The sequence below is a fragment of the Rhinoderma darwinii genome, chromosome 1 (genome assembly GCF_050947455.1).
Source record: "Rhinoderma darwinii isolate aRhiDar2 chromosome 1, aRhiDar2.hap1, whole genome shotgun sequence".
NCBI classification, from domain to species: Eukaryota; Metazoa; Chordata; class Amphibia; order Anura; family Rhinodermatidae; genus Rhinoderma; species Rhinoderma darwinii.
Window position 1 is genome coordinate 414,860,527 of NC_134687.1, and position 60,948 is coordinate 414,921,474.

At 40.3% G+C, this 60,948-nt stretch overlaps 2 protein-coding genes across 3 annotated transcripts; both read left to right on the top strand.

Annotated features, from left to right (window-relative positions):
• Positions 1-3,670: 3,670 nt before the first annotated feature.
• LOC142760208 (olfactory receptor 6C65-like) lies at positions 3,671-5,804 on the top strand. Its single transcript, XM_075863284.1, has 3 exons — positions 3,671-3,749; positions 4,780-4,830; positions 4,924-5,804. The coding sequence occupies exons 1-3, from the start codon at positions 3,671-3,673 to the stop codon at positions 5,802-5,804; spliced, it is 1,011 nt and encodes a 336-aa protein (XP_075719399.1).
• Positions 5,805-43,942: 38,138 nt separating this feature from the next.
• Positions 43,943-53,241, top strand: LOC142742857 (leukotriene B4 receptor 2-like). Of its 2 annotated transcripts, XM_075853030.1 has the most exons (3): positions 43,943-44,203; positions 44,294-44,351; positions 51,180-53,241. In XM_075853030.1, the coding sequence occupies exon 3, from the start codon at positions 51,196-51,198 to the stop codon at positions 52,267-52,269; it is 1,074 nt and encodes a 357-aa protein (XP_075709145.1). In that variant the 5' UTR covers positions 43,943-44,203; positions 44,294-44,351; positions 51,180-51,195; the 3' UTR covers positions 52,270-53,241. The 2 variants fall into 2 exon arrangements, with proteins under 2 accessions (XP_075709145.1, XP_075709154.1); XM_075853039.1 differs by lacking the exon at positions 44,294-44,351.
• The last annotated feature ends 7,707 nt before the right edge of the window (positions 53,242-60,948 follow it).

Here is a 60,948-nt window from a genome sequence, read left to right on the forward strand (position 1 = left end):
TGTGTGTGACGGATTTTAAACAGTTTTATATCCTATGTATATTAGGCCTCTTCTTTGAGAGTACCATACCTCTAAAAGACCACTTTTTTCTTCGATTTTGAGTGGTCACTGTAAATATACTTACCAACAATTCAATTCCCAAAATCAGGATATTTAAGCCCCGCCCAAGTTCTGTCCAAAATTACTGGGAGCGCCCACTACTTGTCCTGCCAAAATCGGGACTGTTGCCAAGTATGCTGTATATCTCTTTTGCTTCGCTCTTTAAGGCTATAGGGATTATTTTGATCATACTTTTAGATTTTTTTGCTTTTAGTTTTAAAGCACGATTGACTAATAGGAACATCTGTCGTAATTGTTCTTAATGAGTTTAATTTATTTGCAACCTCATTTTGAAGTGAACAGATAAACATGTTGCCAACAGGACCACCAAAATGTTCATCGGAAGAGAAAAAAAGGTCAGGATAAGTGAGAAGACCATAGAAAAGTCTCCCTCCAATTCTACATGAATCAAGATGGTGAGAAGATCAAGATGGAAAAGATTGGAAGTCCCGTACTCCTGTTAAAGGGAATGTGTCTCTAGAAATTTTTTTATTTTTTTTTCAGTTAAACAATTATTATTTAAGTGATTACACATTGTTTTATTTTTTTACAATTTTTTCACAAGTCAGGAAATATTATACATTAGATTCTAATTTATAACATTTCCATGTGCTGGGCACTAGAGGGAGCAGTTCCCAAAATTGCAGCATGGTCAATGTGGTAAAGCAACCTCATTGATTTATGCTGCAAATTTGGGGTGGACACACTCTCTCTAGTGTCCTCACACAATTCCCCCTCCCTTCTTCTGGCTAGTGCCAGGAGAAGGAAGGGTTTGAATCTTCAAACCTTCAACACTGTATGCCGCCATTTTCTGAGCGACTGCACAGTGTAGGAAGATTAGATACAGGGCTCAGCAGACAGTATCACACGAACATAATACACACATCACATACACGAACATAAATTATCTGCCGCTGCCGCCTCCGCTGGTCTACGCTCCTATTCCTTGCACCTGAACATATGGCCGGAAGCGGCGGCTGGAAGTCGTCATCTGACTGTCCGGCAGCGGCTTCCAGTCCACATGAAAATGGCGCCGGATTTCGCTCTGCGAACGAGCTTCGTTTTTGTCTGTGTGGGAGAGGCCGTATTCCATCTCTGTATGTGTCGTTAATCGACACAAACAGAGATGAAAAAATAATGGCAGCCCCCATAGAGAAGTAAATATAAGAACAATGTAAAAAGTAGAACATCAGAACACAAATAAATAAAATTTATGTTAATATCATATTAAAAGCAATATGATAAAAAATATTTAAAAAAATGTAATGACAGCGTCCATTTAAGGCTGGAGCATGGCTCTTTTTCCAACATACCTGAGAGGAAGTACCTTATATGAAATAGAGTTCATGATCATCCAAGCAATTGTCTAATATAAGGTTTTAGACTGATAGAACATGGGCCTTATGTATCACAACTGTTTAACATGAAAACTCCCCTTGTTTCCTATAGCAAACAAACAGAGCTCAGCTTTTATTATTCCAGAGCAGTGTAAGACGTTAAAGCTGAGCTCTGATTGGTTGTTATGGGGAGCAAGGGCAGTTTTTTTTCTATTAGATAGTTTTAAATAAAGTTGGCCAAGTTGCATTATGTAAATGTATTATTTTCTTTTCTTTTTTTTGTACAAAATGTTTTTATTTTATTTCATGGTAAATTAAATTTTAATTAAATATATAGAAGCATGTTTAGCCCGGAAAAATTGTGATGAATTAGGGCACTATCGATCCAACCACTATTCAACTCCTTCGATCTCACTTATAACTTCGCCATAAAGAGCAAGTTTCACAACGTGAATCACAATTGCTATGGCTTACAATTATTTGCGGAGAAATAAGATTGGCCATAGTAATTCAACACTGAAGGCCCGTATTTAGCTTTCTCGTTTAGAGTGATCGTGGTACCACAGAGCCATGAAATAGAGCGGTAACACATAGCAACCGAAATTGACATAGTGCAGCTTGAGAACAGAGGAGCTGATATTTCCCTGGTACATCACGAGTATTCTGGGATGCCCAGGTCTTTTTTTTGGATTTATGATATTATTGTAAGAAGCTGGCCTACTTTGGGATCTTTTAGCTGTGCTCAGAACTCCATCAGGTGCAAGACAGTAACTTTTGTATCTGCTTGTGTCTCTGTCTGCTTTGTTATAGCTATTTTCCGATGTCCCATCATTTCTCTGACTCCATGTGCATTTTTCCCTATGCTATCTAATGTTTGCTGCAAGTATCTATCAATAATAGCTTAAAAGCTGTATTTAACGACTAATGCTGGTTTTCACGTCACGCTAAAAATTAGTTTTTGCTGCTAATCACGGCAAAACCGAGCCATTTTGCCGCAATTATTATTTTAGAGAAAATCAGGGACATCGGATAATCATTTTAACAAAGCAGACAGAAAGACACAAGCAGCTTCTGCAACGATTACTTGAGAGAGTAGTACTAAGAAGAAAACTTACAAGTGTCCCGGGAGCGATGAACTGGCTATTTACATGAAGAGAGATTAGTAGCTTGGATGTGTGGGCACATTACTTTATATTGTACTGTACTGGAAGATTTGCATATCTGCAACATGCCCCGAACTATGGAGAGAACAGAAAACAACCGGACAGCTTAAACAGGGGGACTAGGAGGTGAAATAAAATTCCAGAAGCACTAAAATGCGGGTAGGACACCATAACATCATTGGGGACTGAAATGCATGACAATTATGAACTTTTTGATGAAAACTCAGGTACAATTTAAGGTGTCGTGAATCTGCTTCAGTAGCACAAAACGAATACAATTTGGACATATATCCAGGGTCATGACGAGAGAAGGAAAAGTTGCAATGGAATAGCTTCAGATTTGTCTAGAGCTTGTTCATTTTATATTTCCAAACAATAGATATGATTTATCTCGGCAACATATTCTGATACTAAAGGGGTTGTTGTTAGTATCCAATACCTGGGGAAAAGTCGCCTAGCAGCTGCTAAAATTTTTGCAGCAGACCCTTTTTGAAACAAGAAGGTTCCTCACACAGGGAAATCAGAGCAGTTGCCATTAAATGGTTTACCTCAGAATGAGTTACTTTATTGTATAGATCAAATATACTCAACCAAAGGGCTGTATTTTAGGGCAACTCCACCAAATGTGAGTATGAACCGATGGCTCGTGTACAATTTCAACATGTAGGCGGTTACATGTCATGCAGTGTGGTCGCAGACCTATACCACCTATTAAAATTTGTATAGCTCTTCCCCTGGGTGAAACAACAAATAGAGGATTTGTGTATGAGCAACAAGATTTTAAAGTGATCCACCAAGGAAAGAGGCCTTCAAAGATCTTCCTGGATAAGAAGGACAGATTTTGGTATGGTGTACACCCCTGAAACAGACACTGTGCGTGATAGAGGGTCCTTCTGGAGGTACAAGCGCTCAAATTATTTAAGCTGCCTATGGATGTCATTCTGTGTCTGAAGATATCTATAATAACTATCTAACTGGTAATATAGGTACCAAGCACATCCAGGTACCAGTCCATCCGGATTTAGGGTGGACTAAGATTTTAGGCCAGTAGGTTATAGAAAATTACCCAGGATGGGTCAGGATAGAAAACCAAGCCTTCAAAAACAGGATGGAAAGAGAGGGTTGTCATATAATGAAGTGAAAAGGCAAGGTATGGGTTATAATTGTAAGGAGTCCCTATGGCTATCCAAGAAATTAAAGAAATTGCTCGTAAGTAATGGTATGTCCCTAGATGTAGGACGAGAGGCAGAGTGTAAGCACATGGTCGCCAGTGGGTCTTTTACATGTCCAGTTCTAGTTAGACCTACTTTTTGGAAAAGTGGTGATGAAAAAAATCTAGGATGCAGGTTCCAATGGTGGCCCTGTTGTAGAGAGTAAAAACTGGGAATCCCACCTCACACGGAGCTGTAATATGTCCATGTTCTGCCTAGTAGTGTACATGGACATGGGTTGCCGTTGTGAAACAACCTCTTTAATTTGTGAATGTTTATGTTAAAGTACTAAAAGCATAAAATAGTTTGACGACACATATTTGTCCTGACTCGGTTGAGTGTGTATGTTTCTTTCAATGGGGAGTAGTGTTTAATCAGCTTCCAAACCCCTCTCACAGCGGCCTATCTCCCATAGGAACAAAGAAATCCAACATAACCGATCCTTATTACACCCAACATCTTCTCAGGAGGCCCCAATACACATTAGATCACTGGCCTATCCCACCTAAATCGGCAGGTTAGGCAGACTTTCATTTAATAAGTATGGCCAGCTTTATTGATTTATATGTGACAATCTGTGCTTTAATTTGCATCAATCCAAAAACATACTGCACATTTTACTAGTAATATTCTTAAAATTTATGTCTCTCCAACAGTTCACATTCTTACAAAACAAAACAATGTATATGTTAAACTAATAGAACTTGGATAACTGCTTCATGTTAAGAGGTTTCATGGATGTGTGGTAAACCTGAAGCCGTGGTCCATGAGATCAGACCATCTTGACCATATCTAGAGATCTTATAGTTGAACCTGAAAACTTATAAGACCTCTTCAAAGATATCCAAAAACAACTCTTCTCTAAGAGAGACCTAAAGTTAACCCATTGATAGGTCATTGTTTTGAAGAACACTTGATAAGTTGAGTATTCTTTCTTCATAGTTCATTTTTCTTATGTTTACATCTTAGCTAACGATTATACGATGTATTCTGCCTCACATTCCTCACTTCATGTTTCAGGTACTTCAATCTTCTGGAGAATGTAACAACGACCATTGTGACACCAAGTCTTGATAAGAATGTTTAACAACACCAATAGTTTTCTTCTGACAGAATTCAATTACACTAGATCTCTTCAGATCTTTATTTTCTCACTCCTTCTAGTCTCCTACTTGACCACTTTGGCTGGAAATTTTCTTATAATTTCTCTTACCTCGAAACATCAAAGTCTCCACACTCCCATGTACTTTTTTATTTCCAACTTGTCCATAGTAGAAATATGTGTCACCACAACAGTCACACCAAAGCTGATGTCCATAGTTGCATTTAGAAACCGTGCCATTTCCTTTTGGGGTTGCGTTCTACAGTGCTATTTCTATTTCGTCTTAGCTTCCGTTGATTTCTTTCTCTTAGCAATAATGTCATTTGATAGATATGTAGCAATATGTCAACCTTTACATTACGTCACTGTGATGAACCGCAGATTATGCCTGTACCTTGCTGCAGGTTCGTGGTTGTGCGGCTTTGCTGATACTTTGCCAGCAACTATTTTATCTTACAATCTACCATTTTGTGGCTCTAATGTTATTGAACATTTTTTTTGTGACATTGATCCAATTCTTAAACTTGTCTGCCAAGACACGGGACTTATAAATCTTCTAAGTCTAATAGCCTCTTCATTTACTGTTCTTGGGTCACTTGTCTGCATTACGGTGTCATATACACTTATTATCTTAGCTATTTTTCAAATACGGTCTGGTGGGCAGCGATGGAAAACTTTCTCAACCTGTTCTTCCCACCTTATACTTGTTTTGATATTTTATTCAGGCTCTGTCTTCATGTGTTTGCGTTTCATTGACAGACCTACCTTAGACTTCAACAAAATGGCAGTTGTCCTGAACACCATAATAACGCCAATGTTGAACCCATTCATTTATACACTGAGAAATAATCAAGTAAAACATGCCATAAGAGGAGTTTTGGGCTGGAGCTAGAATCACTTTATCTAATGTGTGGAACATGTCTTGTATTTGGACTATTTCACCTTTTCTTACATGCAAAGAAATGTTCTAAAGTGAATGCAAGTTAATATAACTTCCCCGTAATGAGGCATATATAGGAAGTGGCGCTTTTAGGAAAATGGGTTGTCCTAAGTAGGTAATACTTTTAATCTAGAAACTTGTTAATATTTAAAATTCATATAATTAAAAGTATACAGTTTTAAAATATACTTTCTGTATTATTTCCTCACAGTTTTCAAGATCTCTGCTTGTTGTCATTCAGTAGGAACATTCGTTGTTTATTTCCATTGGGTAAAATTTTGTCCATGGTCATGTGATGTACACACAGGTGCTGGGATCGCTAGAAGACACAGCTCTGATACACATGCTGTAACTATCCAACAAAGAATGTGACTGCATCAGATCCAAATTCAGACTTCCAACAAGATGATCTTTTTATTTCATTATAAGAGAATATGCATAAAGTAGGCGACATTTTGGCTATACAATAGCCTATCCCAAGCCCATTGTTACTGTAACGAGACGTGCACCTGTTTTATCATCACATGACCGTGGACAGAATTTTATTCATTGGAAGTAAACAATGAAAGTTCCTACCTGATAACAACAAGCTGAGATCTTGAAAACCTTGAGAAATGAATACAGAAAGTATATTGGAATATTGCATAACTTTTAATATTGCAAAAAAAAAATAACATTAATTTGCTGAAAGTGGACTACCCCATTTAATCTTTCATATAACAGATACAGTGATAAACAGTATTAACCCTTTGCTTGTTGGAAGCCAGTGTTTATGTGTGCAGTGGATTGGTGAATGGGCTTAATGGCCTACAACTCCAGAGCATCAATATGAAAGACTTATACCAAATTATATGAAGTTCTTCTGTTTGGCAATTAAATCTACAGGTAGTATAAAACGTTTTTTTACTACATGTTTTACATGTTTGATAAAGGTATTTGGATACCTTTGTACCTATTTTTTTTATAAAGTTTTTCTTTATTATAATAATATTAGTAAAAATAGAAATCGGTAAGCATACATTGCAAGACAACATATAATATATCCATTTATTTAACCGCTTCCCGACCGCGCACTGTAAATTCACGTCGGCACTTGCTGGGCTCTGTGCAGCGCCGACGTGAATTCACGGTGGGTGTTAAAAGCGCGATCCGGATGTCTCAGAGTAGCGCTGACACCCGGATCGTACTGTTATCCCCTGCCTCTAGTCCCGGAGACATGACCAGGACCTAATTGGTTCAGGTCCCGGTCAAGTGATCGCAGGGAAAGTTTGTTGCAGCAACGTACTGGAAAGTTTGTTACTATAACAAACTGGAAAGTTTGTTGCTACAACAAACTTTCCCGGGGACCGATTGCGGGTGCTGCAGTCGGTTATAAGGCAAAACCGGAGGCCATACAACAGCCCCCGGGTCTGCCATGCACATCAGCCTATGAGAACCAGCCGGAGGCCGGTCCTCATAAGCTTCCTGTCAGTGTGACTCTCAGCGTCACACTGACAGTTTATAATACGATACACTACCTAGGTAGTGTAATGTATTATAGCAGCCATCAGTGCTGCAGGTCTTCAAGTAAAACAAGTAAAAAGTTAAAAAAAAAAGTAATAAAAATGTTTTATAAAAGTGTAAAAACAAGTTATAAGTTACAAAAATAAAAAATTATTTTTTTCCTATAATAAGTCTTTTATTATAGGAAAAAAATGAAAATGTTAAAAGTACACAGCTTTTTTTACTGAAAAATCAAAAAGTTATGGCTCTCAGAATATGGTGACACAAATTTTTTTTTTTTTTATCGAAAAGTGATTTTATTGTGCAAACGACACAAAACATAAAAAAACTATATACATCTGGTATCGCCGTAATCGTATCGACCCGCAGAATAAAGTAAAATGTCATTTATAGCACACGGTGAACACTGTAAAAAAAAAAAGACAAAAAACTGTCAGAATTTACAATTTTGAATTTACAATCTAATAAAAAGTGATAAAAAAATCACATGTACCCTAAAATAGTACCAATGAAAACTACAGATTGTTCCGCAAAAAAATAAGCCCTCAAACAGCTCCGGTGAAGAAAAAATAAAAAAGTTCTGCCTCTCAGAATATAGCGACAGAAATTGTACAGTGTCCAAAAGCGGATAAGATCGGGCGCCATTTATCAGTGCGACATTGGCCACATATCTGCAGATTATTATTTATTTACCAAATTATTATACCCTCTTATTATGTCCTGATGTACTTCGCACAGGTTACATATACCCCCACATCATAAACTGAAATACCAGCAAAACCCCAAACAGAACAGTTACCAAGCAAAATCTGCGCTCCAAAAGCCAAATGGCACTCCCTTCCTTCTGAGCCCCACAGCATGCCAAAACACCAGCTTACGTCCACATATATGATATTTTATATCCGGGAGAACCCGCTCAACATTGTACGAGGTATTTGTCTTCAGTGGCACAAACTGGACACAACATATTGTGCATTAAAATGGCATATCAGTGGAAAATGTGAATTTTCACTTTGCACCATCCGCTGCGCATTATCACCTTCGCGCACCACGACTTAATAGCATGTCGTGGTGCGGGGCGATATATATGGAGCGGGCTCATGCGCTGCGCCCGCTCCATATTCTGCAGGTGTCCGCTGTGTATTACAGCTGACACCCGGGACTAATGGACAGGAACAGCGATCGCGCTGTTACAGGAGTCTGTAAAAATGATATTATACTGCAATACCTAATGATCGCTCGTTCCAGTCCCCTAAAGGGACCTTTGAGAGGTTTCCACTGTTTTGGTACCTCAGGGGCTTTGCAAATGCGACATGACACCCGAAAACCATTCCAGCTAAATTTGAGCTTCAAAAGCCTAATATTGTTCCTTCCCTTCTGAGTCTTGCAGTGGGTCCAAACAGCAGTTTATTACCACATATGGTGTATTGCTGTAATCAGGACAAAATGCTTTACAAATTTTGGGGTGATTTTTCTCCTTTATTCATTGTGAAAATAAAACTTTTCTATGTTTTTTCAGAAAAAAGTAGATTTTCATTTTCACGGCCTAATTCCACAAAATTCAGCAAAAAAACTGTGGGGTCAAAATGCTAACTATACCCCTAGAAAAATTCCATGAGGGGTGTAGTCTTCAAAATGGGGTCACTTTTGGGGGGTTTCCACAGTTTTACTCCCTCCAGTGCGTTGCAAACGCGACATGGCACTGAAAACCAATCCAGCAAAATCTGCACTTCAAAATCCAAATGGTGCTCCTTCCCTTCTGAGCTCTGCTATGGGGTATTGCTGTAATTGGGAGAAGTAGCTTTACAAGTTTTGGGGTGCTTTTTATTCTTTATTCCTTGCAAATATTATTTTTTTTTATATTTTTTCTGAAAAAAAGTAGATTTTCACTTTCACAGGCAAACTCCAATAAATATAGCAAAAGACCTGTGGGGTCAAGATGCTAACTATACCCCTAGAAAAATTCCTTGAGGTGTGCAGTTTCCAAAACCGTGTCACTTTTGGGGGATTTCCACTGTTTTGGCACTACAAGACCTCTTCAAACCTGACATGGTGCCTAAAATATATTCTAAAAAAAGGAGGCCACAAAATCCTCTATGCGCTCCTTTGCATCTGAGGCCGGTATTTCAGTCCATTATCACACTAGGGCCACATGTGGGATATTTCTAAAAACTGCAGAATCTGGGCAATAAATATTGAGTTGCATTTTTCTGGTAAAACCTTCTGTGTTACAGAAAGAAATGTATTACAAATGAATTGCAGCAAAAAACATAACATTTGTCAATTTCCCCTCTACTTTGCTTTAATTCCTGTGAAACGCCTAAAGGGTTAAGAAACTTTCTGAATGCTGTTTTGAATACTTTGAGGGGTGCAGTTTTTAATATGGGGTGATTTATGGGGTCTATCTAGTACATAAGGCCCTCAAAGCCGCTTTAGAACTGAACTGGTCCCTGTAAAAATAGCCTTTTGAAATTTTCTTGAAAATGTGAGAAATTGCTGCTAAAGTACTAAGCCTTGTAACGTCCTAGAAAAATAAAATAATGTTCAAAAAACGATGCAAATATAAAGTAGACATATGGGATATGTGAAACAGTAACTATTTTGTGTGGTATTACTATCTCTTTTACAAGCAGATACATTTAAAATTAGAAAAATCATAATTTTTGCAAATTTTCTCTACATTTTGGTGTTTTTCACAAATAAGCAATGAATTTATTGACCACATTTTTCAACTAACATAAAGTACAATATATCAAGAGAAAACAATCTTAGAATCGCTTGGATAGGCAAAAGCATTCCAGAGTTATTATCACATAAATTGACACATGTCAGATTTGAAAAAATGGTGCTGGTCCTGAAGGCCAAAATGAGCTTGAAAGGGTTAATGAATCTTTAACACCAATTTCCTTCCTATACATTTTCAATCTATAAAGGGGATATGGGAATGGGACTCTTGTCACTGAACCAAACCAATACTTTTTAAACTTTCAAAATACACCCTTCCCCATCATAAGGATCCATTCAGACCTCTAAACCCACCCTTAAAAAATTGTCCACCCGTTTATGTCAACTTTTTTTTTCTCTATATATTATCATCATCCCCTTTATATTTTGATTCTAGTGAGTACCATTTTGATATCCCCCTCACAATAACATACAGCAGGAAACAAACATTAATTATACGTCCCCCTAATTAAGATCCCACTACAGTTACACTCGTATGAAGCCTCCTTGTCTATTTTACCATAATGATACCTTTGTATCTTAAAGTGGTTGTCCAGGAACAGAAAAAAGTATGTGCATTTTTTTCCAAGAAACAGCACCACATTTGGCAGTTGTTTATGTCTAGTATTGCAGTTTAGCCCCATTCACTTGAATACTATTGTCAATACCAGACAAAATCCATGGACAAAGGTGATGCAGTTGCTAGGAAAAAAAGCAGATCCTTTTATCTAATCCTAGACAACCCCTGTTTAAAGATTAGAAAACATTCAGTGTATTAAATATGTAATAATAAAGAATACACTACTGTGGGGCGAGTACACAAAAACATGAAATTCATGAAACTGTAATTTTCAGAAACAGGATGAAGTTTTAGATTTTTACATAACTGTGTGTCTCTCAGACTGGGTGACGTAACAATGTTTGGGAAGTAACAACGAAAAAACTACTGAGGATATAATGTTAAATAAAAGGTTACAAATTAATTCTTCTTAGTGGGGGTAGTTTTCATAGAATTTGACTGGATGCGTAACAGTTTTCACTTTTGCACACTTGTGCTTTTTTTGCCACCTCAATGGTTTTTTGGTATCGAGTTGATAATTGGGTGCCATCCCATTAAATATGAGATGCTCTACCATGTAATATAAATAGTTCATAAAGCACATTCCCTTACGTCCAGCACAATAATGGTGTAACTCTGCCCCTGTGAACTAGTAGGACAGATGGAAATTTTAATTTAATCAAACTAATCAACTAGAGTCTCCTCCCTACACAAGGACATTTAGCCACTCCTACTTTGTGTTTTTTTCTGTCCTTTGGACTTGGACAAGATGGCTTTTCACTGCTTGTTTGTGTTGTGTTAGGCCCCATGCACACGAACGTGCTTTTGCGGCCGCAATTCCCCCCGAAAATCCATGGGAGAATTGCGGCCCCTTTCATTCCTATGGGGCCATGCACACGACCGTGGTTTCCACGGTCCGTGCATGGCCCAGGAGCCCGGACTGCAGAAAGAACGGACAAGTCTTATTACGGCCGTGTTCTGCGGTCCAGGCTCATAGCAAAAAATGGCCGTGGCCATGTGTACGGCCCGCGATTTGCGGGCGGCTTGCGGGTGACACTCTGCCCCCGGCCGACCCGAAAATCACGAGTCATGTGCATGAGGCCTTACTGTTTTCATATTGTTATGCTAAACTTCTGACAGTCCTGGGACATGTACTAAAGGTGTTGTAACCCTATTCAGTCTGAGACTGCTGCTGTAACCTGCTATTAGGGTTTAGCTGTTGTTACAAAAAATGCACCTTAAACTTTTTCTCCCTCTAGGAATCCGAGGGTGGAAATTCCCGGAGTGTTCAGCGTTTCTCAGATAAGAGTCTTTGAGAAAGTTTAGTATGAAGAGCAATCCTCTTCCGTTTGTTCATGTATGCATTTAGTCTGAACATATTACTGCTCTGCCTCATTGAGCGCAGCTATTGCTTGGTATAAAGTGCTAACTAATCTATTTCTTAGATGTATTTGTTGTCGTCTTTCTTAGGTGACAGAGATTGGAGGAAGCTCCTCAGCAGAAACAGTCGTCTGCTAGATAAGGAGCGATATACTCATATACAGACATATTGGAGCATGTCTGCTGTGTAACTAGGGCTTGTGTGCAGCCCCAGCCGCGGGGTTTAAAAGTAAAAACAACCTCCAATTGAGAGCACAGTAGCTGCATTGACTGTGATATTCCCCTGCCTGTAGCTAGGACCATGGCTGTGTTAGACTAATGTGCGTCTCCAACTCTCTTCAGAAGCTGGTAAGGTAAAACCCTTCCTATGGTTGAAGATCAGGCAGCCCGGCTATTCAATACGCTTCCTCTGGAAGAATTTCCAATACTGATCCTTTCCATTTGGTGATCCTGGATGTCTCCTTTCCTAGAAGGAAAGGTATCAACCTCCAATTCTTCAGAAAGAAGAAAAGTCAAATAGGAGACAATTACATCCATGGAAATGAGATGTTATGGCCTCCCTAGTCTTGAAGGATGCATACCTTCATATAAAGATTTTCTGAGAGGCAGAAAAAATGGCAAAGCACAGTTGTGTAGAAATGAGGCAGTGTCAAGCTTCCTGCAATTCACAGCTCTTCTGTTCAGGATCTCTTCAGCTCCTCATAGCTTTTCTAAGGTGGTGAGTGCTATAGCTGCCTGTAGGAACACACTGAATACCTGTGGTTCATTACCTGGATGATTCATATGATGCGCCACCTTCAAACTACTGTCCAGTAATTCCAATGCTGTTGGTTAATAAATTGGGAAAGTCAGACATTGGTCCAGCAAGAACAAGGACGTTCTTAGGCTGTCATAAGTTCCCAGGAGATATTCTCCCTTCCGCCTGTTTGGCAGGAAAGAATATTGGCAGCGGAGGGGCTTAGGTTCATGTCGGCAGCTGCAGAGGCAGTTCTTTGGGTCTTAGGGCACTGGCGACCCCTCCAGAGAGATATCCAGAATCTAAAGGTAATACAACCCGGAGTGGTTGAACAATAGGTGCACGCTGTCATTCCAAATTCATGAATCCATCAGATGTGAAAGCATCTTAGGGACACGAGATGCCTGGTCCAGAGAATTGGATCTTGACGATTACAAATGCATCTCAACTAAGTTGGGAATACTCCTAGAGTGGTAGACAGACCGGGCCTCAAAGAGTCCCCTCTAGAGCTGAATGTCCTTGATTCTAAAGGAACACATAGAGACAGGGCGGTACCGAAACAGAACCCCTTCTCATGAAGGTGGGAAAGATCTTGATATGGACAGAGTTGAATCTATCCATCCTCTGCTGTATATATGCAAGACTCCGAATGAGTCTAAGGCTAACAGTCCAGGAGCAATGTCTCTGAATCTAGAGATCTTCAAGCAGATCACCAGCATATGGGAAGTGCCAGAGATCGATCTCATGGCCAACAGGTTCAGCGCCAAAGTGGAAACATTCTCTCCCTTTGTCAGGGTGACAATCCCTTGGAAGTGGATGCCCTTTCCATCCCTAGGAGGTTCAGGCTGGCCTAAGTTTCCCTCTGGTTTCCTTGATACCCAGGGTATTGATGAAAATCAGGCAAGACCAGGCCACGGTAAAAGCCATCATACCGTTCTGGCCGCAGAGGTCATGGTATTCCCACCTCATTCAGATGAGTCGAGGGTGTTACTGGAGGCTTCCCCCAGTGCAGAACTTGGTGTCATAGAACTCAAACTCTGCCAGGACCCAAAGATTCTCAACCTGACAGCCTGATGGTTGACAGCCCCTTTAGAAGCTAAAGGTCTCTCCAATTAATTCATGAAGACCTGATCACAGTCCAGGTCTGGAACTAGCAAGAAGACTTGAACAAGGGGCGAATTGATTGTTTCAGCTTTATATTCCATTTAAGGAGTGGATAGTTGCAACTCGTGGCTTAACAACATCCTACACTTCCAGCAGGAAGGATTCGGGAAAGGACTGAGTCTATCGACCTGGAAGACCAAGATTTAGTCCAGGCCGCATTTTGGGTAAGATCCTTGTCACAAGAGCCCTTAGTGAAAAGGTTCCTGAAACGGTCTGCTAAATGAGACCTGTTATCCTCAGACCTATTGAAAAAGGAGACTTTGCATTAGTCCTAAGAGGTTTATGATCAACTACCTCTGAACCTCGGGAAGAGGTCCCACATAATTACCTATTTTAAGAGGTTATTTCCTTCTGGGCGGACAAAGGCAGTGGCGAGCCCCGTGTAGGGGGTAAGACCCCATACTAACTAGGTTGTGTCATTCCAAAAGAGCACCAGTAACTGTGAGCACAGTTTCGGTCCCTTAATTATATTATACTGGGCTCCTGTGCATCGGCACGGTTTGCACATGAGGGGTGTCTTCCCCTAACCATAACATCTGTCAGAAGAGGGGAACTTCAAGCCTTGTCATCAGTGGAGCCATGCATCAGATTCCTTCAGGACAGGGTCTTGCTGAAGCTACTACGAGGCTTCACTCCAGGTTCCAAATTTTTAACCTGAAATCAGGTCAACTCCTTTCCAGTGTTCTGGCACTTGTCTTCCTCTCTGGAGGAACATAATGCTTTTTTTGCCATCTTTATCTTGACTTTTAACGCATTAAGTACACAGTGTCAAGAAACATTAACTTGACTTTTTCAATGCATTTTCAATGGCTGTTGTTGTGTGATATCACGCTGCAGCAAGTTATCAGAGTCGAGATAACCTTGGCTACATTTGTATATCTCTTTAAAGCTATTCCTATACTAATTCCATTATCCTTCATATCTATATTACAAACTACTGTATAATCAAAGAAACAGTCTGACCACCAAAATAAACTATGCTCTCAAGTTTAGACAGGAGGTAAGTCTCTCCTGTGTGGCAGACTTCCTGTGAACTACAGGACTACATCATCACCTATCAAATCCCTCTGGGCAGTTCTGAGACAGCTTCCCTCCCCACCCTGCTCTACCCTTCTTGTTTCTCTGTATGTCCCCCCATGCATAGAGTGCGGCTGAAGAGATTATTTCTGCCCTATGGCCGCGGGTGTGCAGTGATATAATAAGTGAGTCCATACAATACTTAGCTGCAGAGCTATAAAACTCCCCTGACACACACTTACTGTCTATACTATCTATGAGTGCTATGTGCAGAATCGAAAGTACACTACTTTCCCCTGCATCCTACTTGTAAGAATTGACAGAGAGAAATCTATCACTAGCAGAAGGCAGGGGAGACAGGCTGAAGCTGCATCACATAGTATACACTGGGTACTTTGCAGTGTTAGGGCCCAGAAGTTCTCTTTCACTGATCTATTATTTGCTGCACTTTGATAGGACTCAAAGCAGAGCAAGTTCAGTGTGATGGGACTCCGCCTCCTCTGCCTCTGCAAAGCCAGAAGCATCATGGGAAATGTAGGATGCATTAAATGAACTATATCAGAGGGGATATAGTTCTGTTTTGGTCTTGCTAAATTAAGTGGCTTGTATATCAAGTGGAGTTACTAAACCAGATTGGTTTGCTGTGTTCTTGTGTGTGAAATTGTGTTTGATATATGAGTTGAGTGCTTGCTAATAGAGGTTAGCAAAACTGACACAGTTAAAAAACCCTTTTTCCTTCTTAGCTTCTGTCCTGCTGTACAGCTGACTAGGGGGAGGGGTTAACTGCTGTTAGGTGGTATAAATTAGCCCTCAGGCCTCTGTTGAGCTTGCTCTGTTTTGGCTTTGCTAAATTAAGTGGCTTGTATATCAAGTGAAGTGACTAAACCAGAGTTAAAAAGAGGAGTTAATGTAAGTACTCTTCTTCTTTTCTTTTACTTTAACAATTGTTCACTGTTTTTTTGTAACTGGGATAATGGACAGCAAGATTGGAGGTTTTCTTCAGTGCACAGTTTGCCATATGTATGCACGACTGGAGACGGAGTTCCAGGGTGAATACCTCTGTAGGAGATGTGAGCATGTTGTTCACCTGGAAGCTCACATTAGAGATCCGGAGGAGCAAAATGCAACACTGAGGGCAATAGACAATCTTGAGCGGAGCATGCTGCTCACTGAGCAAGCAGTTAGTGGGGTAGAACTGGAGGGTGAAGACTTGGGTCAGCAGGATCAAGCACGTAGCTGGGTTAATGTAGTTAGGGGCAGTAGAAAGGGTTCCAAGAAAAGGAAGGTCAGTCCTTTTTCTGATATTCCAAGCAAAATTGCCAAGTTGAGTGATAATGTGAGGGTGTCGGTCTCAGAAAAGTCAGCCCTAGTGGATACTGATCTCCCTAATAGCCGGGAGAACAGCCCAGCTAGTAGTTGGCGGGATGGTAATGCAGGTAAGGCAAGACAATTGGTAGTTGTAGGGGATTCTATAATGAGGAAGACGGATAGAATAATTTGTCTCCAAGACCGCCTCAACCGAATAGTTTGTTGTCTCCCTGGCACAACAACCTGGTTCGGCATGTGGTGGAACGGGTGGATAATTTACTGGGAGGGGCTGGTGATGATCCAGCTGTTTTGGTCCATGTGGTAACCAATGACAGAATACATTGTAGGTGGAGGAGCCTTAAGAATATTTTTAAAGAACTAGGCTACAAGCTGAAGTGAAGGACCTCCAAGGTAGTATTCTCAGGAATACTGCCTGTGCCATGCGCATCACAGGAAAGACAGCGGGAGCTCAGGGAGTTAAATGCATGGCTTAAGTCTTGGTGTAGAGAAGAAGGCTTTAGGTTCCTAGAGCACTGGGCTGACTTTTCATCGGGGTACAAACTGTATTCTAAGATATGCAAAAAAATGGGACATAGAATATAATTAAAACCACAGAAAAAGGCCATACTCACAGATTAGGTGGTGGGTAAAATACCCGTTCCAAACAGGACGCAACCAGGTCAGAGAATGCTGTTGATGGGAAGTGCCCAGGTGTGTTTAAATAATGATAGCCACTCCCACTAACCTTGAGGGGAGTGGTGTGTTGGGCATGGAAGTAAATGTGTAGTAATAATAAATAATAAAGTACTGTGTATAGTGCACATGTGAGGTATAGGGGACATGACTAAGTGTAGTGTGTAGAGATCAGGGCTGTGAGTGAAACAAAAACGTGAGTGTAGTGTGTAAACATGGAGGCATAGTGTTTGGATAGTGAGGCACAGCATATATCGCCGAATAGCAGCCTATTTATAACGCCCATATTGTAAGAGAGCGGGCTGCCCTGCATGCTCACTCACAGCCCTGATCTCTACACACTACACTTAGTCATGTCCCCTATACCTCACATGTGCACTATACACAGTACTTTATTATTTATTATTACTACACATTTACTTCCATGCCCAACACACCACTCCCCTCAAGGTTAGTGGGAGTGGCTATCATTATTTAAACACACCTGGGCACTTCCCATCAACAGCATTCTCTGACCTGGTTGCGTCCTGTTTGGAACGGGTATTTTACCCACCACCTAATCTGTGAGTATGGCCTTTTTCTGTGGTTTTAATTATATTCTATGTCCCATTTTTTTGCATATCTTAGATTTTGGAACGAAAAGTTCCAGGTAGGGACTCGCAAGTGTGGGGATCCGTGACGTGGATTGCGAGCTTGCGTTTTTTTGGCCAAAACAACAACTAATACCCCATGTTTTCTCATGGTTACTTACATTGTATATACTTTTTTTCAGGACGCGCCCAGGTCTTATGATGCTGGGATAGCCTGGTGTGCGGATGTTTGGCACTGCATGCAGGGCAGCCTGCTCTCTTACAATATGGGCGTTATAAATAGGCTGCTATTCGGCGATATATGCTGTGCCTCACTATCCAAACACTATGCCTCCATGTTTACACACTACACTCACGTTTTTGTTTCACTCACAGCCCTGATCTCTACACACTACACTTAGTCATGTCCCCTATACCTCACATGTGCACTATACACAGTACTTTATTATTTATTATTACTACACATTTACTTCCATGCCCAACACACCACTCCCCTCAAGGTTAGTGGGAGTGGCTATCATTATTTAAACACACCTGGGCACTTCCCATCAACAGCATTCTCTGACCTGGTTGCGTCCTGTTTGGAACGGGTATTTTACCCACCACCTAATCTGTGAGTATGGCCTTTTTCTGTGGTTTTAATTATATTCTATGTCCCATTTTTTTGCATATCTTAGATTTTGGAACGAAAAGTTCCAGGTAGGGACTCGCAAGTGTGGGGATCCGTGACGTGGATTGCGAGCTTGCGTTTTTTTGGCCAAAACAACAACTAATACCCCATGTTTTCTCATGGTTACTTACATTGTATATACTTTTTTTCAGGACGCGCCCAGGTCTTATGATGCTGGGATAGCCTGGTGTGCGGATGTTTGGCACTGCATGCAGGGCAGCCCGCTCTCTTACAATATGGGCGTTATAAATAGGCTGCTATTCGGCGATATATGCTGTGCCTCACTATCCAAACACTATGCCTCCATGTTTACACACTACACTCACGTTTTTGTTTCACTCACAGCCCTGATCTCTACACACTACACTTAGTCATGTCCCCTATACCTCACATGTGCACTATACACAGTACTTTATTATTTATTATTACTACACATTTACTTCCATGCCCAACACACCACTCCCCTCAAGGTTAGTGGGAGTGGCTATCATTATTTAAACACACCTGGGCACTTCCCATCAACAGCATTCTCTGACCTGGTTGCGTCCTGTTTGGAACGGGTATTTTACCCACCACCTAATCTGTGAGTATGGCCTTTTTCTGTGGTTTTAACAAACTGTATTCTGCAGATGATTTGCACCTAAATGGAAGGAGATCCGCTGTGCTGGGGGAGAGAATTCTAGCTGGGGTGTCAGAGTATTTAAACTAGGGCTGAGGAGGGAGTTCAATGTAGAAAATAAAGGGGTAGTTAGGTTAGAGAGGGGTCAGACTATATTGGTGGGGGAAGAAATAGACAGTGGGGAGAGGACTAGGCAACAGTATAAGGCCTCATTCACACGGCAGGGTTTCCCGGCCGGGTGCCGGCCGTTCATAAATCGGCCGGCACCCGGCTGCATTAGGAATAATAGACTCCTAATGGGGCTATTCACACGGCCGATTTTTTGACGGCCGGGAAAACCGCCCGTCAAAAAATAGGACATGCTCTATTTTCGCCCGGGTACCCGGCCGCCCGGCTCCCATAGAAGTCTATGGGGCCGGGTAATACCCGGCCATCACCGGGATGTGTCCCGAGTGACGGCCGGGTTTTCCGGCTCTTGCGCTCTATCTCCTCCTCCTCACAGCGCAGAGTGCATGTGAGGAGGAGGAGTTGATGCCATTCTGACGAATGGCATCGCTGTACACGGTGTGGCAGGGCCGGGGTGTACAGCAAGTGGAAGGGAGCGCTGCGCTGGCTCCCTTCTCCTGCTTGTTAAAAGCGCCCTGGCCCGGCGACACCTTTGATGGCGCCGCTAGCAGCTGCAGCAGCTGCTGCGGCTGCTACTACTGTAGCGACGCCACTATAGCAGAGCGGGGAGGTATCTCCCCGCTCTGCTATGTGCTAGCCGCACTTAGCTCCTTGAAGGAGCGGAATCCCCGTGTGTTCGGGGATTCCGCTCCTGGACAGAGCGCTTGATGTCTCTGTCCATATCTGGGCAGTGACATCAGGGGAAACTCCAGAAGCGGAATCCCCGAACACATGGGGATTCCCCTTCAGGAGTTGCCGATGATGTCACTGTCCGGATCTGCCCGGCCCGGCACGGATGCATAACTTTATGCAAACCGGCCGGGCAGAATGGCCGATTTTACCGGCCGGCACTCGGGCTCGGACGCGACCCGGTCGTGTGAATCCCGCCTAAGAAGATCCTTTTGTTACAAAACAGCAATGAAAACAAAAATGCCCAAATAATGTCAAATAATCACATTTCTGAAACTGAAAGTGAAAAATTGAAAGGCAAGTTAAAGTGTATGTTCACAAATTGCAGAAGTTTAGCAAGCAAAATGGGGGAGCTGGAGGCCTTGATACTGGAAGAAAATATAGATATAGTTGGTGTTGCTGAAACATGGCTAGACTCTTCACATAATTGAAATGAAAGAAAAGGTATGGATATACAGGAGAGCGCTACTGGTAAGCAGAACTCATGGAGAGAGCAGCTGTCAGTGACGTCATATAAACAGATGTTAAATGCAGGACTCGTAATTAAGCCAAAAAACAACAAACAACGTAACTGATTGATCATGCAATAACACTGCATCATTCTGTTGATGCATGTAAGATGTGGGAGAAATTGAAAGTCTAATAAACCGGGAAATACAATATTACAATGTACGCTGTAAAGAACAAAAAGCAGAGGAACACACGTAAAAGACAGCAGTAGAAACAATGAACAGTTTAAAAATAATGATGGAATATCTACGTGTATCCTAGATGAGTCCACAAGAAGAGCACAGGCAGTAGAGGAAATGATCAAGCTGTTAGCGAACAGCATGAAAAAGTTTCCTGTAGTTATGGCAACGGAGCAGAGACGGAGGCCAAAAAGAGGAAAAAGGCAAAACGAGGTAAACAGTATAAGATCCCCAGGAGGAAGATCAAGAAGAAGAAAGGAGTTGGAGCGACGGGAAAATGGATAGGTGAGTGAGCACAGGGAAAGACATATAGGGGAGGGGAGAGTGTCAGATTAAATATTAATGGACAACAACGATTATTAGAAAAATAAATAAATAAAACAGTCGCAAGGATATTGTAAACAGGTGATATGTTACAAAGTATGGCTGAATTAATAAAATACAATTTGGGAATGAAATAATGATTAAAACAAAGAATGAACAAAACTGTTCAATTAATAAATGAATAAAAATTAATGATAATAATAATAATAATAATGCATTAATAATACATAGTACATAAATAATACATAAAATACCAAAATGACATTGGGAAAGTAAAATACTTCAACATGTGTAGAAACAATCAAAATGCATAAATAAAAAAGAGCGAAATAATGTGTAGTGGGTTTAATCCAGTGAGGATTCAGATAAATCATTGAGGCCACTGGGTTGTAAACAGGAGAGCTTAAATATCCAGAAATTTTCTCTCTGTTTTAATCTAGTAAATCTATCGCCATATGAAGGGGGGATGTATTCTATTGGGGTGACTAGGATATTACTGAAATCACTATTGTGCACTGTGATGTAATGACGAGACACACTGTTTCATAAATCCAATTTCCACATTAGATCTATGTTTGTTGATCCTACATCTCAGTTGTTGTGTGGTTCTTCCCACATATTGAAGATTGCAAGGACATTTAAGCAAATATATAACAAAATTATTACTACAGTTGATGAGTGGTTTTATTGGGAAGGATTCACTAGTTGTGGAGGACATGAAAGTTTTGCAACATGTGTGATATTGGTGCAACAGATGCACCTCTGATATCCACAACGGAAAGAGCCATTGATAGGAGGAAGTGTATTGTGTGTTTTCATGCCTATATTCCTAAATCTACTGGGTGCTAATAGGTTGCGTAACGTCTGGGACCTTCTGAACGTGATTGAAGGTTTGTCAGGGAGAATACCTTTCAGATATGGGTCACTTTTCAGGATATGCCAATGTTTTTTAATAATGTTCAAACAAGCTCTGCTTCCAGAGTTGTATGTAGTAATAAAATTGTACCCAAAATGGTTGAAATCGTCACTTTTCTTATTTTTTATTATTCTATTAGAGGGTATAATGCATGAATCTTGTGTGAGTTTAGATGCTTTATGGCTCCTGGCACATCGCTACTCTTTACCCCATTGTATATCTGCATGGTCTGTCAACTTCTATTCTATTATTTTTGGGCTACCTTGCCACTTCTGTCTATCGATTCTGAAGGTCTGTTTCACAGTTGTTTATTTTCGTTATGTGACTCACCATGGCTGCTTATTTACAATGTACTTGTGTATGGTATAGATGTTATGGGCAGTATCCCACTCAGTATTTTCTTTACTGTGAGGACTTATATTTTAATCCATTTCTGATGCTATTAACTGTATTTTGTATTTTTATCATGTCTCAATAAAAACTATTTTATTTTGAAAATGTTTGGGTCATTTAACACTGATTTTCTGCATGTGTTTAACCCCTTAATGACCGTGCCATTTTGCACGATAATGACCAAGGATTATTTTTTGCTTTTTCATGGTTGCATTCCAAGAGTCGTAACTTTTTTTTTATTCAGTCGACATAACCATATAAGGGCTTGTTTTTTGCGGGACGAGTTGTATTTTGTGATTGTACCATTTTTAGATGCTTATAATATATAGATTAACTTTTATTAACTTTATTTTAGGAGAGGATTGAAAATAAGCAGCTATTCCAACATTGATTTTCACGTTATAAATTTACGCCGTTTACTATGCAGCGTAAATAACATGTTCACTTTATTCTATGGGTCAGCACGATTACGGGGATACCAAATATGTAAGGGTTTTATATGTTTTCCTACGTTTGCACAATAAAAAGCCTTTTAGAAAAAAATTACTTGTTTTTGCATCGCCGCATTCCAAGAGCCGTAACGTTTTTATTTTTCTGTCAATGTGGCCGCATGGGGGCTTGATTTTTGCGGGCCAATGTTTAGTTTTCATTAGTACTATTTTGGGGTACATAGGACTTATAGATTAATTTTTATTTAATTTTTTATGGGGGGAATGGGAGAAAAGAGCGAATTTTGCCGTGGTTTTTTGCAGTTTTTTTGGACGCCGTTCATCCGGCAGTTTAATTACTGTGTTCATTTTATTGTTCAAGTTGTTACGATCGCGGGGATACCATATATGTGTATGTGTGATTTGTTTTGACACTTTTACTAAATAAAACCACTTTTTGGGCAAAAAAAGTAGTTTTGTTTCACTGGATGAATACCAATGGAAATTTTTTGGTTAGAGCCTAACCTTTAATGTGAGATTTATTTCACTTTTTAGCAATTTAAGATAGTGATACAATTGTATCCATAAAGTTCGTTCACTAGCGCTTGCGCACTTTACATTGACATATGTAATAAGTTCAGATAGGACAAGGATGAGATTTAAATGGTTAATACCATCACACTCTAGTATTTATAATTTATTTTAGAATTTCCCTGGTTTTTATTTATTTTTATATTTTTATATTTTTTATATTTTTTCAAAAAATATTATGTTTAAATATTTTAGTTCCAAGTTGGGACCGGTACCCTCCTTGTCACAAGGTGTGTGCCAGGAACTGATGCAGCATGAGCAGCTGCTCTAGGAGTTCCTCTATATGAATCTCTTGTATTTCAGCTACTGCTGCTATAGAGATCTCTGTGCAGCTCTCTTATTAGCAGATCAGCTGCTTTATCAAGCACAGTGCGTGCCAGGAGCTGATACAGCTTCAGCTGCTGCTGCTGTGGATTCCACTGTGAGGATCTCGTGTTTAGCAACACACTAATCCTGCCTACCTGTAGTTATCTAGCCCTAGATAAATTTTTGGGTGTTATTGTAAGACAGATTTTGTTATACCACACAAAATAGTGACTAGTTAACATTTCCTATATGTCTACTTTATGTTGGCATCATTTTTTGAACATCCTTTTATTTTTCTAGGACGCTACAAGGCTAATAAGTTTAGCAGCAATTTCACACATTTTCAAGAAAATTTCAAAAGCCTATTTTTTTAGGGAACAGTTCAGATCTGAAGTGGCTTTGAGGGCCTTATATATTAGGGACCGCCACAAATCATCCCATTTTAAAAACTGCACCCCTTAAAGTATTCAAAACAGCATTTAGAAAGTTTCTTAACCCTTTATGCGTTTCACAGGAATTAAAGCAATGTGGAAGGGAAATTTGCAAATGTAATTTTTTTTGCAGAAATTCCATTTTAATCAATTTTTCCTGTAATACTGAAGGTTTTTTTTTTACCAGAGAAACAGAACTGAATATTTATTGCCCTGATGCTGCAGTTTTTAGAAATATCCCACATGTGGCGCTAGTGTGCTACGGGCCTGAAACAAAGGCCTCAGTAGCAAAGGAGCACCTAGAGGATTTTTCGGCCTTCCTTTTCTTAAATGATATTTCAGGCACCATGTCAGGTTAGAAGAGGTCTTGTGGTGCAAAAACAAAGGAAACCCCCCAAAAGTGACTCTATTTGGGAAACTACACCCCTAGAGAAATTCATCTAGGGATATAGTGAGCATTTTGACCACACAGGTATTTCATAGATTTTATTAGAATTGAGCAGTGAAAATGAAAAATTACATTATTTTCCAATAAGATGTAGCTTTACCTTAGAATTTTTCATTTTTTTAACAAATAAATGAGGAAAAGCACCCCAACATTTGTAAAGCAACTTCTCCAGAGTACGGAAATACCCAACATGTGCTCAAAAACTACTGTTTGGGCAAGCGGCAGGACTCAGAAGGGAAGGCACGGCATTTAGCTTTTGGAGTGTAATGACGGGGGTGGGGAGACAGACAAGTGAGCCCTAATCTACCCGCCACTCAGTCCCTGCCTACTTGCAACGACCCGCCCTAGGCGACGGGGTACAACTGGGCGACGGTCCCTACGCTCAATAAGTGCACGACAGACAAACAGACAAGGGTACACAGAGCCAGGGGAGAAAGGGGCAAGTTGCCCACAGCAACACCGTGAGCAACAAGAGAAGTGAGCAAGCCGAGTCAAACCAGGAGAGTACGAGGTGCCAAACGCAGAGCAGAAGAGTAGTAAACAAGCCGAGTCAAACCAGGAGTGTACGAGGTACCAAACGCAGAGCAGGAGAGTAGTCAGCATGCCGGGGTCAATATGAAGCAAGGACAATAGTACAAGAAGCTGCAGCAGGGCCAGGAAACCAAACGAGAAGAATCACAAGCAAAGGAGGAACAGGAAAGGCAGGTATAAATAGACAGAGGGCGGGAGCTAGCTCCGTCTGGCCAGGCTGTGATAGCCTGCCACCATTTTGCGTTACTTGCAACTTTTTGATCACTTTTTATTACATTTTCTTTGAGACAAGATGACCAAAAAATAAAATGCTGTCATAGTATTTTATTAAAAATGTTTACGGTGTTCACCGTGCGGTAAAAATAATGTCATATTTTTATAGATCAGGCCGTTCCGAACGCGGCGATACCTATTATGTATAGTTTTTTTCATGTTTTCATTTTTTTTCTAATAATAAAGGAGTTGATCAGGGAAACAGGGCGATTGTTGTTTTTATTAGTTAAAACTTTTATTTATTTATTATTCTTTCACATTTTTTTTTACTTTTTTCCCTTTTTTTATTACACTGACCTGGGGACTTGAAGATCTGGTCTTTTGATCCCCGGTACAATACACTGCACTACTTATGTAGTGCAGTGTATCGTAACTGTCATTCTCCATTTGACAGTTAGCCTATTACGTCATGCCTCGGGCAGGACCTAATAGGCTGTCCTACCTGGGCAACCAGGAAGCCTTTTAATGGCTTCCTGGTTGCCATAGCAACCATCGCCAGCTGCGATCCATCGCGGTGTGGGCCCGGGGGTTACAGAAGGAGCTCCCTCCCTCTGTCAACCACTTCAATGCGGCGGACGCCATTGACAGCCGCATTGAAGGGGTTAAATGGCTGCGATCGGCGGTAACTGCCATCGCAGCCATTGCAGCGGGATGTCAGCTGTGTATGACAGCTGACAGCCGCTGAAGATGAAGCGCGCACAGCTCCTGTGCCGGCTTCATCTACAGGGCGTGACTGTACGCCCGTGTGCGGGAAAGCACTTTGAATTTGGACGTACAGTCACACCCAAAAGCGGGAAGGGGTTAAATGTCCTTGCAATCTTCAATATGTGGGAAGAACCACACAACAACTAAGATGTAGGATCAATAAACATAGATCTAATGTTAAAATTGGATTTATGAAACAGTGTGTCTCGTCATTACATCAGAGTGCACAATAGTGATTTCAGTAATATCCTAGTCACCCCAATAGAATACATCCCCCCTTCATATGTCAATAGATTTACTAGATTAAAATAGAGAGAACATTTCTGGATATTTAAGCTCTCCTGTTTACAACCCAGTGGCCTCAATGATTTATCTGAATCCTCACTGGATTAAACCCACTACACATTATTTCGCTCTTTTTTATTTATGCATTTTGATTGTTTCTACACATGTTGAAGTATTTTACTTTCCCATGTCATTTTGGCATTTTATGTATTATTTATGTACTATGTATTATTAATGCATTATTATTATTATTATTATTATTATTATTATTATTATTATTATCATTAATTTTTATTCATTTATTAATTGAACAGTTTTGTTCATTCTTTGTTTTAATCCTTATTTCATTCCCAAATTGTATTTTATTAATTCAGCCATACTTTGTAACATATCACCTGTTTACAATATCCTTGAGACTGTTTTATTTATTTATTTTTCTAATAATTGTTGTTGTCCATTAATATTTAATCTGACACTCTCCCCTCCCCTATATGTCTTTCCCTGTGCACCTATCCATTTTCCCGTCGCTCCAACTCCTTTCTTCTTCTTGTTCCTCCTCCTGGGGATCTTATACTGTTTACCTCGTTTTGCCTTTTTCCTCTTTTTGGCCCTCTGCGGCCTCCGTCTCTGCTCCGTTGCCATAACTACAGGAAACTTTTTCGTGCCTTTCGCTAACAGCTTGATCATTTCCTCTACTGCCTGTGCTCTTCTTGTGGACTCAACTAGGATACACGTAGATATTACATCATTATTTTTAAACTGTTTATTGTTTCTACTGCTGTCTTTTAAGTGTGTTCCTCTGCTTTTTGTCCTTTACAGCGTACATTGTAATATTGTGTATCCCGGTTTATTTGACTTTCAATTTCTCCCACATCTTACATGCATGAACAGAATGATGCAGTGTTATTGCATGATCAATCAGTTACTTTGTTTTGTTGTTTTTTGGCTTAATTACGAGTCCTGCATTTAACATCTGTTTATATGATGACGTCACTGACAGCTGCTCTCTCCATTAATTCTGTTTTCGCGTTTTTTTGGGCTGTTCAGGATTTTTTTAATCATGTTTGGCTCAGTACTTAAGATGTCTCTTTGTATTGTTTGTTCTTCCTTGGCCTGACGAAGGCACATGTCCTGTGTCGAAACGCGTTGCCTACATTTAATAAATCAAAGAATTTACCATTGTTAACTGTTTACTTACCAGTAGCGCTCTCCTGTATATCCATACCTTTTCTTCCATTTCCATTATCACATTGCTGTACTACGTTTCACGTTACCGGCATCTGGATTGGGGAGCGGCAGCTGTTTGTTATATCTTTACATGATTACATCAGTGTTGTACCTGATTTGTACAATCTGTAAAGGTGAGCGCTATCATCTTTCCTTTACAATTGTTTTACCTTATCCATGAGGTTTATCGTGCACCATGTGGCGCTGTGTATTCTTTTTTTTCCCTTAGACTCTTCTCATGACTGAGCTGTAAATCTACAGGGTTTTACACTGTTTCGGAAAGACAGGACAAATAGGAAAGGTGGTTGTGTATGTCTGTATGTGAGAAGTGATATGAATGTGAGTGTGAAAGAAACATTAGTGGGTGAAGATTGTGAGTAGGTTGAAACCTTGTGGGTGGAATTACTAAGGAAGGTAAACACTGAAAAAAATTAATTTTCTTGTAATCTATAGACCCCCCAATATAATTGAGGAGATGGATGATCAGCTATATAAACAGATGGAGCGGGCTGCACAGGCGGGTACTGTTGTGATAATGGGAGATTTTAATTTCCGGGATATTAATTGGGGTAATGGTTCGGCTTCAACTGCAAAGGGGACAAATTTTCTCAACCTGTTGCAGGAAAATGTTATGGGCCAGTTTGTGGAAAACCCAACTAGAGGTGAAACTCTGTTGGATCTGGTCATTTCTAATAATGCAGAGCTTGTTGGGAATGTCAATGTTCGTGAAAACCTCGGTAACAGTGATCACAATATAGTTATATTTTACCTATACTGTAAAAAACAAACACAGGCTGGGAGGGCAAAAACACTTAATTTTAAGAAGGCCAATTTCCCCAGGATGGGGGCTGCAATTCAGGCTATAGACTGGGAAGAACTAATGTTAAATAATGGGACAAATGATAAATGGGAGATTTTCAAATCTACTTTGGGTAATTATAGTGCAAAATTTATTCCTATAGGTAACAAGTATAAACGACTCAAATTAAACCCCACATGGCTTACACCTTCTGTAAAAAGGGTAATATATGACAAAAAAAAAGGGCATTTGAAAAATACAAATCTGAGGGTACAGCTGTAGCCTTTGGTAATTATAAAGAGCTTACTAAAATCTGTAAAAAAGTAATACAATCAGCAAAAATACAAAATGAAAGGCAGGTGGCCAATGAGAGTAAAACAAGTCCCAAAAAATTCTTCAAGTATGTAAATGCAAAAAAGCCAAGGTCTGAACATGTAGGACCCTTAGATAGTGGTAATGGGGAGTTGGTCACAGGGGATAAAGAGAAGGCTGAGTTACTAAATGGGTTCTTTAGCTCTGTATATACAACAGAAGAAAGAGCAGCTGATGTAGCCGATGCAAGTGCTGTTAATATATCAGTTGATATACTGAATTGGCTGAATGTTGATATGGTCCAAGCTAAGATAAATAAAATAAATGTACACTATTCCCCGGGACCAGATGGGTAACACCCTATAGTTCTTAAAGAGCTTCATTCAGTTATTTCTGTCCCCCTCTTCATAATATTTAGAGATTTTCTAGTAACTGGTATAGTGCCAAGGGACTAGCGCAGGGCAAATGTGGTGCCTATTTTCCAAAACGGCTCTAGCTCTTCCCCGGGTAATTATAGACCAGTAAGCTTAACATCCATCATGGGGAAAATGTTTGAGGGCCTATTGAGGGACTATACACAGGAGTATGTGACAAAAAATATTATTATAAGTGACAGCCAGCATGGTTTTACTAAGGACAGAAACTGTCAAACCAACCTGATTTGTTTTTATGAAGAGGTGAGCAGAAGCCGAGACAGAGGGGCCGCTGTGGATATAGTGTTTTTGGACTTTGCAAAGGCATTTGACACTGTCCCTCATAGACGTCTAATGGGTAAATTAAGGACTATAGGTTTAGAAAATATAGTTTGTAATTGGATTGAGAATTGGCTCAAGGACTGTATCCAGAGAGTTGTGGTCAATGATTCCTACTCTGAATGGTCCCCGGTTATAAGTGATGTACCCCAGGGTTCAGTGCTGGGACCACTATTATTCAACTTATTTATTAATGATATAGAGGATGGGATTAATAGCACTATTTCTATTTTTGCAGATGACACCAAGCTATTTAGTATTGTTCAGTCTATGGAAGATGTTTGTAAATTGCAAGCGGATTTGAACACTCTAAGTGTTTGGACATCCAGTTGGCAAATGAAGTTTAATGTAGATAAATGTAAAGTTATGCATCTGGGTACCAACAACCTGTATGCATTATATGTCCTAGGGGGAGCTACACTGGGGGAGTCACTTGTTGATAAGGATCTGGGTGTACTTGTAAATCATAAACTAAATAACATCATGCAATGTCAATCAGCTGCTTCAAAGGCCAGCAAGATATTGTCGTGTATTAAAAGAGGCATGGAATCGCGGGACAGGGATGTAATATTACCACTTTACAAAGCATTAGTGAGGCCTCATCTAGAATATGCAGTTCAGTTCTGGGCTCCAGTTCATAGAAAGGATGCCCTGGAGTTGGAAAAAATACAAAGAAGAGCAACGAAGCTAATAAGGGGCATGGAGAATCTAAGTTATGAGGAAAGATTAAAAGAATTAAACCTATTTAGCCTTGAAAAAAGACGACTAAGGGGGGACATGATTAACCCCTTAATGACCAGCCTATTTTAAACCTTAATGACCAAGGTATTTTTTACGTTTTTCCATCGTCGAATTCCAAGAGCTATAACTTTTTTTTATGCGTCGATATAGCTGTATAAGGTCTTGTTTTTTGCGGGACAAGTTGTATTTTTTAATAGCACCATTTTGGGGTACATATTATTTATTGATTAACTTTTATTAACTTTTTTTGGGGGAATAGCAAAAACCTTGAAATTTCGCCACTCTTTTTTTGCGTCCTAAATCTACGCCGTTTACAGTGTGGTATAAATAACACAATAACTTTATTCAGCGGGTTGTTATGATTGCAACGATACCAAATTTGTATCGATTTTGTATGTTTTACTACTTTTACATATTAAAAGCACTTTTTTTTCAAAATTATTTGTTTTTGTGTCTTCATATTTGAAGAGCCATAACTTTCTTATTGTTCTGCCGATGCAGTTGTATGAGGGCTTTTTTTTTGTGGGACAACTTCTAGTTTTTATTGGTACCATTTTGGAGTAGATGCGACTTTTTGATCACCTTTTATCAAAAAATTTTGAAATCCGGATTCACAGAAAATAGCAATTTTTCCATTGTTTTTTATTTTATTTTTTATGACGTTCACCGTGCGGGTTAAATCATGTAAAAGCTTTATAGGCGGGGTCGTTATGGACACGGTGATACCAAATATGTGTGACTTTTTTGTTTTATTTAGTTTTTTTTAATAGTAAAGCAGTTTGTAAGGAGAAAAAGTGGGTTTTTCATTTTTTTTCACATTTTTTTTAATTAACTTTATTAAACTTTTTTACTAGTCCCACTAGGGGACTTTAATATGCGATCCTCCGATCGCATTTATAATACACTGCAATAGTTTTGTATTGCAGTGTATTACTGCCTGTCCATTTAAAACGGACAGGCATTTGCTAGGCCATGCCTCTGTCATGACCTAGCAGGCATTCACTACAGGCAGACCTTTATTAGGCCCCCGGCTGCCATCGGAGACACAGACACTCGGCATCTTATCGCGGGGTGTCAGTGGGATGAGAGGGAGCTCCCTCCCTCTCTCCAAAACCACTCAGATGCGGCGCTCGCCATCTGACGTGTTAAATGAGTGAGATCGATACTTATATACTTATCGATACTCGAGCATGACTAACGGGTTAATTTATATAAATATATTAATGGCACATACAAAAAATATGGTGAAATCCTGTTCCATGTAAAACCCCCTCAAAAAACAAGGGGGCGCTCCCTCCGTCTGGAAAAAAAAAGGTTCAAGCTGCAGAGGCGACAAGGCTTCTTTACTGTGAGAACTGTAAATCTATGGAATAGCCTACCGCAGGCGCTGGTCACAGCAGGGACAGTAGATGGCTTTAAAAAAGGGTTAGATAATTTCCTAGAACAAAAAAGTATTAGCTCCTATGTGTAGAAATTTTTCCTTCCCTTTTCCCTTCCCTTGGTTGAACTTGATGGACATGTGTCTTTTTTCAACCGTACTAACTATGTAACTATGTAACCAAGAAATCAGAAAACCCATAAATAGCACATCAACTAAAACAGGTATACACAAGGTATACACAAGAGCCTATACATTATTATTTAACAATAGTCTGGGCTGCACTATATAGACAAGAAAAAAATACTAGGGTGATTCTTTGATAAATAAATTTGGACAGGATCAAAAGTGCTCATTCATTTTCTAACCATGTCATATCTTTCAAAAAAAGGAGGAATGACTGTCCCTGATATTAAACAGTATTATTATGCTACTTTATTGGATCAGGCCAAATTCTGGTGGCAAGAAAAATCCTGCACAAAGGTTGGGTTTTGATAGAACAAACACTTGTGGGTACCCTATTAATCTCTTTACTGAACCATCTCCATATAAAATGTAAGCAATCTCTTCCTAAAGTCAATAGAATTTTAGCTACAGTATCATCATGGTCTAGATGATGGGTAGGCAACATTTTTTGTATCACGTACCAAAAAAAAAACAATAATGAAGTACTCAGTGTGCCATGCAAAAACTCAAGTCATATAAGACAAACTGTTACCGCGTATGTGACATAAACCAACTAATAATTAAACTTACATTTCAGTATGACCCTTGTCTCTTACTTTGCAAATATGATCCCTATGTGGTGCATACGAGGCTACCAAAAACCCACTGGGGTGGGTGTACATAGGAAAGACCGCAGCTATTAAACACCAGATTTGGGGGGTGCACATAGAAGAGACCATGGCTAGATTACACCAGCTTGGGGGAGGGGGTGAATAGGAGAGAACACAGCTACTGAATACCAGCTGGGGGTGGGGGGATGAACACAGCACAGAGAGCTACCAACTTTTGCTAACTTTTTCTTTTACAGAGCTGTTACTGAACTTCGTCCTTGCGGCGCTGATCACTAGGAGAGAGCAGCGCTTCATTATGCGCTTGACGACATTGAACACCAGAAGAGAGCAGTGCTGCATAGTGTGCTTGCTGAGTCTTCCGCAGCGACAAACACAATGAAGCACTGCTCTCTCACCTGGTGATCAGCGCCCCAAATGCACAATGAAGCGCACCTCTCTCTCCCTGTGTTCAGTGCTGCCAAGCACACACCGGCGCTGGACACCGGGAGAGGGAAGTGTGCCAGAAAACCATGCCCCACATGTCGGCTGTGACACCGGTGTCACAGGTGCTGACCCCTGGTCTAGATACTCTAATTTAATTTTACAGATGTCACTTCCTAGAATTCCGATCTCTGTCTAATCTCTCAAATATCTTTCCTCCTCTGTGCTTGAGATTGACCTTTTATCTTGGAAAAATGCTGGCTTTAATCGTATACAGGATTTATTAACAGATAATAACAGTTGAATTTCACTCTTTTGGTCGTCGGTATGGTATTTTCTACAAGGATTTTTACACGTTTTTAAAAAATCTGTAATTTTATACAAAACAGAAATTACCACTCCCATATTTCCCAAATCTGAATTTATCTTCTATTGAATGTCTCAACATCTAACAGGGTATCTCTTATTTCTACAATGACCCTATTCATATATTCTTCAAGAAAAAAACACCTCAAATGTTAAAATATGATCCAGACCTTGATACTCAATTCACACTGAATGATTGGCACAGAGCGCTAGCTTGAGTAAAAAAAAGCATCAAAAGGCCTTTCCCATTGGGAAACAGACCAACTTTTTTGTTGGTATCTTACTCCATCCAGGGTTTCTAAAACCAATGCATCGTTATCTGACTCCTGCTGGATGGAATTTGGGTGGAAAGCCGCCTTTTTTCATATGTGGTGGCCTTGTCCTACTTCACATTCATTTTGGCAAGACATTTTTGTACTTAGAAATTTAACCTGCCACAAAGGAATAAAAGCTTATCCTGCTTTAGCTCTATGATTTCTCAATATTTGGTCTGTCCCTTAACATTACAGAATTGTCATTAGCCGTATCATTTTAGCTGCCAGGATAGCGTCATAGGCAAACACAGGATTATCAAAGGGGGGTTTCCAAACACATACTTTTCAAATCAAGTTATTTTTGCCCCGCTACCCTCTGGTTTTTATCCCATGTGTAGTGGTCTGCACGTATCCACCAGCCAAGCCCTTTATATGATAAGCTCAAATAAAAAAAAGGGCTAGGCTAGTGGATAAATATCCAAAAATGAGCAAAAAAGTAGCAATCAAAAATAAAAGGGAATTTAGTCACCAAACATCCACTGCAGCATTCCACCTCCTCAATAATGGCATTTTCAAGCAAAGGGCGATACATTTCTACACCCTGTTACTCGAAAACACCTTGACCCCTTTAGGACGCAGCCTGTTTTGGCCTTGTGGATACAGATGATTTTTTCAAATCTGACGTGTCACTTTATGTGGTAATAACTCCAGAATGCTTTTACCTATCCAAGCGATTCTGAGACTGTTTTCTCGTGACATATTGTACTTTATGTTAGTGAAAAAATTTGGTCGATAAATGTAATATTTGTTTGTGAAAAACGTAAAATTTTTGTGAAAATTTGAAAAACTTTGCATTTTTATAAATTTAAATGTATTTGCTTGTAAAACAGATAGTAATACCACACAAAATAGTGACTAGTTAACATCCCCCATATGTCTACTTTATGTTTGCATAATTTTTCTAGGACGTTACAAGGCTTAGAACTTTAGCATCAATTTCTCATATTTTCAAGAAAGTTTCAAAAGGCTATTGGAAACCCCCCAAAAGTGACACCATTTTGGAAACTACACCCCTCAAGGAATTTTTCTAGGGGTATAGTAAGCATTTTGACCCCACAGGTTTTTTATAGAATTTAGTGGAATTAGGCCGTGAAAATGAAAATCAACATTTTTGTCCACTAAAATGTTGAATTTCTTAATTTTTACAATGGATAAAAGAGGAAAAGCACCCCAGAATTTGTAAAGCAATTTCTCCCGATTACGCCAATACTCCATATGTGGTCATAAATGTTTTTTATTAGATATTAATTTACCCTTTAAGGACTGATCCTTTTTTGCTTTTTCATTTTCGTTTTTCACTCCCCGCCTTCCAAGAGACATAATTTTTTTTATTTTTCCGTCAATAGAGCGGTGTGAGGGCTTATTATTTGCGGGAGGAGTTTTAGTTTCTATTGACACCATTTAAAGTACCATAAAATGTACTGGGAAACTAAAAAAAAAAATTTGCGGGCTGAAATTGAAAAAAACTGTGATTCCAACATTATTTTTGGGGTTTTGTTTTTGCGTCTTTCATCGTGCGGTAAAAACGAAAACTTTAGTTTTATTCTGCGTCTCAATACGATTACGGTGATACCGGTGATACCAAATTTATATCATTTTTTTTTATAGTTTTTTTTATATTTTACTACTTTTACAAAGAAAAGACTATTTGTTAAAAAAAATGTATGGTTTTGTATCATCACATTCTGACATCCAGAACTTTTTTATTTTTTGGTCGATTGAGCGCTGTGAGGGCTTATTTTTGGTGGGACAAGCTGCAGCTTTTATTGGTACCATTTTATGGACATACATCTTCCTGATCACTTTTTACTACATCTTTTTTAGAGCTAAGGTGACCAAAAAACTGCGATTTTGGCGTTTTAAATTCTTTATTTCTTACAGCTTTCACCGTGCGCAATAAATTAAATTTTACTTTATTCCTCGGGTCGGTACGAATACGGCGATACCATATGTATATCGTTTTTTTTACGTTTTGCAGCATTTGCACAATAAAATTAGGTTTCTATAAAATAATTTATTTTCTGAGTCACCATATTCTGAGAGACGTAACTTTTTTATTTTTTAGTTAAAAAAGCTGTGGGAGGTCTTGTTTTTTGCGGGACGGGTTGTAGTTTTTATTGGTTCTATTTTGTGATAAATGCGTCTTTTTGATCACTTTTTATTCTATATCTTGTGAGGGGTGGTGACCAAAAAATAGCGATGCTGACATAGTTTTCCATTTATTTTGTTTGCGGCATTCACCGTGCGGAAAAAATAACATTATAGTTCCATCGTTTGGGTCATTACGAACACGGTGATGCCAAATATGTGTACTTATTTTAACGTTTACATTTTTTTCCTATAATAAATGACTTATTATAGGAAAACAAAAACTTTTATTTTTACACTTTCTTTTTTTACCTGCAGCTCTGATCGCTAGGTAGTGTAACGTATTCTAACTGTCAGTGTGACGTCACAGTCACTCTAGGAGAGGTCACTCCTTTTGAAGCTTAGCACATGCCGTACTGGTTTATGCTGCCACAGTGCTGCTCCAATTTTTGTTTATTTTTCTTAGGCTAGTGGACCACTACTCACAACATAAAAACCAGCGTAGAAATAACCACTCTGCTGACTGTAGATAGTGCCACAGTGTCTCCTGTAGATATTGCCACAAACTGTCCCTTGTAGATAGTGCCAGTGCCCACTGCAGATAGTGCCACAGTGCCCCCTGTAGATCTTGTCACAGACTGTCCCTTGTAGATAGTGCCAGTGCCCACTGCAGATAGTGTCACAGTGCCCCCTGTAGAAAGTGCCAAAAAGCACCCTGTTGATAGTGCCACACACTGCCCCCTATAAATAGTGCCACACTGCACCCTGTGCCAGTACCCCTTCAGATAGTGCCACAGTGCCTCCTATAGATAGTGCCACACACTGCCCCTATAGATAGTGCCACAGTGCCCCTGTAGATAGTGCCACAGTGCCCATGTAGGCAGTGCCACAGTATTCATGTAGGCAGTGCCACACACAGTGCCCATGTAGGTAGTGCCACTTACAGTGCCCATGTAGGTAGTGCCACAGTGCCCATGTAGATGGTGCCACACACAGTGCCCATGTGGGTAGGGCCACAGTGCCCATATAGGTAATACCACAGTGCCCATGTAGGTAGTGCCACTCACAGTGCCCATATAGATAGTACCATATTGCACAGGTACTAGACAAGAACAAGAGGAAGAGGTAGCACTCCAAGTTGAAAATATCAAATAGATGGATTTATTCTCCCATATGTTCAATAAAGTAGTGCAACATTTCAGCTACTCAATGCAGCCTTTGTCATGCAGTACATTGAGAAGCTGACACATTGCACTAATTTATTGCACATATGGGAGAATAAATCCATCTATTTGATATTTTCAACTTGGAGTGCTGCCTCTTCCTTTTGTTCTTGTCTGCACACTGTGGGATCTTCAAGTCCGATTCCTGGAGGCTGGCACCTGTTTTCCCTGTAGGCTTTTCTGTTCTGTGGTGCTGCCCATACCTCTAACCTTTGGATATATTGCACAGTAGCGCCACACTGCCCCTTGTACATAGGGCCACACTCACCTATTCTCCTTCTTTTTCCATCCTCTCCTTCAGTGGTTCAGGCCTGGACTCTCCCGAACCAACCAGGCGGTGCGATGACGTCATTGCGCGTCCTGCATCACAAGAAAAGTGCTTAACGGTAAGGAAGGGATCCAGCGCTGTCAATTGTATTCACGTCCTAATGACGCAGATGCAATTGAGTACCATGGTATGCAAGGGCCTTCTGATCCTGGTCACAGGGGTGGTTTACGCGCAACTGGAATCCCCCCTGCATGCACCCCTGAGCATTATCAAGAAACTGGAGACTTCCAAACTCTCCTTCAGTTATGGAAATAATTGGATTGGTGTCGCATACTTTCACACTGGAAAAAATGTATGCATCTTGCAATCACAAATTATCTCTTAAATGATTGGCTTCCTGGGAATGTCCTTATTCTAAATCCACTTTCACATGCCAGTATTATGGTCAGTATTTTGGATCAGTATTTGGAAGCCAAAACCAGGAGTGGGTCCAAAACACAGAAGAGGTACAAATCTTTCCATTATACATTTTCTCTGTCTAGGTTCTACTTCTAGTTTTGGCTTCCAAATACTTATGAAAAATACTGACTTAAATACTGCCGTGTAAAAGTGGCCTAAAATAGATATTTTGCAAGAAATGTTATCATTTATTTTTCAAATTAAACTGGTTGCAGATGTAAAACGAGGAGATTCTTTACAATAGTCATAATAAAATATCTCCATATTTGGATCTCTCCTCTTTATAGCATACAGAAGACACATAAATATCTTATATATTCTAATACCCATTATTATAATGCATTGTATTATTTATAACTCATACCCTTGTTCTTTTTCATTTATAAAAGCCAAATCAATGATTATGATAGATGCCCACAGAAATGTCTAAATGTATTTTTATTTTAGTATATTTTCGTTTATTTAATACAATTTATCTCTGTACTGTTCTGTTGGCTTTCTTCTGATTTGTTTTTCTATATTGTAAAATTCGATAAAATTCAATTTAAATAAAAAACTTTTCTAAACATAAGGTTTTAGTAAACATTTCGATCAAACTGAATAAGCCCAACTCCGTTATGTGGGTCCCTACTCTATTAGGTGAAACACTGCATGGCTGTCACAACACAGTGCCTACAGGGGAGCAACCCGCAAGCCCATCCTCACCCTGGCTGCCATTCTAAGCTACCTTGGCTCTGGGCCACACACTCCGATAAGCATAGCACCGCAGCAATAGAGACCCCCACACTGCACCACAACCATGTGAACAGATCAAAAAAGCTCACCTCTCCTTAAGGTGTCAGTGGACAAACAGAGCAAATAGGTGAAAACTTTTTTAAGAATACTATTTGCTGACACAGTTAAGGGTAAATGGGGACCTGAATTCAAAAACAATTTTTTTAAATTACATATACCAAAACTGAATATTATTTCGTTTATCATGTTTGGACTTGACATCATCTTAATAAACATTGAGCTTTTACAACTAAAGCAAAACTCTTTTAGATCAAGAGTTTCTTATTTCAATATTCAATTAAGGCCTTATGCACCCGACCGCAAAACCACGGGTCCGTGGCGGTCCATCAGAACGCAAAAAAACCTTTGTTGGCATCCGTGTGTCGTCCAGACTCATGGCTTCATAACAATTCACCCGTTTTGGTGGATCTGCAAACCCGGACCGTAAAATGACTTGCCCTGAATTTTTGCAGTCCGGATTTGTAGCCCCTGCACCGATCCGTGTAAATCATGGTCATGTGGATTAGCCATAGGAAAGAATGGGTCCGCAATTTATCCACAAAAACTTCATGTGCATAAGGCCTAAGATTACGGGATATTTTATCTACAAAAGACCTTTACTGTTTCAAAGATAAATTCAATATAAGTTTTTTTAGAGATATACAGCAAGCCTACATTTAGCGTTTCACTTTAATATACATACAATACACAATGAGCTACTGTTCCTCAATGATTGGTTGATCGTTTCGCTGGTAGAATGTGTAGGAGGTAAGTACTGGCACAGGAGGAGCATTGTGGCTGACAATGGGAGAATATTCTGACTAGCCACCATTGTGGCTGGCGCTAAAGAGGTATTCTAGTTGACCCTAGAGGAGCACATTTTGGCACTATTATAGGGCATACTATGGTTGGAACTGTATGGAGATGAACTCTGTGAGGTGGCATAATGTGCCTAGCACATGTATCATTAATATAAATACGTATTATGTGAAATATTGTAATCCCTATCGCAGGGGCGTAGCTAGGGGGCAGGTGGGGCATGTGCCCCGGGTGCAATTTAGAGGGGGGCGCCAACGATTGGTGTCGGTGGCCTGCCTTCTAGGTGAGCTTCTGACCTCAGGCGCAGAGCACAGCAGCTAAGAACTGCCGCCCAACTGTAACAGCAGCTGTAGTCTGTGCTGCTAACAAATCTCCCCTCCAGGCCCCCTCCCTACTCTTTACACCTCTCCTCGGGCTGCTGTTATCATTCGGGACTTGAGGGAGGGGGAGGGGAGACTGTCTGTGGCACTGTGCCGGGCCATCAAGCAGCAAAACTCCCTTCACAATTATTATCCTACATAAAAGGTAAGTGCATGTGAGGTTACAATGTGTACTTTATATGTGTATAATGTGTGCATGTAATGTGCATATTTGTGTTGTGTACATGTGTGTGTGTGTGTGTGTGTGTGTGTGTGTGTGTATATATATAGTGTATGTGATGTGTACATGTGTGTGTATAGTGTATGTGATGTGTACATGTGTGTATATATAGTGTATGTGATGTGTACATGTGTGTATATATAGTGTATGTGATGTGTACTTGTGTATATATAGTGTTTGATGTGTTCATGTCTGTATATATAGTGTGTGATGTGTTCATGTGTGTATATATAGTGTATGATGTGTACATGTGTCTGTGTATATATAGTGTGTGATGTGTACATGTGTGTGTGGATATAAAGTGTATGTGATGTGTACATGTGTATATATAGTGTATGTGATGTGTTCATGTGTGTATATATAGTGTATGTGATGTGTACATGTGTGTATATATAGTGTGTGCTGTGTTCATGTGTGTACATATAGTGTGTGATGTGTTCATGTGTGTGTGTATATATAGTGTGTGATGTGTTCATGTGTGTATATATAGTGTATGTGGTGTGCACATGTGTATATAGTGTGTGATGTGTTCATGTGTATATATAGTGTGTGATGTGTTCATGTGTGTATATATAGTGTATGTGGTGTGTACATGAATGTATATATAGTGTGTGATGTGTTCATGTGTGTGTATATATAGTGTGTGATGTGTTCATGTGTGTATATATAGTGTATGTGGTGTGTACATGTGTATAATATAGTGTGTGATGTGTTCATGTGTGTATATATAGTGTGTGATGTGTTCATGTGTGTATATATAGTGTATGTGGTGTGTACACATAGTGCATGTGATGTGTACATGTGTATATATAGTGTGTGATGTGTTCATGTATGTGTATATAGTGTGTGATGTGTACATGTGTATATATAGTGTGTGATGTGTTCATGTGTGTGTATATATAGTGTATGTGATGTGTACATGTGTATATATAGCGTATGCGATGTGTACATGTGTGTATATATAGTGTGTGATGTGTTCATGTGTGCCTATGACTTTCAATGGAATTTCTGTAGAAATTTTCTGCAGCAATTCTGTTGTGTGTGTGGACAAACCCTAAATCCGCACTATAAGGGCTTCTCCACACGTATTGGAATTGCTACAGAAAATTTCTGCAGCAACTTGCAGAAATTCTGCTGTGGAAAAACAGCACCATTTCTTGTGTTTTTTGCTGCATAAAATGGTGCGGATTTTGCTGTGTTTTTCACAATTCTGTGGGATGGTGACATCTCTGAAAAACACAGCAATTCAGTCCACTTTCCGCAGCAGGAATTGACATGCTGCGGTACGAAAAATACTCACCGCATGTCAATTTCTGGTCAGAAATTTTACGCAGCATGTGGATGGGATTTGATAAGTATCACCCACTTTGCTGCTACTGTATTTTGCTGCGTATTTAAATACGCAGCAATTCCATTACGTGTGGACAAGCCCAAATGCAGTAGCAACAGAGTGGGTGAGATTTGAACAAAACATATATACACACGATGAGTGGGAAAAGGGCTCAGTAATTGATCTGCGGTCTGTTTTTTTAATCCGCAGCATGTTAATTGTATTTGCGTAAATGCTGCTTATTTGTTTTGGGTTTTCCCCATTTAATTCAATGGGAAGTAAAACTCGCAACAAATAGCAGATGTTGTGTTTTTTTGGCGGCGGAAATGCGTTTCCGCTGCAAAAAACGCAACTCAGGAAAAATTATAATCTTATACTTACCTAGAATTCTGTTTCTTTTTCCGGGCTGGCCTCCTGGGACAACGTTTTATCCCATGTGACCGCTGCAGTCAATCGCAGGCTGCAGCGGTCACATGGGATGAAACATCATCCCAGGGCTGCAGGATGTAGGAGGGAAGCGTCGCCATGGTAAGTATCTATTTTTTTTTTCTGCTCAGTTTTCCGCAGCGGCCATTCCTGGCCGAAAAACTGCACCACAGGGCAGTGCTTTTACACAGCGTACCTGCCCTGTGTGAACATACCCGTACAGTATATACATATAGTAACTGCTGTCTTACAACGATACAGCTGCAAACCACGTCAACATGCTGCATTCCCACGAGTCAGCGCAGTTTTCAAATGATTGTTAATGTCCATGAAGTTTTTTGCAGACATTAACAATCATTTAAAAACTGCAACGACTTTTGGTAAAACTGCATGTGCTGCATGTTTTACTGGACAATGGTTGTTACGATCTGATTGTTTGCATTAAAGGTTATGTACACCTTTCAAAGGGATTTTTTTTTAAATGTCAGTCAGTGTGTTTTGTGCAACTTTATAATTAGTTTTTATTAAAAAATCTTTTAACTTTTTGAGATACAGCTGCTCTGTATCCTGTATACAGAGCAGCTGTATCTTACGTTGAATCCTGAACTTGTCAGGTCTGTGGGACTGATGGGTTCAGTGTCAGCAGGTCCTGTGTGTCTCTGACACGCTGGATCCACCTGTAATACATCATATCTAAGTTACTTAAATGTGATAGATTACAGGTGGATACAGTCACCTACTCTATTGATTCCGCCAATAAAACGGAAACCTTGTGAAACGGAGACAAACAGAAACCATTAGCAACGGAAGCGTTACCATTGAAATGGTAATGGAAAGCTATGGTTTCCGTTTGTGGGTTACCCTGACGGAAAGGTCTGACGGAACCCATGAACGGAACCACGACGCAGGTGAGAATGAAGCCTAATTATTACTGTATGATCTTTACAGATGGTGGAGGGTACTATTTTTTGGGGTATAAGCAACTCCCAGTATATGATTACCATTATTCAGGTCATACTGAAAGAGGCTAACCTGACTTTGCAAATTATCTCTGTACTGAAATGTGTTTGTACTGAGCTTTGTTCTGGTGTTGTACTCATGTACTGCGCTTGGTTCTGGTTCTGTATATATATAATGAGCTTTGTTCTGGCACTGTATATATGTAATGAGCTTGGTTCTGGTGTTGTATATATGTACTGAGCTTGGTTTTGACGCTGTACATGTGTACTGAGATTTGTTCTGGTGCTGTGTATATGTAATGAGCTTTGTTCTGATGCTGTATATATGTAATGAGCTTGGTTCTGGTGTTGTGTATAGAACTATATTGCTTGTAAAATGTACAAATATTTTTATGCTCGAGTTACATAGAAAAAAATGTGGAAAAGAAATGACACGTCATTGATTGGTAGAGAAAACAAACATGGCGAGGGGGAAGGAGCTGTCGGGAAAGAGGTTGGGGAGGGGGGCGTCAAACTGAATCTTTGCTCCGGGTGCTGGAGAACGTAACTACGCCTCTGCCTATTGTAAATTATTAAAGGGTAACTAAACTTTTAAGAAACTTGACATGTGATAGTGACATGTCAGAAGTTTTGATCGGTGGAGGTCAGAGTACTGAGACCTCAACCAATCGCATAAATACGAAGCAGCATAAATACTCGGTACTTCGTTTCTGATCTGCTTTCCTCGGAAAGCCGAGCGACATAAGGACTGATAGACTTACTATTGAGCCTGTACACCGCTCCAAGGAAAGCTAAAAAAAGACGATGAGAAACTAAGCGCACAGCGCTCATCTGCTGTTACGTTTTAGCGATCGGTGGGGTTCTCAGTGCTCAGACCCCACCGTTTAAAACTGCTGACATGTCACTAGGAATTGTCAAATATTTTTAAAGTTTAGTTATACTTTAAGGATATTAAAGTTTAGATTAGAGTTCTGTAGCTTGTGGCTATGGCCAAAGCACTCGGTGACTTTTAATATACTTATAAATTACAGTAGAAGATACATTATTCTATATATATATATATATATATATATATATATATATATATATATATATATATATATATATATATATATATATATAAAACATGACTCCAATGTTAATTATTCTGAGTAATAAAAGCTAAAAAAGAAACACTTCTTTCTCCTAAACCATAGACCTCTAAGCACATGACCTCTAATCTAGAGTTTTGTTTTAAACCTACAGTATACCCTGCACCATCATATTTACTGTGCTAAACACTGCCAGTATATACTGAAAATACAAATGTACAAAAGCAGAGCAAACTTTATCATTTAACTCTTTGCGGCATAATAATAAGTCCGAATAATGCATTGGATTTACCTGCAATATTAAGTTAAGCCACATGCTGTGTCAAATAACAAACAAAGCTCTGCTACATCTGTATAAAAAAAACAAGAAAGTGTGTTTTACTTAATACTAAAATAGCTTGTGATTCATAAGAATTTCTACAATTTCAGACTGCTAACATTTTCTATGAAATGACCCTACATACATAGCATTTTTTGGAATGTCCAGTATCTGTGTAATAATAGACCTCATCTTGTCTGCCCATTTCTGCGAGAAGTAGTACTGGTAAGCAGGCTGACGGGAATGAGATTTCAAGGCCAGTATCCTCTGCAAACTTCTATAAAAAGTATTTTGCTTTATCAACGTCACGCAGCCATCCGAGTGTTGGTCTGTGATATAGATAAGGGGTGGGCCAGGAAGTATAAAAAGAAACATGTCATAAATGGTAAAACAAATAAATGTTGGAATTTAAAAAATAAGCAAATAATAAAAACAGACATGTCGAAGGAAAACACATTTCTTCTTTTTCTGTAATGTTCCCCAGGCTGAATTTGGAGGATGTTTGCTATGAAGAGGCTGGGAGAGGCGAGTGGAAACATTCCTCCTCATGCTGTCTAAGCTCGCGTTGGGCGTGATTCTTAAGGAGCATGTCTCAACTGGAGAGTGGAAGGATAGTCCAAGACCTCGGGAGGAACTCATGGGAAACAGACCAAGGCAGAGATATTGGAGAACAGGCAAGGAACGAAATGAGACTCAGAAAGAAAGGCAGCAATATGAACAAGTTTCCGTCAAAACGACTCATTCACTAAAAGTAAGTTTCTTCATTGGTATTAGTAATACGATCTCCTTCATCTCTTCCATGTCTAACATTGTGTCCACCACGTTACGGACTGTCTTACAGTGATACACAATCCCACAAGGAAGAACTTTGAGTATTGCTGAGGCTCCCCTGACTACCGGTGAGTGACTAGCCATATTGTTTTCCTAGACTGGACAATATATAAAAATCTATACGACCAGCATGCCAAAAATGGGTTTAATAAAACTGCTTGCTAGTCCTACTAACGTTCCATCCAACGAAATGACTAATACTTCTGATGAATGACTTTTACGTGAGAAAATTATTTGTTTAGGGGGGAAAAAAAAGTGTCAAATCCTTCTGTCAAGTTTGATAAATCCTATATTTACAAATTAGGACCATCTAAAATAAAATTAAGAAAATTGACATGTGAGTAGAGGTCTATGAGTTGTCCGCATCACTCACATTGCTACCAATTCTGTTCAGCCATTTCCTATTTTTTTTTCCTGAAAAGCTGGGTGACAATACTGCCTAAAGGGTTATTTTCATCCATATTTTCCAGACCCCGGAATGACAAATCTGCCTAGATATGCAGTGACCAGGGAATTATGTAGAACCACTTGAGATCTCATAAGATTAGTCATTCAGGATTCTGGGAAAGTTGGGTAACAGTCCCTGGTAGTTTTACTGACTGGAGGCCATGTGAATTGTCACCCAGGTTTCCAAAACACAAATATAATGAAAAGACTGAATATAATATTCAAAAAACCAATAGAATAGTACTGATATACTAATAGTAATAATACTAATAATAATAATATAATAATAGTAATATACTAATAATAATACTAATATAATAATAATAATAATATAATAATAATAATAATAATAATAATAATAATAATAATAATAGTAATAATAATAATAATAGTAATAATAATATAATAATAGTACTAATATACTACTACTACTACTACTAATAATAATAATAATAATAATAATACTGAAATAATAATAGTAATGAAGTAATAATACTGAAGGATCGATATTTACAAAGCATGAAAGTTCACAGAACGTGTAACATAAATCGTTCAGCCGTATTGTCCTTATGGCCCTATCAGAAGTCTGAGAATCTTATTCTTCTGACTTCTGAAACAATGAAATATGCCTTAAACCTTAAAAAAGAGCAATGTTGGTAGAGGGAAGAGAAAGTCCCTGTTGTAACTTTCCTCATGACTGACTGTCCTGTCCATAATTCTCATGCATCCCATATTCAGCAGTACAGTCATGGATTGTGGTTGCTGTCCAACTTGCATACTGTAGGATGTATCATCCTGCCAGAAACGCAGACTGGTCTGCAGGTCATGTGCTTAATGGGGTGATGGCGTAATAAGCATAAAAGTTATGTCTTTGCGTACATCACAATTTTGTAACACATTTTGTGTACACTCTAAACGTGTCCATAGGGCTCAATTAGCCCAACAAAGGCCAAAAGTGTGTCCTTTTAGCCTTCGTCGGGCTGGTGTACCTTTTTTGTTAAGATAGAAAATAAAAAAAATTCAGTTAATCTGCGGCAGCATGTTATAGAGCAGGAGGTAGGTTGATATATATTTTTGTAGTAAAGATTCAGTAGAACAGTCTTCCCTGTATAAGGCCCCATGCACATGACCGCGTTCGGTCCGTGATATACGGTCCGCATGTCGGCCGCATGTCCCGGACCGAACACACTGCAGGGAGCCGGGCTCCTAGCATTATAGTTATCTATGACGCTAGGTGTCACTGCCTCTCCGCGGAACTACTGTCCCATACTGAAAACATGATTACAGTACGGGACAGTTGTCCTGCAGCGAGGCAGTGACACCTAGCGTCATACATAACTATAATGCTACGAGCCCGGCTCCATGCAGTGTGTTCGGTTCGGGACATGCGACTGACATGCGGACCGTATATCACGGACCGAACACGTTTTTGTGCATGGGGCCTAAGTGTGAATACAGAGATAGTTGTCAATCACTGAGTAGGACCGCCCACTGGACTCCTAAGCCTAGATTGAGCAGAGGCTTAAAGTAATAGTTTACAAGTTATACTGAATCTTTTGCTACAAAAAAAATATATTAACTTGCTCAGATCCCCCTGCTCTATAACATGGTGCTTGGAGATTTGTCTACATTTTCAACGTGACACAGTGGTGTAGCTATAGGGGTCACAGCGGTCGCAGTTGCGACCAGGCCCCTAAGCCTGGGGCCCATTGCCACACAGCGCTGACCGTGTAGTAAAAATGGTTTAATTCTTTATTTGCCGTGACGCTGGCACTAGTTATGGATGGGCAGTGCAGAGGGCTCCTCAGACGTCATGGTCACATGGTACATTCCATGTACCATGTGACCGTAACGTGAGGCAAGTCAGGAAGAGAGCACAATGTGTGTTGTATCGTTTGCAGTGGAAAGGAGAGAGGGGGGCCCCCGTCTCCTCTCTCCACCACAAACAGCACAATACAATACATTAAAAACTGTGGGTCCCGACCTCCTAGGGGGTCATGTGATGATCTCCCTAGGGTCGCGAGCCACTCACCGAGGTCCCAGTTCCAACTGTATCTGCGTCCTCAGGACGCAGATACAGTTCAATTCAATGATGAGCAAGGAGCTGACGGCTTCTTGCTCCAGCATTCACTGTGCCGTCAGCCATGAGCGACTCGGCGTAGACAGGCGCGATGTAGTGACGTCCTCGCGCCTGTCTGCACCGAGTCACCCATAGCACAGGCCAAAGGAGGAGAAGGATCTCCTCCACTCATCGTGGGAACAGGAATATGGAAGTAATTATTTTATTGTTTTTCTGTGAGGCGCATATGGGGCATTATACTGGGTATGGGAGGGGGCTGGGGCTGATATGGTGGCAACTATGGGGGGAATTATACTGTGGGGTCAGCTATGGGGGCATTATACTGTGTATGGGGCAGCATTATACTGTGAATGGGGCAGCTATGAGGGGCATTATACTGTAGGGCATCTATGGGGCCATTATACTGTATGGGGCATCTAAGGGGGCATTATACTGTGGGGCAGCTATGGGGGACATTACACTCTGTGGGGAGGCACTATGGGGGCATTATACTGTGTGGGGGAAGCTATGGGGGCATTATACTGTATGTAGGCAGCTATTGGGGTATTATACTGTATGGGGCAGCTATGGGGGCATTATACTGTGTGGGGGCAGCTATGGGGGGCATTATATTATGAGGGCAATTATGGGGGGCATTATACTGTGGGATATTACTGCCTTAATGAACGATTAAAATGTAATTTTATTATAGACATCAAAGACTAAAAATCGGCTAAATAGCCAAAGAACTATGTAAGGCGTAAGCAGGGGGACCAGTATGGGAACGCAGATGGATACTGTATTTCTCAGCATACACCTCCACCTGCATATGTAGTATTTATCCCTGTGATTTATTATATAGAATCTGGTCAACCCTGCCACTAAAGCTGTGAGGGGACATTATACTGTGTGGAGGGCAGTTATGGGGGCATTATACTGCATGGGGCAACTATGAGGACATACTGTGTGGGGGCAGCTATGGGAGCATTATACTGTGGGGGCATCCATGGCGGCCGTTGGGCAAGGTGGCTGGGCATAGGCGTGCATAGGGCTTTAGTGGTGTTGGGGAGGGGTAAGGGGGCCCAAGCTGAATTCTTGCACCCGGGCCCATGAGCCTTTAACTACACCCCTGACATGACATGTTGCCTTTAAAGGGTATGTCCACCTTCGTACACAATTTTCCATTTATATATAGCATTAGTCTAGTTGAGAAACATTTTCTTACTACATTACGTTACTTATCTTGCACTGGTTACATCCTGAATTATATTCCAGAGTGGCATATAAAATTCTGCTGGTCGTCACTGGAAACAGGCTTGTTATCTGACACACTCTAACAGAGTAGCTGAGCTCCCATAATGTAGTGGTAAAGTTTTTTTATTACTACATCAAAATGCTTTCCAGGGCCTAGTGTCATGCATACAATTCCAAGAATGGAAATATCCAAATACAGCTTGCACACACACCGAACTAGAAGAGAATGCGAAAAGAAATAGGTAAAACTCTACATTATGCACCGGTATTCTTCAGAGTGGTAATCTCCAATCTCGCTCTGATGCATGAGGTCTTCTGTAACAAGTAACGCCTCTTATCAATCTCATTATATCTCAAATATCAAATCCCTTCTTGTCAAGCTTGTTCAAATCTCCGCTACAAATTCAGTTTTTCTGTTCCATCATAGGAGCAGAAAAACAGAATTCAATGCTGTGACAGATCCTTTACCTAATGGAAAATAACAGCGCCCGACAGACCCCATTCATTTATAATGGGGTCCGTCATTTAACTAGAAAAAATAGCGCGGCATGCTTGGCTATTTTTTCCAGAAAAATTACAGACACCATGACGGAATCCGACAGAACCCATTATAAGTCAATGAATTTCGTTGAGCGCCGTTGTTTTCCTTCATATGACGGATATGTCACAGCATTGAATTTTATCTTTCTGCTTCTATGATGGAGCAAAAAAAAAAACGGAATTCATAGCGAACATGTGAACATATCCTTAGATAGTGGTTTTGGCCTGAGCATGTTTAGCATCTGTTAATAAGTTGTCCGTGCTGAGAAACAACTGATGTTCATTTTTTCTCGTCCCTTAATCTTAATATAAATGCATTTTTTTTAAAATGTGTTGACAGACAAGAGGCTTTTCCTATCCAGAATCTTCTAGTGTTAGGTCACGTTCAGACAATTTACAGGACATAAGGTTGCGGTTTTTCAAAACCCTATGCACATGACGGGGAAAAAAATCAGCGCGCAAATCAGAGCACGCTGCAGAATTTCCACAGCAGGCTCATTCTGTTGCGAAAATGCCATGGAATGAATAGGGAACAATGCATAAGCTGAAATGCAAAGCAAATGGTGGCAAATTCTGTGGTGGAAAAACTCTGCTATGTGTGGATGATGTCTTACACAAAAAAACGAGAAAAGACAGGGAGAGAGAGGGAACAAGAACGATTACTTTTGTTCTTGTTTATTCTACTGTATATCAGCATTTTATTCCTATATTATTGTTGAATTTGTTATGGCAGCAGTGTAGAATCCAGGTATTCTATACAATTTATAGCAATTTATAGCAAATTGTTTTCGGACAAAGCATTAAAACAAATGGAAACAAGGATGATGTAAAATGTTATACGTCACCTCTGACACACTCAGTATATTAAAAAATATATATTATGTACAACCAGTTCTGCAGACATTTATTTTTGTGGAAGTATATACTGTATACATTTACAACATAATATAACTTTATCACAATATGTTTAATAGGATAGGATAGTAATCACCAAAGAGACAAAATGTTCACATAAAACTGAATAAAAAATTAACAATAAAATGATATGTCCCTCATGACATGGGAAATAGATTCATATAGTTTTGCACAGCTTTACTACATTGGTTGTTATTAATTGTCCTTATAATTTTTAAGAGCCTCCTCCAATATGCTACTTAGAGGGATATTCCCATCTCATAAATTTATAGCATATCCCTAGGATACGCCATAAATGTCTGGTAGATGAGGGTCCCAACTCTGGGACCCACATCTATCTCGAGATATCCTCTGACCCCATCCCCGCCTATTAAGATAGCCACTGGCTGCCGCATTCAGTAAATGACTCAGTGGCAAGGTGACCGGGGGTACGGAAACAGCCGATCTCACTGAGCTGCATTGTCTCTGTAACTCCTATTCATTTCTAGAAACGACTGTTACGGAAACTGCGTAGCATAGCAAGCTCGGCTGTTTCTGGAACCCTAACCAACTCTGCGCTGATTCCCCACTTTGATGTGGCAGCCAGCATCCATCTCAGGCGTGACGGGGTTAAGGGACCCCCGTTCTTGAGATAGATGCCTGTCCCAGACCTGCCATAAAAATGCCATTGTGTTTGAGATGGGAATAACCCTTCAATATATTGCAAAAATAAGACAGAAATATAGCAGAAATATTGATGTACCATATCAATAGAATTGTATACCTCACCAGTCCCTACTTGTTGGTTTGGCACCTTGTACCTGCACACTGGCCATTTCATGACGCCATGCTTGTAGAGACCCACTAGTGTGGAGTATTATCCTTGCGGTGTGCCTGCTTTCAACAATGTCCAAGATCGAGAAGCAGGCACACCGTGAGGATAATATTTGGTGTATGCGTAATATTGGTGTATATGTTACACCAACCATGTGGTGTCGAAAGGATGGAAAAAGTGTCTAATGTGTCTAGCAAGTTGCAACGAATTTATAGTTTTACATGTGACATTTTGATAAATTTGGTGCAATTTTGGCCCGTAAATTATTTACACTAGTGATAAACCTCCCCCATAGGATTTGGCTATGCACACATGAGCAGCTCTATCAAAAATCTTTCTTAAACTTCCATATTGAATCTTGACTTTGTTTTAACATCCCTTTCTTAATGGTATTTTGTAACGGGAAAAGTGGTGCCGGCATGCAGACAACCATAGCCAAACAGCACCCCTTTTTCCTTGTGTCGGCATGCTGCCCGCCTTCTGCATCTATTTGCAATTGGCAATGTTTCAAATTGTCAGTTTTGAAAAAACGCATGCAAAATCTACCAAGTGCTCACTAAAGGTCATCACTTTTTAGGTTGCAGTTGAAATGTTTTGCGAATCGTTTTGAGGATCAATTAAAAATGTTGACATGTACTGTACATTTATCATACAGATATTTCCGTTAACCATAAATTTGTCTAATATATCATATGGTCTCTATGTTTAAGATACTATGCAGAAGTAAAAGTTGATAATAGCTTTCCTTATGAAAAATAATTGTAAATCATATCATAGTAGTTGCATTAACATATGATATATTGCTTTTTAAATGAAATATGTCCCATAATTAAAATGTTCTAACCTTTTCCTTTTTATCCCATTTAGGTGGAGTCATTTCAAAATGAACAACTGTGTCAACACGTATGGAAATGATACCATTATAAGTTCCCAGGCTTCCCGCATCTCTGGTGCAGTATTTCTGGGTCTGGCGGCATCCTTGGGTTTACCTGGGAATGCCTTCATTATCTGGAGCATCTTATGGAAAATGAAAGGCCGAGAGAAATCTGTAACCTGCATACTTATCCTTAACTTGGCGATAGCTGATGGGACAGTTCTTCTTCTGACTCCTTTTTTCATATTATTTTTGGCCCAAAAGACCTGGATATTTGGAAGAGGTGTCTGTAAGGTGGCCTATTACCTCTGCTGCCTTAACATGTTTGCAAGCATTTTTATTATTGCTTTAATGAGCATGGACCGGTTTCTAGCCGTCTTCCGGCCTTATATGGCTCAGTCCCTTCGAAAAAGGGATGTGGTAACAAAGGTTCTCTTAGCTATATGGCTACTAGCAGGGGCCTTGGCTATTCCAGCATTTGCTTTCAGAGAGGTCATTGAAAATCAACAGATGAATGCAACTATTTGTGAGCCTTGCCACGCCAGCCACGGAGAGGCTATCTTCCACTACACCTTTGAGACACTGGTGGCTTTCCTGCTTCCCTTTCCTTTGGTATGTTTTAGCTATATGTTGGTATTAATGAAGCTGAAATCAAGCCGGATTGGACAAAGATCACGAATTGAGAAACTGATTGCTGCAATTTTGGTGACTTTTGCAATCCTCTGGCTTCCTTACCATATAGTCAATGCAATTCAGGTGACTTCCAACCTGACATCAGGAAGCATATCTGACAAACTGGCCATATTTGCTAAAAAGAGCAGAGCTGGGGCTACTGCTTTAGCCTTTTTTAGTGCCTGTGTTAACCCTCTATTATACGCCTTTGCAGCATCAGACCTATTTAGAGTATTTGGGGTAGGTTTTGTGGCAAAGCTACTAGAGGGTACGGTGGCAGAAATCCAAAAAAGGGTCAGATCCCAAAGAGACCTTGTAAGGGGCCTTGTAAGGGTTGGAAGTCGGGGAGAATCAGTAGACCTTGAAGTGAGAAATGGAGTAAAATTAGGACCTTTAAATGGTGACCTTTAGCCATGGACACACATAATCAAAATGTTTAGCCCTTAGGCCTCATGCATACGGCAATCTGTCTCCGTGTGCCGCCATAGCTTGCTGTTGGGTGCCATATGTAAGACACTATTCTTTCCAAGAAGCAATGCCACGTTGGAGCATGCAACAATAATTTTTCTGTCAGATTCATATGGAATCTGACAGAAAAAACCCTCTGTATCCCTCCATAGGAAATCGGAGGCACACAGATCAACAGTAAGGCCCAGTGCACCTCAATTTGTGCTCTTTAAAAGAGCCTTAATATGGCTTTGTGCATGAGGCCTAAATATGTTCACCCTGTATATACACCTCATAAATTATTTTCTCTACCAGACTTATATTATTAGCATCAATATATAGACTCCAAACAGGGTTGTAATAAGGGCTGGGAGCTGTTTAAACCACAACTGTCCCCCCCATGTCATCTAGGCGGCTCCATAAACTTAATCCATAAACCACAAAGAAACAATTAAGAGCCTTTGACGCCAATGTATATATATATAAAAGTTTTGAATTTTTATTACACAAACACCATAAATAGTTAAAATAACATAAAGAAACGACTCTAGTATAGTGAGCGGAGACCGCACCAAATGCTGTTACTACCTATAGTCTAGGGGTAGCCATATAAATATTTAAGTAGACATCTATTTCCAAATCATCATAGCACTAATACACCATCTCTCAGAAACAAAGAAAAAGGACAGTATCTCCATAGGTAGGAGGTTGTAAACAGGAGAAGGTGCAGTACATATCATAGTACATATAATGGTGATTTGAACGAGAATGACTGTTAGGTCACAAGCTTACCCATAGGTAGAGTCAATAAGTAGAGAAAGGTAGTGTCCGCTCCGCTGCATAGACCCCGACGCGCGTTTCGCCACGTTGTGCTTCCCCTGAGGAAAATTCAAAACTTTTATATATATATATATATATATATATATACATTGGCGTTGAAAGGCTCTTAATTGTTTCTTTGTGGTTTATGGATTATATTATTAGCAATAGCATTTTAGTATATGATGTTTAAATGATCATATTAACATTTACAAAAATATGCTGAGGTAGTAATCGTACCTGGGTCATAGTACCTTGGTGGCCTAAATTTTACTCAGCCACATATAAAAAAGCAAGATTAGAAGAGTATGTTCGCACCAACCACTTTTTTGCAGTTTTGTCACAGTGTTCATTTACCGCACATTTTTTTAGAGCATGCTGCTTTTTTTTTTTTTTGCTTTTTTTACAGCATGTTTTATCCACAGTTTTGTTGCAGGTTGCCAGTGTTTTATTTTTATATAGGAATCATTAATAGGAACAATATCTAGTGCTTCTTTAAAAAGCAGTACCCGTGTTCATGGCAAAATCATGGTAAAAAAAACCACATGTATGAACATTTGTTGTGGTCATGGATTTTTATTGTGGTTGTTAAGCGGCTTGATGTCTCACCACTACCGCTACATGTTTACATAGCTTTAGAAGATAGTGCAGTGGTGCAATGACTTTTTCTAAAAGCACAAAAATGTAATCATACAATATGGAGGCACAGTATATTTCTAGATAAATTAATATATATATATATATATATATATTGTAATGCATAAAGATTCTATATAGTGTGCCATCATTATTCACAGTGCCATGTGGTTGTCAATGGTTAGGCAGAGGCCCAGTTATAGCTTTTGCACTGGGGCCAGGTCATTTAAGCATTTCCCATGAATGTAAAAATGAAACAAATAATACATGTACAGTATTAACAGAGTAATAGATTTGTTACTTCGTGTGTTCATTTCCATTTCCTGCAATTTAAATCCATGTATACTGTCTGGCATCATAGCATATAAACGCCGCAGCCCCATCAAACTCCAGTTTCAGTAGTCGGACCCCCACCGATCTGATATTGATGACCTATCCCAAGGAAACTTTTTTTTACCAATTACAAAAAGTAATTTTTATCTGAAAATACATGCATTTCATAAAATAAAAAAAAAGTCACCAAGGGTGTCCATAGCCTTGAAACTGGAAATACATATTGTACAGAGATAGAAGAGAGCTAGAGAGAGACAGAGAGAGAGAAGAAAGATAGGCTCTGTTCAGACGCGTCAGATTTTCCATAGGAATATCAGACACGTATTTATTGCTGGATCTGCCGCAGAAATCCAAGGCTTATCTCAGATTTCTACAGCAGATGTGCAGTTTGATGTGTGGAGGATTTTCATGCAGATTAGCCCCATTCAATGTGGCTAATCTGCATGTGGAAATCTATGGGCTTTTCCGTTACATGTCACTTGTTGACACAAATTTTAAATACGCTCGGAAACTTTACGCCACATCTGCATAAAGATGCGGATTTCCCATTGAACAGAGGAGTGTTAAAGGGAAAGGTACCTACCAGCTGGATCTCCACTTCAAAAGCATCTCACTCAGCCAACCAGTACCTTACTCTCTACAGTACTGATGAGGAGCTACAACTCTGAAACAGTGCTGTCTACAGATTGGTGGCTCTGGTTTAGCAAATCACCTGAGCCATGTTTCAAGGCTCTATGATAAATAAGACCCTGAAGTGTCCAATCCATCAAAGACCAGTGCCTAGGGCAGTCTCTAGGACAACACACCAAATTGCCAGAGGCAAATAAGTTAGCCCTTGTTTCCCAGGTACCTAACAACTATTATAGATAGATATAAAACATAACTTTTATTATAGCTGAATATTAAGCATACACATATAGTATTAAAAGACCAAATGTGGACTGATTGTCTAAGTGGTAATATTTGTGATGTCACTTAGCAGTGTATCAAGTATCACTGCAGAGACTAGGCAAAGCAAATAAAACGCCACTGTATGAATGAGATGAGCAGAGACAGCAGCAGCAGTCCGCTAAATAAGGACATCAAATTTAAGACCACATTGGAATTAAAATTATATGAACAGCCCCCCTGACATGTTTCACCACAGCAGTGGCGTCTTCAGGGGTATTGGGGCTTAGTAGGGTGGAGTCTTGCACATGGACAGCCACCAGCTGGTATTAATAAAAAGTTTAAACTGCTTATTATTGTTTTTTTTTATTTGGTTGTGAAACATGAATGCTAGTTTAGCAGCATTGAATTTGATTGGAGGATGGGGAGATGGATCCACGAAAGAGTTAATATGGATATTGTCTTCTTTAAAATAAAACATGGCTGCGAATTTTCCAGATCCCCATGTATTAACATGTAGTTATTTCACAGTTGTTCAGTGCAGTGGTGCAGCTTTTCACATTACCACAACGCCATGTGTGAACTTAGACTGACTGTGTAATAAAGCCTAGTCAGGGGCGTAACTAGGAAAGACTGGGCCCCATAGCAAACTCTTGACCCCTCTAGGTGCCACACACAGCCCCCCTTATAGATAGTTCCCCCCTCTAGATTGTGCCATACAGCCCCGCCTGTAGACAGTATCACACCCCACTTGTAGATAGTGCCCCCAACCTCCCCCTTGTAGATAGTGCCATACAGCCCCTCTTATAGATATCGCCATAAAGCCCCCCCTGTATATAGTGCCATACAGCTACCCCTGGATATAGTGCCACACAGCCCCCCTCTCTTGTATATAGTATCGGACAGCCCCCCCTTAGTAGATAGTGCCACACACAGACCCCTATAGATTGCGCCACACACAGCCCCCTGTAGATAGAGTCATGACCCTCCCCCTTGTGAATAGTGCCATACAGCCCCCCTAGTAAATAGTGCCACACAGCCCCCCCTTAGTAGTGCCACTCAGCCCCTTGTATATAGTGCCACACAGCTCCCCCATGTGTATAGTGCCACACAGCCCCCCCTTGTATATAGTGCCACACAGCCCCCCAAGTAGTACAAGGCAATGGCGCATCCGAGAAAGTTGTATAAGCCAGGGGGATGTCAATAACACATGGAAATGTGGGTTTGTAGGCAGCACTATGTGACTCTTCAGGATGGCGGCACCACCCATGACCCTTTAATGAGTAATTAGCATATAGTGTGCGCTGTTTTAAAATTAGATTTTATAGATTTTTCTGCATCGGAAAAAAACCAGTCATGTATTACCGCATGGTGGCAGTTCAAGTGGTTAAAACTATCAGACAGGTTCCAATTAAATATACAATGAAATGAAAACAATTCCATCTGCCCTGCAATTTTGTTATTCTAAATATATTCTATATAATTACAGCTCCAGAGCCAAGCTCATACATATGGTAACGTCCGCGGTTGCAGACCGCAGACTCCTATCATCCTGCAGACGTCTTCCTCCTCAGAGATGCCAGCACATGCGGCCGTCCTGTCCTGCAGTGACCACAAGGGTGCGTGCTCGAGTTCATTTCTGGCCATAAAGGACGAGAGCACACACATGTTTTAGATTTGACTAATTGCTTCCAGATCACCCTGCCCTGCCCATTCACTCATTGCTTGAGCGTTGTCGTGTTTACCCGTGTTAGTCTTTGCAAATGGTCCCTTAGTGTTTTCCAGTTCCCAGTGTTCCCGTTCCTGCTACCTGTATCCTGTATCCCATGCTACCTTGCTCCTGTGCCGTAGAGAGTTGGAGTCGTGTTGTCTCGTATACTACACCTGCTGTATTTCACAGCGCCTGGTGTCTGCCTGCTGCCAAGGTCCCATCCGAGCCTGCCATCGCTACTGTCTGTATTGCCACAGGTAACCTTATTCGAACTATTCACTCTGCCGTGGTATCCTGTTTGGCCAGCTGCTATCCCGCTATGGCGGTATGGCTCAGTGGGTCCACACACCCATCGTGACACATATATACAGTACCACAACCAAGCTCAGTACATAAATACAGCACTAGAACCAAGCTCACACATATATATGGCACGAGAGCCAAGCTCAATACATATATACAGCACCAGAACCAACCTCAGTACATAAATACAGCACTAGAATCAAGCTCTAACATATATACAGCACAAGAATCAACCTCAGTACATAAATACAGCACTAGAATCAAGCTCAGTACATCTATACAATACCAGAACCAAGATCAGTACATAATTATAGCCCCAGAACAAAGCTCAGTACAAATATACATCCCCAGAAACATGCTCAGTACATATATACAGTACCAGAACAAAGCTCATACATATATACAGCACCAGAACAGCGCTCAATACTTAAATACAGCATCAGAACCAAGATCAGTACATATATACATTACCGGAACAAAGCTCAGTACATATATACAGCCCCAGAACCAAGCTCAGTACATATATACAACACCAGAACAAATACAGCTCAATTTAGTGCAACCCCTGCCGTATAGGTTTATATGGCATAAAACTATAGCTCCCAGAATTGCCCGAACAATGGTATCTGGGAGATGCTGTTTCACCAAAAAAAAATCATACCACCCATCATCTCGCTGCAGATCATACAGTGACTACAGTACTGATTAGAGGCAGAGTAAACATTTACATTAAGTGACTCACAGGTGACATCTAAGATTCTAGTTGTTTTTCTCTTCTCTTCTCCCTCCGGTCCAGAACTCTATGATGGATTTCTCCTGGCCATGACCCATTTCTGCAGTTTTACGCTCAGATGTCTTCAGCTTCTCACTTTTAAAAACATTTCTGCACCTATAAACGAAGATAAAATTCTCAACACCTCTAAATATAATAGTGCCATACACTGCACCTCTAACTATAATAGCGCTATACACTGTGTCCCTGATTATAATAGTACCATACACTGTGTCACACACACACACACACACACACACACACACTCCGTTCCCCTGTAGATAGTGCCCCCATAGCCCCCTGTAGATTGTGACCCCCATAGAGCCTCTGTAGATAGTGCCCTACATAGAAGCCCCTGTAGATAGCGCCCTACATACAGCCCTCTGTAGATAGTGCCCACATATGGACTCCAGAGCTGCAAGGCAATAGTGCTTAACACTGAGCCACCGTGCTGCCCTACATATAGCTTCCTTTATAGATAGTGCTCCACTTATAGCCCACCCCTGAGGACTGTGCCCCACATAAAGCCCCCCTGTAGATAGTGCCCCACAGGTAACCCACCCTAGTATATAGTGTCCCACATATAGCCCACCCCTGTAGCTAGTGTCCCACATATAGCCCACCCCTGTAGATAGTGCCCTACATATAGCTCCCCCTGTTTATAGTGCTCCACATCCCCACATATAGACCCCCCATGTAGATAGAGCCCCCACTATAGATAATATCACTCACAGTTTTAGTAGAAAAAAAGCCTTTACATACTCACCCTGATCCCGTTCCCGTGCCGTCCGGTGGCAATGCAGAGCTGCTCTCTTCTGAGCAGATCTGCTGGAGCTGAACGACGCAAGCGGCGTGTCGTTGAAAGGCGCTGATTGGCGGGGCAAAGACCGTGCCAGCCATTCAGCGCTAATGCATGTATTTGTACCTGCGTGCTATAGACGCAGGTACAATTACTGCAAGAGGGGGTGGCTGTCGCTAGCACCTGGGCCCCCTCCGGTGCTAGCGATGCCCCCAGGCATGAGAGGGCCTGTGTCGCTCACCATAACGGCTGCTAGCGGCACCACCGGGCATATGGGGAGGGCGTGTCGGCGGGCAGCACTGGCCCCCTCATGCCGCGGGCCCCGTAAAAGCCACTACGGCTGCTACAGTGGTAGTTACGCCACTGAGCCTAGGGCAGCATGAAATCGAAAAACTTTCCTGCATTGTCTTACCGAGTAGTCACCTATAGGTGACACTAGAGAGACAATTCTGAAGGTGAGGTATTTTACATGGGTTTTGTGATTAATATATGTTTGCCAGAGGGGTGTGAAATTATTTATCCTGCATCCTGGTATCTGTTTCTACCTGTCTTCTTTTGGCCAATTCCATGGGAAAGCACAATTTCCAGTAAATGCTGCCAGTATTACACAGCTTTATGTATTTTACTAGTCATCTGCTAGAGATTAACTAGTGTTGCATGTTAAGCCTCCAGGTTTTGTTGAATGACATTAATAGGAAAATGTGAAAGGAAAAGAAAAAGGAGAGAAGAGGAAAAATGGCGCTCCTCTAAGGTAATACTGTTTTAAAAGTATTTGAGTAACAGTGCATAGTGAGCTGGTTTACTCACCTAGATGTGTTGTGCAAGTATAGGCACAACGCTACTGCTTTGCATTGATAACAGTGACGGTATTTCTCTAGGTGCCGGCTACCACCCGCTGCTATCCCTCGGGTGGAATCCTCTATGCCCGGGGAGAAGGAATCAATAGATAGGAAAAAAAGTGCAGCATTCGGGACATGGCGCCTGGCAGGTAATTATTCCAGAAGAAGTATGTTTTTGATGAAATATAAATAAAATGTAACTGCTTTCCAGGAAAAACGCATTATTTTTCCCGGTTTTTTTATGTATAAAAGGATGTAGCCATTCTCTATACCATTGTGTGAGCCTGAGGAAGGGACCTGCCCGGTCCGGAAACGCGTAGTGTGACAATAAAACGTATACCTAAGAAAAATATACTTCTTCTGGAATAATTACCTACCAGGCGCCGTGTCCCGAATGCTGCACTTTTTCTCCTATCTTTTGATTAATAGGAAAAGTTACAAATAATGGTTTATCTAACGAGATAGTATTCAAAGTTAGGGGGCGAAGATCCTGAATGGTTGGTTCAGAGTAGCAGGGAAGAGAAATGTAATTGCAAGCTTCGGGTTTTTTTGATCCATTCCTTGTTTTGGCTACAGAACACTGCATGCAAAATAACGAAAGGAAATGACAAGTGTGAACTAGCCTTTGACTCCTTCCTACTCTGCGTCATATGTATACGTTGAAGACATTGAGCTGTTTCCTCAATCTGATGTATATATGGAAGGGTGATCACAAGTAAAGTAGCCGTGACTAGTGACAAAGTAGCCGTGACTAGTGACAAAGTAGCCATGACTAGTGCAGCAGTATCTGGCAACCGCACTACAGCACTATAATCCTTCTGTTTTCTATGGTACTGACATAGTAAATTATATATTGGAATACCAGTAAAACCCCAAGCAAAACTAGTGTACTACCAAGCAAAGTCCACACTCCAGAAGTCAAATGGTGGTCCTTCCGAGACTGCTGAGACCCATCCACCAACAACATGATCCCAATTCCCATGACTGAAATAAAGACACCAGTACAGTGAATGATTTTTATGCGGATGGAGGTCAGCCACAGTATTTGTTATATAACTACATAACCGTTATGGCCCTTGACCAGCATTATCTTAACTTGCGGTTCGAAGCATTATGCCCGACACCGGACTCCCAGTGAGCAAGACCCGCCAATGTACATTTATTCTCACAGTAACCACTGATGTGACTTGAGGTTGAACAAAGTCTGATATACTGTAACAACAATTGAGTATCAGCAACATCATAGATAGAGATGAGCGAACTTATCAAAAGTTCGGTTCGGCTAGTTCGCCGAATTTCACTAAAAAGTTTGATTCGGACCGAACTAGTTCGGACCGAACCTGTCATTTCCGTGCGCCGAGCATGGTACTGTCCAGGGTGCTGATAGAGTTAATGGGCTGCACTAACTCTTTCAGCAACCTTGACAGTACAAGCTCGGCCCGCGTAAAATACAATTTTAATGTAATAAAAAATAAATAATAATACGTTCATACTTACTTTCCTCCTGTCCGGCCTCCAGCGATGACGTTTCATCCATGTCGCC

Excerpts from the sequence above, each read along its gene's own strand:
- LOC142760208 (XM_075863284.1), top strand. The coding sequence starts at position 3,671 with ATGGGTCAGGATAGAAAACCAAGCCTTCAAAAACAGGATGGAAAGAGA. Across the intron at positions 3,750-4,779 it reads TAATGAAGTGAAAAGGCAAG|CTAACGATTATACGATGTAT; the intron begins GTATGGGTTATA and ends TTTACATCTTAG. Across the intron at positions 4,831-4,923 it reads TTCCTCACTTCATGTTTCAG|AATTCAATTACACTAGATCT; the intron begins GTACTTCAATCT and ends TTCTTCTGACAG.
- LOC142742857 (XM_075853030.1), top strand. The coding sequence starts at position 51,196 with ATGAACAACTGTGTCAACACGTATGGAAATGATACCATTATAAGTTCC.